Here is a 60948-nt window from a genome sequence, read left to right on the forward strand (position 1 = left end):
CACTATTCGGATGTTTTGCCATCAGGACCTGTTTTCTTGGTCCCCGACTTTCCCTTTTACGCTCCCCTGGGTCGCCACCAATCTTTTCACCTTGGTTTCCAGAACCACAATCCTTTCGCTCTGGTCCGTAGCTGCTTTCTCCAGGTTCAGGATTGTTCTTTCTTGTGCCTCCACCTTTCGTCCCAGGCCTTCTATAGTGCGCTGCTTGGTGTTTAATCGCCTCTAACATCACCTCCTTCATCATCATATGGAGCTCCATCCTGATCGCTTCTTTCATGGCGTTCAGTTCCTTTATTAATACATTCCTCCATTCGTCCCCTTCTGTGTCTTTTGTGTTCGGGTGGGTTTTGGTAGGCTTTTTAGGTCGAAATCTCCGATAAATTAACTACGTTGGATCCGATTGGGAGGAGAGCCACTTGATGTGCGTCCGCTCAGCACATCACCACCACCGGAAGTCCACTTTAGAGATTTGGGCATATAATCCAGGCTGACACTCGAGGGTAGCACTGAGGGAGTGCTGAACCAGCAGAGGTGCAGTCTTTCAGGTGAAATACTAAACCCAGGCTCCACCTACTTTCTCGAAAAACACAAAATATCCTGTGGTGCTATTTTAAAGAAGAGCAGAGGTGTCTAGGCCAAATTTATTCCACAATTAGTATCATTAAAACGTTAATGTTTGTGAGAGCTTGTTATGTACCAATTGGCTGCCATGTTTCCTACATTGCAACAGCGTACTCCAGTGGCTGTAAGGCATGGGGAGGTTCTGAAAAGAGCTATAGAAACTGAAAAAGTTCCCTACTTTAGTCATATCAGGTCAAACTGACGATGAAATTTCCTCTGTCCATCGGAAAGCTCTTGGGTGGGATTCTCCGACCCCCCCCCCCGCCGGGCCAGAGAATCGCCGGGGGTTGGCATGAATCCCGCCCCCGCCGGCTGCCGAATTCTCCAGCGCCGGAGTTTTGGCGGGGGGGGGGGGGGGGGAATCGCGCCGGTCAGCGGCCCCGATTCTCCGGCCCATGATGGGCCGAGCGGCTGCCCATTTTGGGCCGGTCCCGCCAGCGTAAATTAGACCTGGTATTTACCGGCGGAACCTGGCTCTGCGGGCAGCCTCCAGGGTCCTCGGGGGTCGCGGGGGGGATCTGGCCCCGGGGAGTGCTCCCACGGTGGCCTGGCCCGCGATCGGGGCCCACCGATCCACAGGCAGGCCTGTGCCGTGGGGGTACTCTTTCCCTCCGCAATGGCTGCTGTGGACCTCCGCCATGGACGGTGCGGAGACGAACCCCCCTGCACATGCGCTGGGATGACGCCAGTACATGCTGGCGCCCCCGTGCTTGCGCCAACTCGCGCCGGCCAGTGGAGGCCCTTCCATGCTGGTTGGTGGGGCGCCAAGCCCTTTCCGCGCCAGTTGGCGCAGCGCCAATGCCAGCGGCGCCGGCCTAGCCCCTGAAGGTGCGTAGGATTCCGCATCTTCCGGGCAGCCCGACGCCGGAGTGGTTCACGCTACTCCTCGGTGCCAGGACACCAGGTGAGGGAGAATCCTGCCCTTTACGTTTTCCGTATAACCCAGTGCTCAGAAGGAAAATGCAGGCCCTGTGTGGTCTGATAACTGAATGTGACAGTCCTATTTGTGGATACAGGCAGCTGTCAGATCGAATGCAGCAGATGTCATTTGTAGCACAGGCCTGACCACTCTTGCACCAAGGTGTAGGGAATTGTACTTCTTTTGTTAGGTTCAGAGACCAAGAATTACAATTGACACAATCTCACACTGAATCGGACACCTTTATTCAGAATTTTAAACAGAACAGTTTCAATTAAATAATACACATTACCCCTCAATCTGAGCTGATTGTAGACTGCTTTGGGGTCATGTTTAACCGGGATCTTCCTGCTTGGTTCATCATAACTCTTTTGCCTTCCTGCATAGAAACATAGAAAGTAGGAGGAGGAGTAGGCCATTCGGTCCTTCAAGTTTGTTCTGTCATTCAACATGATCATGGCTGATCCTCGATCTCAATACCATATTCCAGCTTTCTCCCCATACCCTTCTTAATGTCATTAAAATCCAAAAAATCATCTCTCGTTCTCGAATATAGTCAGTATTTCACTTTCTGTGGTAGAAAATTCCACAGGTTCACTACCCTTTGAGTGATGAAATCTTTCCTCCTCTCAGTCTAAATGGTCTACTCTTTATCCTGAGACTGTGTCCTCTGGTTCTCGATTCCCCAACCAATGAAAACATCCTCCCTGCATCTACTCTGTCCAGCCCTGTTAGCAGTTTATACATTTCAATCAGATCTCCTCCTATCGCTCTAAACCTCTGCAAGTACAGGCCCAGTCGAACCAATCTCTTCTCATAGGACAGTCCCGTCAACCCACCCGGTATCAGCCTAGTGAACCTCTGCTGCACTCCCTCTGTGGAAAGTATATCTTTTCTCAGGTAGGGAGACCAGAACTGCACGCAATACTCCAGGGGTGGTCTCACCAAGGCCATGTATATCTGCAATAAGACATCTCGACTTACGAACTGAAATCCTCTTGCAATGAAGGCTACAATACCATTTGCCTTCCTAATTGCTTGCTGCACCTGCCTCTCCACTTACATTGATTGGTGTCCAAGGATACCCAGATCCCTTTGTACATCCACACTTCCCAATGGCCGGAATTTACTGGCTGTTCATGCCAGCAGGATTCTCCGGTCTCTCCGATAGCGCATCCCCGGGTTTCCCGGTGACGAGAAGTCATCGGGAAATCCCGCTGATGGGCCACTTCGCCACCGAAAAACAGGCGGAGGGTTGCGCAGAAAATCCAACTAATATATCACCATTTAAATAATAATATTCCTTTCTGTTTTTCACACCAAAGTGTATAACTTCGCATTTAGCCACGTTGTACTGCATCTGCCATGTGTTTGTCCACTCACTCAACTTATCTAAACCACCTTGGATCCTCCGCACAACTCACAATTCTGCCCATTTCTGTGTCGTATCGTCTGACTTCTTCCTTGAGCACTCCCCCTGTGGGACCTTATCAGGGGTTTACATACAGGATACAGATTTTGAAAGAGCTCACGTACAAACCTCTTCTAGATGTAGATTGGTTATTTGGTACATGACTGGCTGTTGGTTGGTTAGCTTTTTCCCCAATTTGTCTTCCAAAATTCTGTTTCCCTCTCCACAGATGCTGCCAGACCTGTTGGGTTTTCCAGCATCCTCTGTTGTTATTTTGTCTTCCATAGGTTTCCCCATATAAAGGTTTCTTCCTGTCCCACTGCACCAGTCTTGCTTCAATCAGATAACTGTCAATAACTGGGCCGTTTCAATTCAAATTGCTCTATTCAATTCAGCAACATCACCTCAATTAACAAGTATTGAAGTAATTAACAAGTATCACATCCATCAGGTTTCCTGAATACAAACAACGCTCTGAACTCATAACCAAGCTGTTAATCCTTTCCTTACAAAGATGTTTTTTTTTAACATAAATTTAGAGGACTCAATTCTTTTTTTTCCCCAATTAAGGGGCAATTTAGCGTGGCCAATTCACTTACCCTGCACATCTTTAGGTTGTGGGGGTGAGACCCACACAGACATGGGTAGAATATGCAAACTGTACACGGACAGTGACCCAGGGATGGAATCGAACCCGGGTCCTCAGCGCCACGAGGCAGCAGTGCTAACCACTGCGCCACCGTGCTGCCCTTCCTTACAAAGATGTTAAGTGTAATTAGGAATCCTGAGATCTTAATTCCAGTTCTCCCAACCTGGACTGAAAGACTCGCATTTATACAGCACTTTACCTCATCCCAAAATGTTTCACAACCAAAACAATACTTTTGAAATGTTGCTGCTGCTGCTTATAGTTGGGGCTCAGCAGGGACCACTTCAGAAATTACTGGTGGATGAATGTAAATGCTACCCCCTTCCCTGAAGCGTCAGCCCTCTGACTGGTTTGAGATGCCCAGTGTTCATGAAAAAGTGAGAAATAAATGCAAAGCTTTCTTTTATTTTCTGCAGTGACACTTTAACCATTGAGCTTCTCCCTCAGGTGGAAAGTCAACCTGAGCCAACGTTGGCATCTTCAACTCAGAAAACTGACCACAATTCCAAACAGAGCTGATATAGGGGGTGCGATTCTCCCATCGGGAGACTAAGTCCCGACGGCGGAGTGAAAACCGGAGTGTTTCACTCCGGCGTCGGAGGTTGCTCCTAGCCCCCTATTCTCCCACCCCCGGGGAGCTAGGAGCAGAACCGCGTCATTTCCGTGCGCCGGGCCTTGGCGCCGCGTAAAAGCGGCGCCACGTAAATGACGCGACCGGCGCCGCGCAAATGACGTCATCCGCGCATGCGCAGGTTGCCGTCCTCCCCGCAAGAAGATGTCGGATGGATCTTGCGGGGCGGTGGAGGAAAGGAGGTCCTCCTTCCGAGAGGCCGGCCCGCCGATCGGTGCGCACCGATCGTGGGCCAGACCCCTTTTGAGTCACCCCCCCCCCCCCCCGGTGCAGGAACCCCCCTCCCCCCCACACAGGCCCCCCCCAGCATTCCCACGCTGTTCCCGCCAGCAGCGACCAGGTGTGGACGGCGCCGGTGGGAACCTGTTGTGTTGGGCAGGCCGCTTGGCCCATCCGGGCCGGAGAATCGCCGCTCGCCCGTTACAAATGGCGAGCGGCGATTCTCCGAGCGGCCAGCCGTGATTCTCGCCACGCCGGTTTGGGGGGGGGGTGGAAGAATCGCGTGCGGGTGCCAGGGTGGCTTGCCGGGACTCGCGCGGCGCCCCGGCGATTCTCCCATCCAGCGTGGGGGGGGGGAGAATTCCGCCCAGGGTTTGGGCATAATTCATGAATGATATTTAACGTCAGCCTTTGCCCAGCTGGCCCTCAATGCACAACAGGGCGGTGAAAGCAAGTGAGGATAAGGTTTTTTCTCACCTCCATGGCAATGATCTCCACCACTCTGGCATCTGCAGCAAGTAGATGCTCGTGTCCCTCTTCTGGAGCTATCTCCTCTCCACCATCATTGTCAAATGAGACTTGTGTCACTTCTTCCTCATCAAGGTTCAGTTCTCCTTTATGCAGAGCCAGATTGTGCCAGCAGAGTACATCCTGACGATGCACAAAACCCTCTGGAACATACTGACGCATTCCCCTGAGCATCCTGAAATCCATCACCAGCAGCCCAATGGTCTGTTTGATGATGGTCCATGTGGAGCCATGACTGGCATAATATCTTTCCTCGGCATCAGGACAAGAGTTCCCTACAGGCGCCATGAATCAGTCCTCAAGGATTCATCCTTTGAGATTTGTAATGAACAGCCGTGGCACCTGGGAGAGTCAAAGCCTGAAGGCACCATGGCTGCTAACTGGAAACATGGCACCCTCCTGAAGAATCTGTTTGTGATGGCCACAAACAACCTGTACGTTTAACAAATAGAACCCCTTCCATTGATTAAAGCAGCCAGTTGGTCAGAGAGTGTCTTAATGGTGACATGTGTGCAGTGGATCATACCCTGCCCTTGCGGTAAACCAATCATGGCCGCAAAGCCCAAGGATTGGTCCACCTGGCTGTCTTCTCCGATATTTCATGAAGTGGCCAGTCATCTTGAACAGAATGCAGGTGACATAATTGATGCAGCCAGCAGTGGATGACCACCAGCGAGATCACACACAAATACCCGGTTGAGCCCTGAAGGAACCTATGGCATAGAAATTCAGTGTGGCTATAACTTTAAGCGTGACTAGCATGGGGTTACCACCAAAGCCCCTTTGGCGCAGGTTGACCTAGAATAGGCCACATAGGTCAGTTACGATCTCGCAAGATGGGTAGAGTCATCTCTGACACTGCCTCACAGTCATTTGTGGCTAATTCAACTTAGCGAGGTAGACTTTCAGAGTCGTGGCCGCTGACGTGAACATCTCCCTTGCTGCTTTGCCTGATGCTGCCTCCTGCAGCTGTTGCCGAGGGTCTATTTGCAGCATTGCTTTCAGACTCATAGCAAACATCTTCAAATGCAAGTGGATTCCGCATTACTGAGTGTATTAATTCCATTGTGATTCCCTTCAAACACATTCGTGTATTGCCACTTTAAGAGGTGAGCCTTTGCTTTTCCAGTGAGCATAACCAGTTGAGGCACGATCAATTTGGCTGGAGACGAAGTTGAATTCAAACTGAGGCTTTATTAGTATCTGAAGTGTGGCCTCCTACAGCAGCTGACAAAATGGCTGCTGGCTGAAGGCCACGCATATTTATAACCTGGCTCCTGGGCAGAGCTAGCATGCAGGGGCCCAGGTGAACCTGTAGTGCAGGTTCTACCGTACAGCCCTTAATATAAGAACACAGTGGTTTACCACAACCAGTTTAAGGACCTTTCCCTCTGACTAACAAAGGCCAGCTTCCTGTGAGAGGCTCCAGTACCCCACGTCCTTCAACACCACAGATCCATTGCTTAGACCAGTGTTTGTCAAACTTTTTTTCCGGGGACCAATTTTTACCAACCGGCCAACCTTCGGGCCCCAACCCAGCCGACCTTCGCGACCCGCGCCGGCCGACCTTTACAACCCACGCCGGCCGACCTGCGCGGCCCACCATTTTCTCTTATCTTGTTTGTTGATGACAAAAATGGAGGAAATGGTTTTGGGTCCCTTTGGCCCCCCGAACTTGGAAAAAAAAAGGCTGCGACCATGTAAAAAAAAATGCGGCCGCACTGCGCATGGAACCCGATCTTCGGTGCGCATGCGCATAGTTGCGCATGCGCACTGATGATCGGGCACGCATGCGCAGTGTGGCCAATTGTTTTTTTATCTGTTCCTGCCCATTTTGAAGGCCACTCGCAGCTGGCATTATTAAAAGCCGGCTACTGCGGCTGTTGCGCGCAGAGTTGTGCGATCGGGAGCGCCACCACGCGCAGCTCTGCGACCCTCCTGACACCCGCCCGCGACCCACCCACGGGTCGCGCCCCCGAGTTTGACAATGCCTGGCTTAGACCTCCACCACAAGCACAGCAACTGAACTCTATTCCAAATCAGCTCCAAAATCACATCAACTTAGCTGAACCCCTTAAAAGCAGTCGATTTTCACTGGACGGGTTCAAAAGTCAGGGGAGACCCAGGAGGCTGACATTAAATCGCTAAGGCGGTGCTAAATTGCGTTGGAATCAGTATAATGAGCCTAATGATCCTGTCGTGGGTGAGATGCATGCACGGCCCCTTCCCGCCTCCGATTTAATTACAAGAGAGTTTCCTGTGGCCGGCAGACTGACGTGCAGCCTCCCATGAGATTTAATCTGCCCATCCCACATGTTGGTCACTGCGACAGGCTGGATTAAATTTGCCCACTGTTGGAAGTGAGGGTGGAGAGAACAGGAGAGAAGAGTTTAAGAAGATGGTTTTCAGTCGAGAAAAAGGATCCGGGGGTTATCTTTGCATTCCTGACCGATCCCGAAATAGTCAGCAATTCTAACAATACAAGAGCGGGAAATCATGGCAAAACGCATCTTTTCAGTTAAACTCAATTAACCCACCTAATCTCCCTCTTTCTGGTTTAGAATCTATTTACACATTCCTCTATGAGGTGCTTCAGTTGTTTATTGTTAAATAAATGCAAATTGTGCATGTTAACATAAATTGAAATGCATCAGTTTTGTGTAAAAATTCAGTTATTCAATCTCCTTGAAAAACAATTTTGTGCCTTCAGCGCCCCAATGTTCAGCAGTGCCCCCTCAAGGCACTCACCAACACTGCACTCTGCACCCTTGCCCACTTGGTGGAGGCTGGGGATAGCTTGTGGTCTATTGGGTACAGCAAGTCTCTCCTGCTGTTAACTGCCGGCTATAACAGATCAAGGTCCTGGTGGCTGAACCTTGATGCTGAGGAGCCCCACCTCTGGCCGCTAGGTTGCTGCAATGTTCTGGCATTGGAGGAGATGAAGTAATGGGTCAGTTTGCCTTTTGTGGGGTGCATCATTAGCGAGACATGACTACCTGTTGCGAGGGACTAGTGCATTGTGGGTTAAATAATAATAGTAATCTTTATTGTCACAAGTAGACTTACATTTACACTGCAATGAAGTTACTGTGAAAAGCCCCTAGTCGCCGCATTCCAGCGCCTGTTCGGGTACACAGAGGGAGAATTCAGAATGTCCAATCCACCTAACAGCACGTCTTTCGGGACTTGTGGAAGGAAACCGGAGCACCCGGAGGAAACCCACGCAGACACGGGGAGAACGTGCAGACTTTGCAGTTACCCAAGCATGAATCGAACCTGGGACCCTGGAGATGTGAAGCAACAGTGCTAACCACTGTGCTAACTTGCCACCCACGATATACTGGGGATGGAGTGGCCATGTATAGGTCTAGAAGCCTCGGTGTTGGTGTGTGAATACCAGTGTTTTCCACTCCCATTAGCGTCGGGTGAATTCAGTGACGGGAGCGGAAAATATTGTGAGAACGCCAAAGTCATGTTTTACTCCGGTGTGAACGTTTGCCACAACAGTGGTGAGCTGTGTTTCCTGCCGATCAACACCAGAAACATCACTATAATACAGATGCATGTCATCATCAGGCCCATATACCGGAATCATATGCCCCCCCCTGTCAAATAATCCATCCAAGGTGGCATGATGTCAGAATGGTGCAAACCACGATTGGCTTCAAAAGTTGAACCCACTTCTGAGGGGAGTTCAGATATCAGCGTTCGTGGAGCACCTCCGCATATTAAGGAAGCGGCTGACTTGGGGGTGACTGGTTCTCATTCGGGAGGGGGTGACTGGGTACTGCCAGGTTGCATAGGTGAGACTACCAGGCTGGCAGGTACATTACTAGGGTGCCAAGCTGGCAGTGCCACAATGCCCAGGCAGCATTTTTCCTGTGCTGGGAATCGGGCCTGTGGGTCAGCCATTGCCTCTCTCCCTGCATATTTGTAAACTGTCGCAGGATGACATCTATATACATGCTATCCATGGAGCTTTTAACCCCACAGATGTACCTTCGTAATGAAAGGTGCTGCTTAAATTCCAAAACCCGGAGCTCAAGCTACTGCAACTGACAACATAAATGGTTATCTATGGGAAGCATCCTGCAGATCCCACAAAGGACAGGATGTGCACTCTAGGGGTTGAAGCAGCCTTGTCATATCTCCGTTCGTCAATAAGCTTGTTACTTCTAATAAATGTTACGATTGTGAATAAACGTTTATTGATACTAATAAGTTTAAGTACTATTTGTAAATCTTACCAACATAAATATACCCTACAAGTACTTAACACCTTTCAAGTGCGTACCATCCAGTCACCTACCTACATTCCTATGATGTCACACCTCAATTTAAATTTTCGTATGCGGGCTCTGAGCCCACCGACTGGTTCCTGGCAAAGAATAACGCCACACTTATCTCACTGTTAATCGTCCCGCTCCACACACACTGTTAATGGCTCCACTGCTCCTCTCACACTCTCTCACTGTTAATGGGCTCACTGCTCCTCTCACACTCTCTCACTGTTAATGGGCTCACTGCTCCTCTCACACTCTCTCACTGTTAATGACCCCACTGTTCCTCTCACTCTCTCTCACTGTTAATGGGCCCACTGTTCCTCTCACACTCTCTCACTGTTAATGGGCTCACTGCTCCTCTCACACTCTCTCACTGTTAATGGGCTCACTGCTCCTCTCACACTCTCTCACTGTTAATGGGCTCACTGCTCCTCTCACACTCTCTCACTGTTAATGACCCCACTGTTCCTCTCACTCTCTCTCACTGTTAATGGGCCCACTGTTCCTCTCACACTCTCTCACTGTTAATGGGCTCACTGCTCCTCTCACTCTCTCTCACTGTTAATGGGCTCACTGCTCCTCTCACACTCTCTCACTGTTAATGGGCCCACTGTTCCTCTCACACTCTCTCACTGTTAATGGGCCCACTGCTCCTCTCACTCTCTCTCACTGTTAATGACCCCACTGTTCCTCTCACACTCTCTCACTGTTAATGGGCTCACTGCTCCTCTCTCACTCTCTCACTGTTAATGGGCCCACTGTTCCTCTCACACTCTCTCACTGTTAATGGGCCCACTGCTCCTCTCTCACTCTCTCACTGTTAATGGGCCCACTGCTCCTCTCACACTCTCTCACTGTTAATGGGCCCACTGCTCCTCTCTCACTCTCTCACTGTTAATGGGCTCACTGCTCCTCTCACACTCTCTCACTGTTAATGGGCCCACTGCTCCTCTCACACTCTCTCACTGTTAATGGGCCCACTGTTCCTCTCACACTCTCTCACTGTTAATGGGCCCACTGCTCCTCTCTCACTCTCTCACTGTTAATGGGCTCACTGCTCCTCTCACACTCTCTCACTGTTAATGGGCCCACTGCTCCTCTCACACTCTCTCACTGTTAATGGGCCCACTGCTCCTCTCACACTCTCTCACTGTTAATGGGCCCACTGCTCCTCTCTCACTCTCTCACTGTTAATGGGCCCACTGCTCCTCTCACACTCTCTCACTGTTAATGGGCCCACTGCTCCTCTCTCACTCTCTCACTGTTAATGGGCTCACTGCTCCTCTCACACTCTCTCACTGTTAATGGGCCCACTGCTCCTCTCACACTCTCTCACTGTTAATGGGCCCACTGCTCCTCTCTCACTCTCTCACTGTTAATGGGCCCACTGCTCCTCTCTCACTCTCTCACTGTTAATGGGCCCACTGCTCCTCTCACACTCTCTCACTGTTAATGGGCCCACTGTTCCTCTCACACTCTCTCACTGTTAATGGGCTCACTGCTCCTCTCTCACTCTCTCACTGTTAATGGGCCCACTGTTCCTCTCACACTCTCTCACTGTTAATGGGCCCACTGCTCCTCTCTCACTCTCTCACTGTTAATGGGCCCACTGCTCCTCTCACACTCTCTCACTGTTAATGGGCCCACTGCTCCTCTCTCACTCTCTCACTGTTAATGGGCTCACTGCTCCTCTCACACTCTCTCACTGTTAATGGGCCCACTGCTCCTCTCACACTCTCTCACTGTTAATGGGCCCACTGCTCCTCTCTCACTCTCTCACTGTTAATGGGCTCACTGCTCCTCTCTCACTCTCTCACTGTTAATGGGCCCACTGCTCCTCTCACACTCTCTCACTGTTAATGGGCCCACTGCTCCTCTCTCACTCTCTCACTGTTAATGGGCTCACTGCTCCTCTCACACTCTCTCACTGTTAATGGGCCCACTGTTCCTCTCTGATGTACAATCAATGACGACAAACAAGAGTCGGAAGAGTAAACTGTGGCTTTAATCAGCTAAAAGATACCTGCTGGCAGCTGGTTCCAGAATGAGGGCAGGGCTGGAGGTTAGCCACCTTTATACTTGAGCCCGAGGGGCGGAGCCAGCAGGGACAAACCCAGACATGTAACAAACAGTAAGAACAGTAAGTACAATATGTAAGAACAGCATGTACAATATAATACAGTGGTTCACCACATTCACCCCCTGTAGCAACAGCGGGAGACGGTGTATAGTTGTGCGTAGCAACGGAGAGAGACAGTGTAGAGTCGGGGGTAGTGGTGATGGTCGCTGGGTACCTGCGGGTGCCAAGGCCCGAAGGGAGACTGTGTCCTCCCGCCCGTCATGGTGTGCCACATAGGCATATTGGGGGTTAGCATGGAGGAGAAGGACCCGTTCAACCAGGGGATCCGACTTGTGACTCCTCGCATGCTTCCGGAGGAGGACCAGCCCTGGAACCGTCAGCCAGGGCGGGAGCGAGACCCCTGGGGTGGACTTCCTGAGGAAGACAAACATTCTCTCGTAAGGCGTCGCATTGATGGCAGTACACAGGAGCAACCGGATGGAGTGGAGCGCATCGGGAAGGACCTCCTGCCAGCGGGAGACAGGGAGACTTCTAGACCGTAGGGCAAGAAGGACGGCCTTCCAGACCGTCGCGTGCTCCCTCTCCACCTGTCCGTTTCCCCGGGGGTTGTAGCTGGTAGTCCTGCTTGAGGCGATGCCCTTGCTAAGCAGGAACTGATGCAGTTCATCAGTCATGAAGGAGGAACCCCGGTCACTATGGATGGAGTTGGGGAAACCGAACGAGGTGAAGAGGCCGTGCAGGGCCTTGATGACTGTGGCAGAGGTCGTCAGGGTGCGGGATGGCGAAAGGGAAACGTGAGTACTCATCAATGGTGTTGAGAAAGTACACATTACGGTCAGTGGAGGTGAGGGGCCCTTTGAAATCGATGCTGAGGCGCTCAAAGGGCGGGAGGCCTTTACCAGGTGTGCTCTATCCGGCCGATAGAAGTGCGGTTTGCACTCCGCGCAGACCTGGCAGTCCCTGGTCATGGTCCTGACCTCCTCGATGGAGTAAGGCAGGTTGCAGGCCTTGATAAAATGAAGAAAACGGGTGACCCCGGGGTGACAGAGGTCATTGTGGAGGGCCCGGAGTCGGTCTACTTGTGCGCTGGCACATGTACCGCGGGAAAGGGCATCTGGGGGCTCATTGAACTTCCCATGTCGATACAAGATATCATAATTATATGAATGAATGAAATGAAATTGTTTATTGTCACAAGTAGGCTTCAATGAAGTTACTGTGAAAAGCCCCTAGTCGCCACATTCCGGCGCCTGTTTGGGGAGGCTGGTACAGGAATTGAACCGTGCTGCTGGCCTGCCTTGGTCTGCTTTAAAAGCCAGCGATTTAGCCCAGTGTGCTAAACCAGCATAGGTGGAGAGTTTGATCCTCTCCACCTTAGGATCTTGTCATTCTTGATCTTGCCCCGCTGCGTATTGTTAAACATGAAGGCAACCGACCATTGGTCAGTGAGGAGAGTGAATCACCTGCCGGCCAGGTAATGCCTCCAATGTCGCAAGCTTCCACAATGGCCTGGGCTTCCTTTTTGACGGAGGAGTGTTGAATTTCAGAGGCATGGAGGGTATGGGGAGAAAGCCACGGGCCTGCCCGCCTGGTTGAGGGTGGCGGCCAGAGCAAAGTCAGACGCATCGCTCTCCACCTGGAACGGGATGGTCTCGTCTACTGCGTGTATCGTGGCTTTGGCAATATCTGTTTTGATTGGTTGAAGGCCTGGCGGGCCTCAGCTGCCAGGGGAAAAATGGTTGATTTAATGAGTGGGCGGGCCTTGTACACATAATTGGTAACCCACTGGGCATAATAGGAAAAGAACCCCAGGCATCTCTTCAGCTCCTTGGGGCAGTTCCAGAAGGGGGCGCATGCGGTTGGGATCGGGCCCTCGGACTCCGTTTTCCACAACGTAGCCAAGGATGGCTAGGTGGGCTGTGCGGAAAACGCATTTCTCCTTATTGTATGTTAGGTTAAGGAGCTTGGCGGTGTGGAGGAAATGTTGGAGGTTAGCGTCATGGTCCTGCTGGTTATGGCCGCAGATGGTGACATTATCCAGATACGGGAACGTGGCCCGCAGCCCGTACAGGTTAATCATTCAGTCCATCTCCCGTTGGAAGACCGAGACCCCATTGGTGACGCCGAAGGGGACTGTGAGGAAGTGGTAGAGGCGGCCATCTTCCTCGAAGGCGGTGTATTGGCAGTCCTCCGGTGGATAGGGAGCTTCAAGTCAATAGTGGAGAAGACTCAGTACTGCGCAATCTGATAGACCATGTCAGATATGCGGGGGAGGGGGTACGTCTCGAGCTGCGTGTACCGGTTGATGGTCTGACTGCAGTCAATGACCATTCGATGCTTCTCCCCAGTTTTGACAACCACCACTTGGGCTCTCCAGGGGCTAGTACTGGCCTCTATTATCCCTTCCCGCAGGAGTCGCTAGACCTCTGACCTGATAAAGGCCTTCTCCCAAGCACTGTATCGTCTGCTCCTAGTGGCGACGGGCTTACAGTCTGGGGTGAGATTAGCAAAGAGCGGGGGTGGGGCGACCTTAAGGGTCGAGAGGCTACAGACGGTGAGAGGGGGCAGGGGTCCATCGAACTATAAGGTAAGACTTTTGAGGTGACATTGGAAATCTGGGCCTAGTAGTAGGGCAGCGCAGAGTTGGGGGAGGACGTAGAGCTTGAAATTTTGGTACTTGATGCCCCGTACTGTAAGGGTTGCGACACAGTACCCACGGGCTTCCACGGAATGTGATTCGGAAGCCAGGGAGATTTTCTGGGTCGCGGGTAAAATTGGGAGGGAGCAGCGCCTTACCGTATCTGGGTGAATGAAACTCTCCGTGCGCCTGGAGTCGAAGAGGCAGGTCGTCTCGTGGCCGTTGATCCAGACGGCCATCATGGATTTAGTGAGGTGATGAGGTCGAGATTTGTCGAGGATGATGGAGGCGAGCTTCGGAAGGTGGGTGGGCTGATCGAGGGTAGTGGAGACCAGCGTACGATCTGGTGAGCAGGGGTTCCGGGAGGCGGAGGGGTGATTCCAAGATGGATGTGATTCCAAGAGGGGTGGTTCCCACGGGTCGCTCGTGGCGGATGGCGTCGAAGATGGGGGCAGTCCCCGCGGGCTACACACAGCGCTGCTGGGTTTAGAAACAGGTAGGGCCTGGCAGACTTTAGAGAAGTGGCCCTTCTTTCCGCACCCATTGCAGATCGTGCTCCTCGCTGGGCAGCATTGTCTGGGGTGCTTACCCTGGCCACGGAAGTAACATTTTGGGCCTCCGGAGTTGTCAGGTCGCTGCGCGGCACAGACTTGAGGCGTCCCTGGGTCGGGTGATGACGGCGTCCACGAGGGTGCCGCGTGATCGGAGGTGTAGGCATCCATGTTATGGAAGGCCACTTCCAATGAGTCCGAGAGTTGTACTGTGTCTTGGAAGTCGAGTGTACCCCCTTCTAGTAGGCGCTGGCGGATGTAATTAGATTTTATGCCTGTGACATAGGCGTCCCGGATCAGCAGTTCGGTGTGCTTGACAGCCGATACCGCCTTACAACTGCAGTTCCAGCCGAGTACCCGCAAGACGCGCAGAAATTCAGCTTGTGATTCTCCGGGATGCTGTCGCCTCCTGGCAAGGAGATGCCTAGCGTACACCTCGTTGACTTTCCTGACATACTGCCCCTTCAACAGCGTTATCGCATCTTCGTACGAGGTAGCGTCTCTGATAAGAAGGAAAACTTGCGGGCTCACCCGGGAGTTGAGGACTCGCAGCTTGTGGGTCTCAGCGACGGCGGCGGCGGAGGATTCGATGTAAGATTCGAAGCAGCTTAGCCAGTGTTCAAACGTGGCAGTGGCATCGGCTGCTTCGGGGTCCAGCTCCAGGCGATCAGGCTTGAGCGATGGATTCATCTTAACATTTTAGCTGATTAAATTGATGTACCATCAATGACGACAGACGAGAGTCGGAAGAGTAAACTGGCTTTAATCATCTAAAAGACACCTGGTGGCGGCCGGTCCCAGAATGAGGGCAGGGCTGGAGGTTAGCTACCTTTATACTTGAGCCCGAGGGGCGGAGCCAGCAGGGACAAACCCAGACATGTAACAAACAGTAAGTACAATAAATAAGAACAGCATGTACAATATAATACAGTGGTTCACCACACTCTCACACTCTCTCACTGTTAATGAGCCCACTGCTCCTCTCACACTCTGTGGTAAACCACGTGATTGTATTGTCTGGACTGTACTGTATCATACATGCCTGGGCTTGTCCAGGTTGGCTCCACCTGTGGCTCCTCCCCTCGGGGCTTCTGTATAAAAGTAGCAAGTCTCCGCCTCTGGCCCCAGTTTGGGTCCAGAGGCTGGAGGCTTGCTGTTTAGCGTATTAAAGCCTCAGTTAACTTTAGCAACTCGTCGTGTATTATTGATGGTGTATCACACTCTCTCACTGTTAATGACCCCACTGCTCCTCTCACGCTCTCTCACTGTTAATAACTGTGGTGAACTGTGGTATTGCTGTAACAATTCACCATGTGCATATCTGTATTACGCTGTTGCCCATGTGGCTCCACCTATGGACCATTGTAAGGTATTACCTATGATATAGCATGTTGGGGCCTGTGTGGGCTCCGCTCCTGGCTCCACCCCTTGACGGGAGGTATAAAGAACAGTCGCCCTGTAGGCGGCTCCCACTAACAGATCAGTTGCAGGCAGGAACTGTTCTAGTTGATTAAAGCCACAGTTTACTTTTACTCCTGGTTTTGTGTGAATTGATGGTCGCATCAATTTAATCAACTACAACGCCACAATGGAATAGGCCCTCAAACCTGACCGACTGGAACTCGATCCGCAGGCCGTGGAGGCAAAAGAGATTTTTTTGCACTGGCTCCGCTGTTTCATAGAATTTACAGTGCAGAAGGAGGCCATTCGGCCCATCGAGTCTGCACCGGCTCTTGGAAAGAGCACCCTACCCAAGGTCAACACCTCCACCCTATCCCCATACCCCAGTAACCCCTCCCAACACTAAGGGCAATTTTGGACACTAAGGGAAATTTATCATGGCCAATCCACCTAACCTGCACATCTTAGGACTGTGGGAGAAAACCGGAGCACCCGGAGGAAACCCACACAGACACGGGGAGGATGTGCAGACTCCGCACAGACAGTGACCCAAGCCGGAATCGAACCTGGGACCCTGGAGCTGTGAAGCAATTGTGCTATCCACAATGCTACCGTGCTGCCTGTGCTGGAGTCAGGTCCAACTACGTGAGACAGCGCCTACTTGAAAAAGGTGCCCTAGACCTGGAAGTGATGGTAAAATTAGCCTCCTCTCTGGAAGTAGTGTTCCAAAGTCTTAACGAGTTCCAGTCCGTCACGCGACCCCCTCGTGGCCCCCCGACCAAAGAATACCCCAGGCCTGTGCCGCGCGGCTGTTATTTCTGTGGCCAGCTTCAACACCCCTGGCAGCGCTGCCTGGCCCGGAATGCGAACTGCAGCGACTGCAGGAGAAAAGGACATTTTGCTAAAGTTTGCCTAGCCAGGTCCAAAAACTCTAAATCGCAGGCCCGACCCTCAGACTCACAGGCCCGCAGATCCCGCAGTGTGGCAGCGTGTCTGCCGGCTCCGCCCCTCCCCGGACGCGTCATCGGCCTCATGTTGTCCGATGGCAGCCATCTTCCAGCACGCACAGCGTGTGTGACTCACGGGGGCCGCCATCTTGGCCATCCTCGCCCACGCGGCTCGCACGTGCGATTCATGGGGGCCGCCATCTTGGACGCCAGCTTCCTCACCGCCCGACACGTGCGACCGATGGGGGCCGCCATCTTGGCCGCCATCTGCAACACCGCCCGACACGTGCGACCAACGAGGGCAGCCATCTTGGAACCGCCCCAGCACCTCCGACCACGCTGGCTACCCGCAACTCAGCGTGGTCACCCTTGACCAGTCGCGACCCAAACACCTCCGGAGCTTCCCGGCGAATCAAACCATCTCCCTCGCCTCCGGGTCGCACTCGGTGCAGGTCGGGGGGTGCACTACCGCAACCCTCGCAATACAGGGCGCCGAGTACGCCAATTTTAAATTATATGTACTCCCCGACCTCTGCGCTCCTCTTCTATTGGGACTGGATTTCCAATGTAACCTCAGGAGCCTAACCCTGAAGTTCGGCGGGCCCCTACCCCCACTCACCGTATGTAGCCTCGCGACACTAAAGGTCGACCTTCCCCCGCTCTTCGCAAATCGCACCGCCGACTGCAAGCCAGTCGCCACCAGGTGCAGGCGGTACAGCATCCAGGATCGGACTTTTATCAGGTCCGAGGTCCAGCGACTCTTGCGAGAGGGAATCATCGAGGCAGCAATAGCCCCTGGAGAGCCCAGGTGGTGGTCATCAGGACCGGGGAAAAGAACCGGATGGTTGTAAATTACAGCCAAACCATAAACCGGTACACTCCCCTCGATGCGTACCCCCTTCCCCGGATCGCAGGCATGGTTAATACCGGGTGTTCTCCACGGTGGATCTGAAGTCTGCGTACCACCAGCTCCCAATCCGCCCGGGGGACCGCTACCACACGGCTTTTGAGGCATACGGCCGCCTCTTCCACTTCCACCGGGTCCCCTTTGGCGTCACGAACGGGGTCTCGGTTTTCCAAAGAACGATGGACCGAACGGTGGACCAGTACGGGCTGCGGGCCACATTTCCGTACTTGGACAACGTCACCATCTACGGCCATGATCAGCAGGACCACGATGCCAACCTCCAGAGATTTCGCCAAACCGCCCAATCCCTCAACCTCACTTTAACAAGGAGAAATGCATTTTCCGCACAACCAGACTAGCCATCCTCGGCTACGTTGTGGAAAACGGGGTTCTAGGACCCGACCCCGATCTTATGCGCCCCCTCCTGCAACTCCCCCTTTCCCACTGCCTCAAGGCCCCTGAAAAGGCGCACTTCTAGCGACCGGGCGCACTTCTATCGACCGGATAAGGCCCACCTGGTAAAGGCACCCCAGCCCTTTGAGCGCCTCAAAGGGCCCCTCCCCTCCAACAACCGCAACACATATTTCCCCAACATCATCGACGAGTTCTCCCGCTTCCCCTTTGCAATCCCTTGCCCCGACATGACCACGGGCACCGTCATTAAAGCCCTACATCGTGTCTTCACCCAGTTTGGTTTCCCCACATACGTTCACAGTGACCGGGGCTCGTCGTTCATGAGCGACGTACTGCGTCAGTGCCTGCTCAGTAAGGGCATCACCTCGAGCAGGACTACCAGTTATAACCCCAGGGGAAACGGGCAGGTGGAGAGGGAGAACGCGACGGTCTGGAAGACTGTCCTCCTGGCCCTACAGTATAGGAATCTCCCAGTTCCCTACTGGCAGGAGGTCCTCCTCGATGCACTCCACTCTATTAGGTCCCTACTTTGCCCGGCCACAAACGGGACCCCTCATCACCTATTTGTTTTCCCCAGAAAATCCACCTCCGGGGCCTCGCTTCCGTCCTGGCTGAAGACACCGGGGCCCGTCCTGCTCCGCAAACATGTCAGGAGCCATAAGTCCGACCCCCCGGTCGAGAGGGTCCAGCTCCTATACACCAACCCCCAGTACGCATACATCGAACACCCCGACAGGATACGGTCTCCCTCCGGGACATGGCACCCGCAGGTTCCACTACCACCGCCACCCCATCTTATCCCGCCCAACCTACGCTTACCAGTGCCCCTGCCCCTACATGGCACCCGCACCCCCTCCCGCCCGCCATTCCCCCTTCACCGACCCACAGGAATGAAGCCCCAGAAGACACGCTCCCGGAGTCCACGTCTGTGCCCACACCGGCAACTTCACTACCGATGCCAGCACGGCTGAGTTTGACGCCCGGGCCAGCTGCGATATCAGAGCTTCGGCGATCACAGCGCACAATCCGTGCGCCGGACAGGCTGAACTTATGAACCCTTCAGCTCCGCCGGACTTCATTTTTTTTTAACAGAGGGTGTATGTGGTGAATGTATTGCTGTAGCAATTCACCATGTGCATATCTGTATTACGCTGTTGCCCATGTGGGCTCCACCTATGGACCATTACCTATGATGTAGCATGTTGGGGCCTGTGTGGGCTCTGCCCCTGGCTCCACCCCTTGAGGGGAGGTATAAAGAACAGTCACCCTGTAGGCGGCTCCCACTAACAGATCAGTTGCAGGCAGGCACCGTTCTAGTTGATTAAAGCCACAGTTTACTTCTTTTTGTAAGGGCCACAAAGAATCCAGCACGAGTTTTAAGGATACAAAGTAATAACATTTATTTACAATAACATATATATATATATATATATATATATATATATATATATATATAAATATATAACAACAGCAGCAACAACAACTTCCCTTGCTGCACACTCCTTCCTGCTGGTTCCTAAACTGGCCAGCTTTATTTATACTTGGAGTTTACTAATGGTTTCTCCACCCCCCCCTCATTGGGGAAGCTCATACTCCCACAGGATTGTGGGATTGTCATTAGTCCCCAGCCAATGGTAAGCAGGCAGGTTATAACACTTCTGCTGGTTTTGTGTGAATTGATGGTCGCATCAATGACCCCACTGCTCCTCTCAAACTCTCTCACTGTTCATGACCCCACTGCTCCTCTCATACTCTGTGTCACAGTACTGTGTTTGTGGTGAGGATGGAAGGCAGTTTTCTCTGTATTCAACTGTCAGAAGCAGGTCCAGGGTAAAAATTGATCACAAAGCCTGTTGCGTTGATGGGACCTGGATAAATTGTTTTCCGATTCTTCCCACTCTACTCCAGTCTGAAAGCCAATAAATGTCTCAGTTGGTAAACTATTCTTGTGGCTGTGCGGGAAGCTTGTCATTGCTGTGCTACTGGATTGTGTAGTTTAGTTGATTAAAATCCAACAATACCTCTGCACACTTGGCACTTCCCCAAATCTATAACTGAGCACTTCTTTTTGGTAAGGCCTGGGTGCTTAAGTGGAGTGATTGTACATTACAATCAAGAGAAAAAAAGGCTTTCCGTGTTCTTCATATTTGGCTCTCTTTTCTAAATTGCGCCGAATTGTATATGTGGGGAAGTAAATGTTGAAGTTCTAAAATAGAAACACAAGATGCTTGTCATGTTCTGAAAGATTTGCATTTTATTTTTGCATTTATGCAACATCTTCCGTGATCCCATTGCTTTGCAGCCAATTAAGTGTGAGGCAAGCTGAATTGTAGGCAATAAGCCAGGAGGAGCTTATCTGTGCTGTGTGGTCTAGTTGAAAAGAGGGGATAATGTTTGGCTAGGAATGCCTAGCCACTGAATTGGCAAAAGACAACCTAAGACGGCATCTCACTCCCCGCCCTGACATTTCCAACATTTGATGTTTTTCTTTTCGACAGTGCTCTTTGACTGAGGCCCCTGCTGGTTCTGCTCAGCAGCCTCAAAAGGCTTTGCCCCACGAGCGGGCACGCGCACGTCCCGTCTGACGCACTCTTCGACAGCCTACGCAGGCGGTCCTGGGGCGTCATGCCGCAGAGTGCGTCACCCACTCTGGCGCGCCGAGCCGCGGCGTGGACGGAACGTGTGCCCAGAGGTGGATGACATCATCAGAAATTGAGTTCAATTTGTGGCACGGCGCGAGAGGAAATGGTAGAGTTGAATAGTAAAATGGCGTCGGTGACATCGGCAGGTAAAGGGAGGGGGTAGGGGGAGGGCAGACTGGAGAGCAAATCTATTTTCAATATCTGAGCGAAATGTGGATGTTTAATGCTATATATGTCAATGTTTTATTATGTCTTCTGGTTTCCATAAATTCGAAATAATCACACTTTTAGACTCAAATGCTGTAAGTGTATAAAATGCATCCCTCAGATCACACCATGTGCAGAAGACTGGTCATTAGTTTGACACAGACGGTAGTACAGTAGTGAGTGGTGTGGCACTCTTGTATACGTTTCCATGAACAGTTTCTTAATCTTATTGGAATAATATAACACAATTAGAGTTTTGGTAGCTATGATATGATGAAACATAATATAACAACATTGTTGATTTCTAATTTATATCTCTCATGTTTTATTTTGCCCATTTCCTCTTCTGCCTGTAAGGTTCCCAACTCTGCGTGGACGTAAGCCTGGGTTTTCATTGCATCACTTCCTGCCCAACATGCCCATCTTCACAGGGCCCTGTGTTACACTGATTTCTATTAGTTACCTGACATTCTTGTGGTTCCCGAGCCCATACTGCTGCCATTAGTCACTTAACATGTAAATTCAAATGATGCTCTCTCCGCCTCTTCAGCCATTGGTCACCTGACATGTCCTCATGGTATGCTGCCCCACCCCTACACATGCCATTGGTGACTTGACATTGAATGGTTACAGCACAGGATACCATTCAGTCTGTCTTGTCAATGCCAGACCTCAGTAAAGAGCAATTTACCTAGTCCCACTTATCCAGCCATTTTTTCGTAACCATGCAAGTCTCTTTTTCTTAAAGCAATTATCTAATTCCCTTTCGAAAGCTTGGTTGAATCTTTCCTGTGGCACACTCGGGCAGTGCGTTCCAAATCCTGGCGACTTGCACAAAATGTTTTTCGTAATGTCACTGTTGCTTCTTTTGCTAATCATCATAAATCAATTTCCTCTGGTTCTTGACATTTCCACCAATGGGAACTGTTACTCCCTATCTACCTTGTCCAGACCTCCCCCATGATTTTGAACACCTCTATCAAATCTCGCCTTAACCTTCTTTTCTCTGAGAAGTACAACCTCATCATCTCCAATCTGACCACAAAACTGAATGTAGAATTAGGAGTAGGCCATTCGGCCCCTCGATTCTTCTGCACTATTCAGTAAGGTCATGGCTGATTTGTTTGTGACCCCAAAGGTACTGCCTACCCATGATATTGTTAGTACTGGTGGCATGGTGGCGCAGTGATTAGCACTGCTGTATCACGCCGCTGAGAACCCAGGTTCGATCCTGGCCCGGGTCACTGTCTGTCCTCTCCATGTTTGCGTGGGTCTCCCCCCACAACCCAAAAATGTGCAGGCTATGTGGATTGGCCACACTAAATTGTCCCTTAATTGGTAAAAAAAACCTAACTGGGTATTCTAAATTTAAAAAGAAAATGATACTAGTATTAATAGAGAAGTGGGGAAACTGATGAGATTGAAAGGCGCTAAATACACACGGCATGATAATCTACCCCCCCGAAGTACTTAAAGAAGTGGCCTTAGAAATAGTGGATGCATTGGTGGTTACCTTCCAAGGTTCTATAGACTCTAGAACAGTTCCTAGATTAGAGCCATGATGTGGAGATGCTGGCGTTGGACTGGGGTGAGCACAGTAAGAAGTCTTACAACACCAGGTTAAAGTCCAACCGGTTTGTTTCGAATCACTAGCTTTCGGAGCTCTGCTCCTTCCTCAGGTGAATCTGAGGAAGGAGCAGTGCTCCGAAAGCTAATGATTCGAAACAAACCGGTTGGACTTTAACCTGGTGTTGTAAGACTTCTTACTGTATAGATGAGAGGGTAGCAAATTAAAGAAGGAGGGAGGAGAGAAAGCAGGGAATTATAGACCAGTCAGCCTGATGTCAGTCGTGGTGAAAATTCTAGAATTTATTATCAAAGGTTCTATAGCAGAGCATTTGGAAAACAGTGACCAGATCAGAGAGAGTCAGCATGGATTTATGAAAGGGAAAGCATGCTTGACAAATCTACTAGAATTCATAGAATCATAGAATTTACAGTGCAGAAGGAGGCCATTCGGCCCATCGAGTCTGCACCGACTCTTGGAAAGAGCACCCTACCAAAGGTCAACACCTCCACCCTATCCCCATAACCCAGTAACCCCACCCAACACTAAGGGCAATTTTGGACACTAAGGGCAATTTATTATGGCCAATCCACCTAACCTGCACATCTTTGGACTGTGGGAGGAAACCGGAGCACCCGGAGGAAACCCACGCACACACTGGGAGGATGTGCAGACTCCGCACAGACAGTGACCCAAGCTGGAATTGAACCTGGGACCCTGGAGCTGTGAAGCAATTGTGCTACCCACAATGCTACCGTGCTGCCCTTTGAAGATGTAACTGGGAGAGTTGATGAGGTGAAGCCAGTGGATGTGGTTTATTTGAATTTGAAGAAGGCTTTCGACAAAGTCCCACATAAGAGATTAATGTGTAAAATTAAAGCACAAGGGATTAGGGGTAGTGGATTGAGATTGATAAAAAAACTGGTTGGCAGACAGGACAGGGAGTAGGAATAAATGGGTATTTTTTCAAATGGAAGGTAGCGACTATGGGTACCGCGGGGATCAATGCTGGGACCCCAGCTATACACAATATATAATTGATTAAGATGAAGGAACTAAAGATGAAGGAACTAAATATCTCCAAATCTGCAGATTACACAAAGCTGGGTGGGAGGGTGAGCTGGGAGACCGATGCAGAGATGCTCCAGTGTGAATTTGGCAAGTTGAGTGTTTGGGAAATGAATGGCAGATGCAGTATAATTTGGATAAATGTACGGTTATCCACTTTGGTAGCATAAAAGGGAAGGCAGATTATTATCTGAATGGCTATAGATTGAGAGAGGGGAATGTGCAACGAGACCTGGGTTTCCTCGTACACCAGTCACTGAAGGTAAGTAAGCATGTGCAGCAGACAGTAAAGAAGGCAAATGGTATGTTGGCCTTCATAGTAAGAGGATTCGAGAGCAGGAGCAGAGATGTCTTGCTGCAATTATACAGGGCCTTGGTGAGGCCACACCTGGAATATTGTTTGCAGTTTTGGTCTCCTTCGCTGAGGAAGAATGTTCTTTCGAGGGATTGCAGAGAAGGTTTACCAGACTGATTCCTGGAATGGCAGATGAAGAGAGTTAGGATTCTACTTGCTGGAGTTTAGAAGAATGAGGGGGATCTCACAGAGACCTATAACATTCTAACAGGTCTAGACTGGGTAGATGCCCGAAGGATGTTCCAACGGCAGAGCTGGCTCGACGTTCCAAGTGACCTCCTGCTCCTATTTTGTATGACACCTTTTTTATTCCATTATTCGTTAAGAATCGGTCTACCTCTGCCTTAAAAAATATTCAATGACCCTGTCCCAATCACTTTCTGGGGAGAGAATTCAACAGATTCTTGACCCTCCGAGATGAAAAAAATGTATCCTCCTCTCCATTGAATAAAGGAGACCCCTTATTTTTTAACTCTTTTCGCCCCCCCCCCCCCCCCCCCCCCCCCCAGCTCTAGTCTCTCCCACAAGGGGAAACACCCTTTCAGCATCCACTCCTGTCAAGCCCTCTCAGTATCTTGTTTCAGTGAGATCACCTCTCATTTTTCTAAACCTCAGTAGATATAGGCACAATGTGTCAAGCCTTGCCTCATAAGATAACCCCCTCATGCCAACAAGTGACCTTCTCTGAACTGCTTCTAATGCAATTATATCCTTCCTTAAGTAAGGAGACCCAAACTTTGTACAGTACTCCAGACATGGTCCTGCCAATGCTCTCTACAACTGTAGCAAAATATCCCTAATTTTATATTCCATTCTCCTTGCAATACATGACAGCCCTCCTAATGACTCACCCTATCTGCATACTAACTTTTTTGTGATTCATGTATCAAGACACCCTCCCTCTATATTTCTGAGTTCTGCAGTCTCCATTTTGATAATATACTGATTATTTAATCTCTTACCAAAGTGGACAAGTTCACATTTTCACGCATTATATTCCATCTGCCAATGTTTTGCCCACTCACTTCAGCTATGTCCCTTTGCAGACCCTTTATGTCCTCTTCACAACTTGTGTCCCGTCCATCTTTGTGTCATCAGCAAATTTAGCAACTACACATTGGGTCTCTTCATCCAAATAGTTTATGTAGATTGTAAATAGTTGAGGCCCAAACACTAATCCCTGCGATACTCCCATGACATCTTGCCAACCCCAAAAATATCTATTTATGTCTACTCTCTGTTTCCTGTTAGCTAACCAATCGCCTACCCATTACCCACTTTACCGTGAGCTCTTATCTGTTTAGTAAACTTTGATGTGACACCTTGTCAAATGCTCTCTGGAACTCCTAATTATAGCACACACACACAGGTTCCCTTTTATCAACGTTGCTAGTTACTTCTTCAAAAGAATTCTTCAAAACAGTCAAACACGATTTCCCTTTGACAAAAACATGGTGATTGTGCATGATAGCATTGAGATTTTCCAAGTACACAGCTACAACCTCCTTTTAAAAGTAGTTCCTTATCCCTGAAACTATTCTTGTGAATCTCCTCTGTGCGCTCTCATCCTTCCTAAAGTGTGGTGCCAGTTAAAGGCCACAAAAGAACTCCTCCTGCTGCCTGTTATTCCCACAAAGGGAACCATCCCCTCAGCATTCAGCCCACGCAGACCTATCAGAATATTGTATATTTCAGTACAATCACCTCAGCTGTAATCCTGCCCTCCTCATTCTGGGCCTTCGCTGTAAACCTGTCCTCACAATTCAGGAGCTTCGCTGTAAACCAGTCTTCCTGATTCAGGAGCTTCGCTGTAAATCTGTCCTCTCCATTCAGGGGCTTGACGGTAAACCTGCCCTCATCATTCGGGGGCTTGGCGGTAAAGCTGCCCTTCATTCAGGGGCTTGGCGGTAAAGCTGCCCTCACCATTCAGGGGCTTGGCGGTAAAGCTGCCCTCACCATTCAGGGGCTTGGCGGTAAAGCTGCCCTCACCCTTCAGGGGCTTGACGGTAAAGCTGCCCTCACCATTCAGGGGGTTGGCGGTAAAGCTGCCCCTCATCATTCAGGGGCTTGGCGGTAAAGCTGCCCTCACCATTCAGGGGCTTGGCGGTAAAGCTGCCCTCACCCTTCAGGGGCTTGACGGTAAAGCTGCCCTCACCATTCAGGGGGTTGGCGGTAAAGCTGCCCTTCATTCAGGGGCTTGGCGGTAAAGCTGCCCTTCATTCAGGGGGTTGGCGGTAAAGCTGCCCTTCATTCAGGGGGTTGGCGGTAAAGCTGCCCTTCATTCAGGGGCTTGGCGGTAAAGCTGCTCTTCATTCAGGGGGTTGGCGGTAAAGCTGCCCTTCATTCAGGGGGTTGTCGGTAAAGCTGCTCCTCATCATTCGGGGGGCTTGGCGGTAAAACTCTCCTCCATTCAGAGGCTTGGCGGTAAAGCTGCTCTCACCATTCAGGGGCCTGATGGTAAACCTGCCCTCATCATTCAGGGGCTTAACGGTAAACCTGCCCTCATCATTCAGGGGCTTAACGGTAAAGCTGCCCTCATCATTCAGGGGCTTGGCGGTAAAGCTGCCCTCATCATTCAGGGGCCTAATGGTAAAGCTGCCCCTCATCATTCGGGGGCTTTGCGGTAAAGCTGCCCCATATCATTCAGGGGCTTGACGGTGAGGGTGCTCCTCATCATTCAGGGGCTTGACGGTAAACGTGCATGGAAAATCTACCTCTCTGGCTGCTTGAAAACAGGTGGTACATGAAAGGAAAAGTCCGTTCTAAATTGGGGGAAGAAAAGAGTCAACTTGAGAGGAACAAAGATAAAGAGTAGAGACGGTTGATGATGAGAATGTTTGTCTGTCATTGACAAAACTTTACTAGTCGGAGGGATAAAGATGGAATACCATGGACAGGATATGTCAAATGGTGTGATTAAAAAGCCCAACAGCACGTTACAGGTAAGAATTCTGTACAGGAATGTAAGTGTCAGAAGAAATCAAATACTTGAATAAGAATAGCATTCAGCTTAAAAGATGTGATTGCCAGTGACTATTTACATTTATAGAATTATCCTAGTTTTGGTCTCCCCAGAAGTAGAAGTATCTTCTCTATAACTACACTTTCATAATCCTAGTCACTGTCAGCATCCCCCTTGGGCTTCTCTTTTCTAGAGAAAAGAACCCCAGCATCTTCATTTTTCTTAATGGGTATAAAACCACTGAATTCTGGACTGGTAATTCCTTTGGAAGTAGAAGAGAGAGATTAGGGATAATATAACATACACTAAGTGATAAATGTGACAAGCTTTGTTCCCTGCTTGGATTCTGTATTGCAACCTCAGCTTTTCACCATATATATTCTTGACTTGGATGAGGGATTAGTAGAATACGTATCCAAATTTGCAAATAACACTAAATTGGAAGGGACATTAAACTGGAAGAGACAGTAAACAGTGTCGTGGCCAGGACAGTTAGGCTCAATGCCTCTAAACCACAGAGAAGAAAAATGTAATTTAGAATCCAAGCTCCTGATTGCTTTCCAAAGACTCTGACTGGAAAAATATATGTGTGGGGACCCTGCAAGGGCAAGAGCATGCTAAGCTGTAATGCTGTCTGTGGTTGCTTATGCTCCTATCTGTCATCACGCATGATGATTTGGGTTGGTACTAATGGATTTGTGTGCCATCTAGGGTCTGCTCTTGTGAGATGAAAAGGAAAGATGACAAAAGAAACTGATTCTGTTGAAGTGGTGTAGCGGATGAGTGGCACTGAGCTGTGGTCTACAGTGAAAAGCTTGCCAGGAGCATTTAACAAACTTCAAATTGTACCATGTTCCTTAATTCATCTCCATCTCTTTAACCAACATAAGATTCATTTATCACAGTTTTGGAAAGTACAAATGGGCAGCAGTTTTAAAATGTTTTATCACTTCTAAACTATGTCCAGAAACTCCTTTATGCATGAGCTCATTGGATTTGCCGTGCCTAATTGTGACAGCTGGTTAATATTCACCAAACAGCCAGAAACAGCCGCCCTGGGACGAATTAGCTGCAAATGAAATATAAACAAACAGATGCTGTCACTTAAAAAATCAATTCATCTCAGAAAAACGAGTACTTAAATCTTATTTCCAGATCCTTTCAGCATGCACGTTGCTGCAGCTCTTAATAAGATTTTTAAAAACAACAATGCACATTTAAAATCTGCGCCGATTTATTTGAAGTGGAATTTGAAAATTATTGTGTGGAAAGAAACCGGGGAAGAGGTTTTTGCTATTTTATATCCTACGCTTTATTAATTTATGAACATTATGTTTCTGGAAAGAGAATCTTAATGGAATGGAAAGCTGCAGTGTTTATAGGGATTGGCAGTTTCAGCATTTGATTCAGAGGACAGTGTTAACGGTTCAAACTTCACCTTAAGCAGTGACCCTTCTGGGAGTGAGTCTAGCAAGGTTAAATGGAATGTATTTTAATGAAAGAAGCCTGAGAAATAAGACAGGTGAGCTGAGGGCACAGATAGGCACGTATAAATAGGGGCTGGTTTAGCACAGTGGGCTGAACAGCTGGCTTGTAATGCAGAACAAGGCCAGCTGCGCGGGTTCAATTCCCGTACGGGCCTCCCCTAACAGGCGCCGGAATGTGGCGACCAGGGGCTTTTCACAGTAACTTCATTGAAGCCCCCTTGTGGCAATAAGCTATTATTATTATTATTATTATTATTATTATTATTATATCACAGCTATGTCTGAGATTTGGTCGAAAGAGGAACAGGTTTGGCAACTCAAATTCCTCATTATGGGGCATTCAGACAAGATAAAGAGGGGGACAGAAGAGGAGGGGGTTGCAATATTGATCAGGGAATCAATTATAGCAGTGAGGAGGGACAATATCTGGAAGGATCATCAAATGAGGCTATATTATAGTAGCAAAAAAACACAACCATGCTGTTGGGTCTGTACTATTGGCCCCCAAACTGACAGGGAGAGATAGAGGATCAAACATGAAATAGGCAGTAATAGTAGGGGATTTTAACTACCTAAATATCAACTGGAATAGTTTTAAGTGTGGAAGGTAGGGAGAGAGAAAAATTCTTAAAATTGCATCTAGGATAACATTTTTAGCCAGTACATAAAAAGCCCAAGAAGGGCCTAATGTTCAGAAATCAGCCTAGTCAGATGGAAGGGTATCAGTAGGCGAGCATTTTGTAGATAGTGACCATAATTCTTTTTTTATTACAAATGTTAGAGTACCCAATTCTTTTTTCCCCCAATTAAGGGCAATTTAGCATGTCCAATCCACCTACCCTGCACATCTTTGGGTTGTGGGGCTGAGACCCACGCAGACACGGAGAGAATGTGCAAACTCCACTGCGCAACCCACCATGCTGCCCGTGACCATAATTCAGATAGATTTACGATAGTTATGGAAAAAGATAAGGATGGCCCAGTAATAAAAGTTCTTAACTGGGGAGAGGCCAATTTTACGAAGATAAGATTTGGCCCAAGTGGACTGGGAGCAGTTACTTGCAGATAGAACTGTGTCACATCAGTGGTAGGCCTTTAAGGAGGTAACAAGAATATATGGCAGATATGTTACCGTAAAGACAAAGGGTGAGACTAAGACCAGAGAACACTGGATGTCAAAGGACATAAAGGTCAGGGTTAATAAGAAAAAAGAGGAGCTTTTGGCAGATACAGAGGGCTCGATATGGCAGAGTCCCGAGAGGAATATGAAAAGTGCAGGGCGGAACTTAAAAAATAAATGGTGAAAACCAAGAGAGTGCATGAAAAAGCGTTGCTGGTAGAATAAAGGAAAACCCAAAGGGTTTTTAAAAATATACAAAGAGCAAGAGAGTAACTAGGGAAAGAGTAGGGCAAATTAGGGACTATATAGATAATCTGCGTGTGGACCCGGAGACATGGGTACAGTCCTCAATTAATATTTTGCGTCGGTCTTCATAATGGAAAAGGGTGATGCAAGTGTAGCTATCAGGCTGGAGGACAGTGAAATATTAGAGGAAATTAACATCAAGGAGGTAATAGCAGGTTTACTCACCATAAAAGTGGATAGATCTGCAGGCAGGATGAGATGTATCCCAGACTGTTGAATCTTTGAGTCCTTACAGTGCAGAAGGAGGCCATTCGGCACATCGAGTCTGCACCGACCTTCTGAAAAAGCACCCAACCTAGGGTCAGGCCCCCGCCCTATCCCAGTACCCCACTAACCTTTTGGTCACCAAGGAGCAATTTAGCATGGCCAATCCACCTGATCGGCACATGTTTAAATTGTGGGAGGAAACCTACACAGACAGAATCCATATGGGGAGAAAGTGCAAACTCCAAACAGGCAGTCACCTAAGGCCAAATTTGAATCTGGGCCCCTGGCGCCGTGAGGCAGCAGTGCTAATCACTGTGTCACCGTGAGGGAGGCAAGTGAGAAGATATCAGGGGCAGTCATTTGCAAATCCTCTCTGGCCACAGGTGAGGTGCATTATTAAAAAGGGCAGGTAGGGATAGACTAGGAAATTTTAGTCTAACCTCGGTGGTGGGGAAATTACTAGAAATAATTCTGAGGGACAGAATACTTGGATAGACACGGAGTAATTGGGGATAGTCAGCATGGATTTGTTAAGGGAAGGTTGTGTTTAACAAATTTAATCATATTTTTTGAGAAGTAACCAAGTCTTGATGAGGGCAATGTATTTGATATCGTCGATATGGACTTTAGCAAGGCTAAATCCCTCATGACAGACTGGTCAAGAAAGTACGGTTCCATGGGATCCAAGGCAAAGTAGCCCATTGGATCCAAAATTGGAAGCAGAGGGTGACGGTAGAGGGATGTTTCTGTGATTGGAAGTCTGTTTCCAGTGGGATTCCGCAGCTCAGTGCTGAGGCCCTTGCTATTTGTAGTGTAGGTTAATGATTTGAACTTAAATGTAAGGGGTATGATCACGAAGTTCGCAAATGATGCACAAATTGGTAGTGTGGTAAATAGTGAGGAGGATAGCCGTAGACTGCAGGAGGATATCAATGGACTGGTCAGGTGGGCAGTGAGTGGCAAATAGAATTCAACCTGGAAATGTGTGAGGTAATGTACTTTAGGAGGGCTAACAAGGCAAAACGCGGCATGGTATCACAATGGTTAGCACTGCTGCCTCACAGTCAGCGACCCGGGTTTAATTCCTGCCTTGGGTGACTGTGTGGAGTTTGCACTGTCTCTCTGTGTCTGCATGGGTTCCTTCCGGCTGCTCCGGTTTCCCCCCACAGTCCAGAGATGTGCAGGTTAGGTGGATTGACAATGCTAAATTGCCCCTTAATGTCCAAGGATGTGTAGGTTAGGTGGGGTTATGGGGATTGGGTCTAGTTAGGGTGCTCTTTTAGAGTGTTAGTGCAGACTCAATGGGCTGAGTCGCCTCCTTCTGCACGATAGGAGTTCTATGGGTCTATTACATTATGAATGGTAGGACTCTGGAAAATACTGAAGATCAGAAAGACTTTGGAGTGCATATCCACAGATCCCTGAAGTTGGCTGGGCAGGCAGATAAAGTAGTTAAGAAGGCATACTTGCCTTTATCAGACGAGGCATAGAATACAAGATCAGGGAGATCATGCTGGAACTGTATAAAACACTGGTTAGGCCACAACTGGAGTACTGCATGCATTTCTGGTCATTACATTATAAGGAAGATATGATTGCACTGGAGAGGGTGCAGAGGAAATTTACCAGGGTGCTGCCAGTGCTGGAGGGTCTGAGGTATGAGGAAAGATTGAACAGGTGGGGCTGTTTTCCTCACAGAAACAAAGGGTGAGAGGGGATCTGACAGGTGTATAAGATTATTCGGGCATAAATAGGGTGGATAGGAAGGCTTTTTTTATATTAGAAAAGGGGTCAATAACCAGGGGGCATGGATTTCAGCTAAGAGGTAGAAGGCGAAGAGGGGAGTTGAGGTGAAACATTTTCACCCAGAGGGTAGTGGGAGTTTGGAACTCTGCCTGAAAGGGTAGTTGAGTCAGAAACTGTTGTACCATATAAGAAGTATTTAGATATTTACTTGCACTGCTGTAACCTCAAGAGCCATGGGCCAAGTGCTAGAAAATGGGATCGTGTAGTCAAATCTTTGTTGACCAGCATTGACATGACAGGCTGAATGGCATCCTTCTGTGCTGTAAATTTCTATGAATCTACATAGTCGACAGCTTTTCAGCCAGCTCTTCAGCCAAGTCATTCAAACTGGATTGATGGGCCTTAAAGATCCTGGGCAGGATTCTCCGGAGGCTGACGTCGGAATCGGGAAACGCGATTGGGTGGAGAATCGGTTTTGACGCCGGAATCGTGACAGGCGCTGGTTTTAGGCCAAATCGCAATTCTCCAGTGTCTTGACAGCGACATCAATGCGTTCCACTCCGCACGTACAGTAAACTCCATTGGCATGTCATTAGCGAGCCTGACCCAGTATTCTCTGGGCCTCCATGATCACCGCCTCCACTGGGGCAAATTCCTGACTGCAAGATTCACTGGTGCTTTTAAAAATCGTGAAACAGACACAGTGGCTGCTGAGGGAGAGAGAGGAGGTAGGACATGGAGTGACGTGACCGTGGGCTGCCGGTCCTGACACCGGCTGGGCTGGTTTGTGGGTGGGGGGGGAGATGGCAAGGCAGCCATCTTGCTGTGCACCCCACTGACAACCTACCTTGGCCCCTGATTCTGCAGAGTGACATCGGCCATACGGGTGCCACCAGCCCTGCATTCCACTCACCCCACCAACCCGCACCTCACCCTCTGCCACTTATCCGCCCATTTGACCATCCCATCTATATCTTCCTGTAACCCAAGACACTCAACCTCACTGTTAACTGGGCGGAACGGTGGCGCAGTAGTTAGTACTGCTGCCTACAGCACTGCGGACCCAGGTTCGATCCCGGCCCTGGGTCACTGTCCGTGTGGAGTTTGTACATTATCCCCGTGTCTCTGTGGGTTTCACTCCCATAACCCTAAGATGTGCATGGTAGGTGGATTGGCCATGCTAAACTGCCCCTTAATTGGAAAAAAGTAATTGGGTACTTTTTAAAAACTCACTGTTAACGACCCGGCTAATCTTTGTGTCATCCGCAAACTTAGTGATCCTACCCCCCACATAGTCATCTATGTCATTTATACAAATGACAAACAATAGGGGGCCCAGCATGGATCCCTGTGGTACGCCACTGGTCCCTGGCTTCCAGACACTAAGACAGCTGTCTATCATCACCCTCTGTCTCCTATCAATTATGAATCCACTTTACCAAATCACCCTGTATCCCACGTGCCTTCTTAATAAGTCTCCCATGTGGGACCCTGTCAAAGGCATTGCTGAAATCCATGTAAACTACATCAACTGCACTACCCTCCTCTGTATATTTGGTTACTTGCTCAAAACATTTGTTAGGCATGAACTCCCTCCAACAAAGCCATGCTGACTATCCCTGATCAAACCTTGCCTCTCCAAGTGGAGATAGATTCTCTCCTTCAGAATCTCTTCCAGTAGTTTCCCAACCACTGACATGAGGTTCACTGGTCTGTAGTTCCCTGGCTTGTCTCTACAGCCTTTCTTAAATAGTGGGACAACATTAGCTGTTCTCCAGTCCTCTGGCACCTCCCCTGTGGCCAGAGAGGAATTAAAAATTTGGGTCAAAGTCCAGCCCTCACCTCCCACAGCAGCCTGGGACAGAATTCATCGGACCTGGAGATTTGTCCACTTTTAAGCTTGTCAATACCTTGTCACTCCCGATGACAATTTGCTCAAGACCTCGGGCTCTCTCTCCCTGAGTTCCATAACTATCTCCTCATTCTCTTGGGTGAAGACAGATGTGAAATATTCATTCAACACTCTACCAATGTCCTCTGGCTCCACTCAAAGATTTCCCCCTTGGTCCTTAATGGACCTTACTTTCTCCCTGGTTATCCTCTTCCCATTGATAAATTTATAGAATATCTTGGGATTTTCCCTACTTTTACCAGCCAGAGCTTTCTCATATCCCCTCTTTGCAATCCTAACTGATTCTTAAGCTCCATCCTGCACTTTATGTACTCCACTAATGCCTCTGCCGACTTGCTCCCCATATATTTGCCCTTCACTGTACTTCGGTACATGTGACAATAAATATCAATCAATCAATATTTGTTAAAAGCCTCTCATTTCCTTCTCATCGTATCCTGGATGTCTCTGGTCATCCATGGTTCTCTGGTTTGTTACACCTGCCTATTACCCTAGAGGGAACATATTGGGACTGTACCCTCCCCATTTCATCTGTGAACACCGCCCACCCCACACCCCCGTCCCTCTGCTCTTCTGTAGGTTTTCCCACAAGTAACTCTTTCCAGTATACCGTGGTCAGATCCTGCCATATTTTATTAAAATCTACTCTTCCCCCAATCCAAAACCTTTTTTTGCAGCTTGTCTATTTCTTTGTCACTAATGTCCTTTGGGAAGGAAGTCTGTTGACACTACCTAGCCTGACCTATATGTTACTCTAGCCCCACACCAACATGATCAGCTCTAGATTATGTGCTCAAATCCTGTCGTGAGTTTTGACACCATGCGTTACTGTTCCGACACTTGACAGATTAGTTACCTTGCATTAAATTACGTGGTTTGCCTTTTAAAAAGAACAGTTTTAGAATGAAACCATTGATTCTGGAATCAGTGTGGTTGCTCAATAATTCCTGATGCTCTACTGTGGAGAAACCAGTCAGAGCATTGTGGCTTTGTATAGTGCCATTTCAAACAAATTATCGAGTTTAAGCATAAGGAGGCTCCAGAAAATGGACTTTTGTTGCTATCAGTCTCATTTTCATATTCATTCCATTGGGACAGTGTAGAGTTGATTTTATAAATCTAATCGATCTGAAACAGGAGAGTTTTAAAGCAGAGTGAAACTAAGCCATACATACTAGAAGGTCCTTGGCCAATGCTCAGTTACCTGGGACGGGATTCTCCGACCCCCCGCCGGGTCGGAGAATCGCCAGGGATCAGCGTGAATCCCACCCCTGCTGGCTGCCGAATTCTCCGGCACTGGGGATTAGACGGGGGCGGGAATGGCGCCGCGCCGGTCGGCGGCCGCTAGCAGCGGCCTCCCCGGCGATTCTCCGCCCCGAGTGGCCGCCCATTTTTTTTTTTGCCGGTCCCGCCGGCGTAAATTGGAGTAGGTCCTTACCGGCAGGACCTGGCGGCGCAGGCGGCCTCCGGGGTTCTCTGGGGGAGGGGGGCGATCTGGCCCCGGGAGGTGCCCCCAAGGTGGCTTGGCCCGCGATCGGGGCCCACCGATCCGCGGGCGGGTCTGTGCCATGGGGGCACTCTATTCTGGCGGCTGTAGCGGTCCGCCATGGCCGGTGCGGAAACAAAGCCCTCTGCGCATGCGTGGGGATGACGCCAGCACACGCTGGCGCTCCTGCGCATGCGCCAACTCGCGCCGGTTGGCGTGGCGCCAAGCCCCTTTCTCGCCGGCCGGGGGGGCGTAAACCACTCCGGGGCCGGCCTAGCCCCTGAAGGTGCAGAGGATTCCGCACCTTTGGGGCGGCCCGAGGCCGGAGTGGTTCACGGCACCCCTTCCCGCCGGAGTTGCCCGCCCCGCCGATCACTGGAGAATCCCGCCCCTGATCTCAGCTGGGTGGCATTGTGGGGGACGGTTGTGGGCCATTCAGTGTTTGTGAGCTCACAAGGGGACAATCAGCCAGGGTTCCCACTCACCATTGGTGCTGAATAACCTCTCCTGGAAAGTCCTTATTGGAAAGAACAAATAAAAGTACAGCACAGGAACAGGCCCTTCGGCCCTCCAAGCCTGCGCTGACCATGCTTCCCGTCTAAACTAAAATCTTCTACACTTCCGGGGTCCGTATCCCTCTTTTCCCATCCTATTCATGTATTTAGGACTAATAAAGTTCTGAGACTGTGGACATCAGTGAAGAGTTAATTATTCATTAGTCATGTTGCTGGGTTACACAGTTGATGGATAATACGTTGCATTACTTTTCTGATTATCAAGAGTAGACTAATGGAGCCAGATTGGATTTGTCCTGCTTTATGAACAAGACATATTGGGGCCATGTTTCATTTTGTCAAGTAGATGCCAAAATTGTGACTACTGGAACTGTTTGGCTGGGAACCCAGCTAGTTCTGGAACACAATTATTTGACACTGTAGCCAGATGTTGTTGGAGCCTATAGTCTTTGCTATATCCAGTGTGTTTGCTGTTCCTTGCTGCCATGTGGAATTGGCTAAAGGCTAGCATCTTTGGAGCTGAGGAGGAAGCCGAGTTGGATTGTTCACTTGGCACTTCTGGCTGAAGTGGGTTTTAAACCTTTCGGTCTTGTATTTTCTTTTTTTTCTTCTTTTTTAAAATAATTTAGAGTACCCAATTTTTGTCCCAATTAAGGGGCAATTTAACATGGCCAATCCACCTAGCTTGCACATCTTTGGGTTATGGGGGTGAGACCCACACAGACACAGGGAGAATGTGCAAACTCCTCACAGGCAGTGGGCCGGGATCGATCTCGGGTCCCCATAGCCGTGAGTCAGCAGTGCTAATCATTGAGCCACCATGCTACCCAGTCTTGTATTTTTCACTCACCTGCTAAGATTTCCCATTATTGAAAATAGGGATGTTCATGGAACAACCTCCTTCCATTATTTGTTTAATTGTCAACTGGATGTGGCAGGATTGCAGAGCTTTGATCTGATCTGTTAGTTGCAGGATCACTTTGCTCTGTCCAAGCTTGCTGCTTCCACTATTTAGCATGTATGTAGTCCTGTGTGTAGCTTCACACCTTATTTTTAGGTGTACCTGGCACTGCGATTGGCATGCCCTCTTACACTTCTTATGAGAGTCATAGAACGGACCTATTGGCCCATCGTGTCCGTTCTGGCCATCGAGCGCCTAAAAACTCTGATCCCATTTTCCAGCACTTGGCCCATAGCCTTGTATGCTATGGCATTTCAAATGTTCATCAAAATACTTCTTAAATGTTATGAGGGGACCCGCCATGAGTTCCAGATTCCAACCATCCACTGGGTGAAAAGGTTTTTCCTTGTGTCCCTCTAAACCGCCTGCCCCTTACCTTAAATCTATTCCCCCTCGTTATTGACCCCTCCATGAAGGCAAAAAGTTGCTTCCTATCCACCCTATCTGTGCCTCCCATTATCTCATGCACCTCGGCCTTCTCTGGTTCCAAGGAAAGTAACCCCAGCCTATCCAGTTTTTCTTGATAGTTGAATCGCCCCAGCCCAGGTAACATCCTGGTGAATCTCCTCTACACCCTCTCTATTGCAATCACTTCTTTCTTATAGTATGGCAACCAGAACTGCACAGTACTCCAGCTGCGGCCTAACCAGCGTTTCATAGAGCTCCATCATAACCTTCCTGCTCTTATATTTTATCCCTCAGCAAATAAAGGGAAGAAGCTCATTTGCCTTCTTAACTACCTTATCTACCTCAACTTACTTTACTTTATCTACCTCAACTGCTGTCTTGGGGATCTAAACACATGGGACCAAGGTCCTCCCTCTGATCCTCTACTTCCTAGGGTCCTACCACTCATTGTATATTCCCTTGCCTTGTTAGTCCTCCCTCCTTTGTGGGCAGCATGGTAGCACAGTTGCTTCACAGCTCCAGGGTCCCAGGTTCGATTCCTGGCTTGGGACACTGTCTGTGCGGAGTCAGCACGTTCTTCCCGTGTCTGCGTGGGTTTCCTCCGAGTGCTCCGGTTTCCTCCCACAGTCCAAAGATGTGCGGGTTAGGTAGATTGGCCGTGATAAATTGCCCTTAGTGTCCAAAAAGGTGAGGTGGGGTTACTGGGTTATGAGGATAGGGTGGAGGCATGGGCTTAAGTAGGGTGCTCTTTCCAAGAGCCGGTGCAGACTCGATGGGCTGAATGGCCTCCTTCTGCTCTTTAGATTCTATGAAAATGCATTATCCCACACTTTTCAGAGTTAAATTCCATTTACCACTGTTCTGCCTATCAAACCAGTCCATCTATAGATATATATCATCCTGTAATCTAAAGCTTTCTCCTCACTGTTTACCACTTATTGAACCAGGATTAGTCCTCTAGTTTAATGATAATGGTAGATTGAGGGATGTGCTGGGGCATCAGTTAACAGATTGAGGTGGAATACTGTCCTGCTGCTGATGGCTCATAGATACCAAGTTTTAAGCTAAGCATAAATAAGAGCAGGAGTAGACCATTCAACACTACGAACTTGCATCACTATTCAATACGAGCATGACTGATCTAACCGACTCAACTTTTCAACCTACCTCTCAAAAAACCCTGAGTTTTCCTGAGGATTGTCTCTCTCAACCTTAAATATACCCTGATGGGGAGATGCTGGCGTTGGACTGGGGTGAGCACAGTAAGAAGTCTTACAACACCGGGTTAAAGTCCAACAGGTTTGTTTCGATGTCACTAGCTTTCGGAGCGCTGCTCCTTCCTCAGGTGAATGAAGAGGTATGTTCCAGAAACATATAGATATAGACAGATTCAAAGATGCCAGACAATGCCTGGAATACGAGCATTAGCAGGTGATTAAATCTTTACAGATCCAAAGATGGGGTAACCTCAGGTTAAAGAGGTGTGAATTGTGTCAAGCCAGGACAGTTGGTAGGATTTTGCAGGCCAGATGGTGGGGGATGAATGTAATGCGACATGAATCCCAGGTCCCGGTTGAGGCCGCACTCGTGTGCGGAACTTGGCTATAAGTTTCTGCTCGGCGATTCTGCGTTGTCGTGCGTCCTGAAGGCTGCCTTGGAGAACGCTTACCCGGAGATCAGAGGCTGAATGCCCTTGACTGCTGAAGTGTTCCCCGACTGGAAGGGAACATTCCTGCCTGGTGATTGTCGCACGATGTCCGTTCATTCGTTGTCGCAGCGTCTGCATGGTCTCGCCAATGTACCACGCTTCGGGATATCCTTTCCTGCAGCGTATGAGGTAGATAACGTTGGCCGAGTCGCACGAGTATGTACCGCGTACCTGGTGGGTGGTGTTCTCACGTGTAATGGTGGCATCCATGTCGATGATCTGGCACGTCTTGCAGAGATTGCCATGGTTGTTGTGTGGTGTCGTGGTCACTGCTCTGAAGGCTGGGTAGTTTGCTGCAAACAATGGTTTGTTTGAGGTTGCGCGGTTGTTTGAAGGCAAGTAGTGGCGGTGTGGGGATGACCTTGGCAAGATGTTCATCTTCATCGATGACGTGGTGAAGGCTGTGAAGAAGATGTTGTAGTTTCTCCGCTCCGGGAATGTACTGGACGACGAAGGGTATTCTGTCGGTTGTGTCCCATGTTTGTCTTCTGAGGAGGTTGGTGCAGTTTCTTGCTGTGGCGCGTTGGAACTGTCGAGCGCCATATCCCGTTCGTACGAGGGCATCTTTCAACGTCTGTAGATATCTGTTATGCTCCTCCTTGTCTGAGCAGATCCTGTGTATACGGAGAGCTTGTCCATAGGGCCATAGCTTCTTTAATGTGTTTAGGGTGGAAGCTAGAGAAGTGGAGCATCGTGAGGTTATCCGTGGGTTTGCGGTAAAGCGAAGTGCTGAGGTGACCGTCCTTGATGGAGATGGATTAAATATACCCAACAGTGAAACATCCATAACAGTCTGGTATAGATAATGCCTGAGATTCACAACCCTCTGGGTGAAGAAATTTCTCCTCCTATCTGGTCCTAAAAGGCCAGCCTCTTATCCTGAGACTTTACCCCCTAGTTTTAGATCTCCAACTAGGCGAAATAATATAATAATATAATAATCGCTTGTTGTCACAAGTAGGCTTCAATGAAGTTACTGTGAAAAGCTCCTAGTCACCACATTCCGGTGCCTGTTCGGGAAGCTGGTACGGGAATTGAACCTGCGCTGCTGCCTTGTTCCGCATTACAAGCCTACTGTTTAGCCCACTGTGCTAAACCAGCCCCTCAACATCTACCCTGTCAGCCCTCTCAAAATGTAATTTTTTTTCAATGAAATCACCTATCAGTCTCTTAAACTCCAGAGAGTATAGGATCATTCTACTCCGCCTTTCATTATAGGACACCCCTCTTATACCAGGAGCAAATCAGTGATCCTTCGCTGTACTACATCCAATTCAATCAACAAAGAAGAAAGAAATGTACAGCACAGGAACAGGCCCTTCAAGCCCGTGCCGACCATGCTGCCCGACTAAACTACAATCTTCTACACTTCCTGGGTCCGCATCCCTTTATTCACATCCTATTCATGTATTTGTCAAGATGCCCCTTAAATGTCACTATCGTCCCTGCTTCCACCACCTCCTCCGGTAGCGAGTTCCAGGCACCCACTACCCTCTGCGTAAAAAACTTGCCTCGTACATCTACTCTAAACCTTGCCCCTCTCACCTTAAACCTATGCCCCCTAGTAATTGACCCCTCTACCCCGGGGAAAAGCCTCTGACTATCCACTCTGTCTATGCCCCTCATAATTTTGTAGACCTCTATCAGGTCGCCCCTCAACCTCCTTCGTTCCAGTGAGAACAAACCAAGTTTATTCAACCGCTCCTCATAGCTAATGCCCTCCATACCAGGCAACATTCTGGTAAATCTCTTCTGCACCCTCTGTAAAGCCTCCACATCCTTCTGGTAGTGTGGCGACCAGAATTGAACACTATACTCCAAGTGTGGCCTAACTATACAGCTGCAACATAACTTGCCAATTCTTGTACTCAATGCCCCGGCCAATGAAGGCAAGCATGCCGTATGCCTTCTTGCCTACCTTCTCCACCTGTGTTGCCCCTTTCAGTGACCTGTGGACCTGTACTCCTAGATCTCTTTGACTTTCAATACTCTTGAGGGTTCTACCATTCACTGTATATTCCCTACCTGCATTAGACCTTCCAAAATGCATTACCTCACATTTGTCCGGATTAAACTCCATCTGCCATCTCTCCGCCCAAGTCTCCAAACAATCTAAATCCTGCTGTATCCTCTGACAGTCCTCATCGCTATCCGCAATTCCACTAACCTTTGTGTCGTCTGCAAACCTACTAATCAGACCAGTTACATTTTCCTCCAAATCATTTATATATACTACAAAGAGCAAAGGTCCCAGCACTGATCCCTGTGGAACACCACTGGTCACAGCCCTCCAATTAGAAAAGCATCCTTCCATTGCTACTCTCTGCCTTCTATGACCTAGTCAGTTCTGTATCCACCTTGCCAGCTCACCCCTGATCCCGTGTGACTTCACCTTTTGTACTAGTCTACCATGAGGGACCTTGTCAAAGGCCTTACTAAAGTCCATACAGACAACATCCACTGCCCTACCTGCATCAATCATCTTAGTGACCTCCTCGAAAAACTCTATCAAGTTAGTGAGACACGACCTCCCCTTCACAAAACCATGCTGCCTCTCACTAATACGTCCATTTGCTTCCAAATGGGAGTAGATCCTGTCTCGAAGAATTCTCTCCAGTAATTTCCCTACCACTGAAGTAAGGCTCACCGGCCTGTAGTTCCCTGGATTATCCTTGCTATCCTTCTTAAACAGAGGAACAACATTGGCTATTCTCCAGTCCTCCGGGACATCACCTGAAGACAGTGAGGATCCAAAGATTTCTGTCAAGGCCTCAGCAATTTCCTCTCCAGCCTCCTTCAGTATTCTGGGGTAAAACCCATCAGTCCCTGGGGACTTATCTACCTCAATATTTTTTAAGACACCCCACACCGTCTTTTTGGATCTCAATGTGACCTAGGCTATCTACACACCCTTCTCCAGACTCAACATCTACCAATTCCTTCTCTTTGGTGAATACTGATGCAAAGTATTCATTTAGTACCTCGCCCATTTCCTCTGGCTCCACACATAGATTCCCTTGCCTATCCTTCGGTGGGCCAACCCTTTCCCTGGCTACCCTCTTGCTTTTTATGCACGTGTAAAAAGCCTTGGGATTTTCCTTAACCCTATTTGCCAATGGCTTTTCGTGACCCCTTCTCGCCCTCCTGACTCCTTTCTTCAGTTCCTTCCTACTTTCCTTATATTCCACACAGGCTTCGTCTGTTTCCAGCCTTTTAGCCCTGACAAATGCCTCCTTTTTCTTTTTGACGAGGCCTACAATATCTCTCGTTATCCAAGGTTCCCGAAAAATGCCGTATTTATCCTTCTTCCTCACAGGAACATGCCGATGATGAATTCCTTTCAACTGACACTTGAAAGCCTCCCACATGTCAGATGTTGATTTGCCCTCAAACAGCCACCCCCAATCTATGTTCTTCAGTTCCCGCCTAATATTGTTATAATTAGCCTTCCCCCAATTTAGCACATTCATCCTAGGATCACTCGTATCCTTGTCCACCAGCACTTTAAAACTTACTGAATTGTGGTCACTGTTCCCGAAATGCTCCCCTACTGAAACATCTACCACCTGGCCGGGCTCATTCCCCAATACCAGGTCCAGTACTGCCCCTTCCCTAGTTGGACTGTCCACATATTGTTTTAAGAAGCCCTCCTGGATGCTCCTTACAAACTCCGCCCCGTCTAAGCCCCTGGCACTAAGTGAGTCCCAGTCAATATTGGGGAAGTTGAAGTCTCCCATCACCACAACCCTGTTGTTTTTATTCTTTTCCAAAATCTGTCTACCTATCTGCTTGCTCCTCTATCTCCCGCTGTCTGTTGGGAGGCCTGTAGTAAACCCCCAACATTATGACTGCACCCTTCTGATTCCTGATCTCTACCCATATAGCCTCGCTGCCCTCTGAGGTGTCCTCCCGCAGTACAGCTGTGATATTCTCCCTAACCAGTAGCCCAACTTCGCCACCCCTTTTACATCCCCCTCTATCCCGCCTGAAACATCTAAATCCTGGAACGTTTAGCTGCCAATCCTGCCCTTCCCTCAACCAGGTCTCTGTGATGGCAACAACATCATAGTTCCAAGTACTAATCCAAGCTCTAAGTTCATCTGCCTTATCCGTAATACTTCTTGCATTAAAACATATGCACTTCAGGCCACCAGACCCGCTGTGTTCAGCAACTTCTCCCTATCTGCTCTGCCTCAGAGCCCCACTGTCCCTATTCCCTAGTTCTCCCTCAATGCTCTCACCTTCTGACCTATTGCTCCCGTGCCCACCCCCCTGCCATACTAGTTTAAACCCTCCCGTGTGACACTAGCAAACCTCGCGGCCAGGATATTTATACCTCTCCAGTTTAGATGCAACCCGTCCTTATATAGGTCACACCTGCCCCGGAAGAGCTCCCAGTGGTCCAGATAACGGAAACCCTCCCTCCTACACCAGCTGTTTAGCCACGTGTTTAGCTGCTCTATCTTCCTATTTCTAGCCTCACTGGCACGTGGCACAGGGAGTAATCCCGAGATTACAACCCTAGAGGTCCTGTCTTTTAACTTTCTGTCTAGCTCCCTGAACTCCTGCTGCAGGACCGCATGCCCCTTCCTGCCTACGTCGTTAGTACCAATATGTACAACGACCTCTGCCTGTTTGCCCCCCCCCCCCCCCTTCAGGATGCCCTCTACCCGTTCGGAGACATCCTGGACCCTGGCATCAGGGAGGCAACATACCATCCTGGAGTCTCTTTCACGTCCACAGCCTATCTGTGCCCCTGACTATAGAGTCCCCTATTACTATTGCTCTTCTGCGCTTTGACCCTCCCTTCTGAACATCAGAGCCAGCCGTGGTGCCACTGCTCTGGCTGCTGCTTTCCCTTGATAGGCTATCCCCCGGACAGTATCCAAAGGGGTATACCTGTTCGAGAGGGGGACAACCACAGGGGATTCCTGCACTGACTGTCTGCCCTTTCTGGTGGTCACCCATTTCTCTGCCTGCACCTTAGGTATGACCACATTTATATAACATGCTCCTAAGTGCATCCAATTGCTGCTCCAACCGAACCATGCGGTCTGTGAGGAGCTCCAGTTGGGTGCACTTTCTGCAGATGAAGCCACCCGGGACGCTGGAAGCCTCCCGGACCTGCCACATCTCACAGTCAGAGCACTGCACCCCTCTAACTGACATTGCGTCAATTAATTAAAATTAAAAGTTTAAAATTTTCAAAAATATTTTTTAAAATGTTTTTTAAAGTTACTGTTAACTATCTGTTTCCTAGCACTAGATTTCTAATATAAATGCGAAAGCTAAATATAGTACTCTCCGATCTCTGGCTTAGGTACCTCTCTAAATTATAATTATGTTTAATTAGTTACCAATGCTTAATTTTTTTAATTTAGTGTAGATTCTCAACCAGCCACTCAGGTCACAGCTTTTCTGTGATGTCACTTCAGTTTCCCCCCGACACACACAATTTGAAAAAGGTATAAAAGTAAAAATGAGTAAAAATCACTTACTTACCTTCTGAGTGTCTTAGATGTTCTCAGGTTCTCTCCCTGACAGAGACTGCTCCTCCTCCTCCGAATGGCTCCCGAAACGAGGCCGCGATCTTTTAAAATCTCCGCTCTGACTCGCAGCTCCTGCGCTTTTTAAATCTCCCGCGCTTTTTAAATCTCCCGGCTCCCTCTCCTCTCGCGCTGTTTTCAATGTCCCGGCTCTCTTTCCTCCCGCGCTTTTTAAATCTCCCGCGCTTTTTAAATCTCCCGGCTCTCTCTCCTCCCGCGCTTTTTAAATCTCCCGGCTTTCTCTCCACTCGCGCTGTTTTCAATGTCCCGGCTCACTCTCCACTCACGCTGTTTTCAATGTCCTTCGATATTAAGACCAAAAGTGTGCTCAGTACTCAGTACAGAATTCAGAGTCGACGTTGAGGAGCTCGGGGTCACTTTCTCCTCATTAATTTTCATTTTTGCCACCTGTTCCGTCAGGGAACAGGGATGTGTCCAGGGTGGTGTTGGAGGAGTCTGGGACATTGATTAAAAGGTATGATTCAGTTGCTTGACCTACCTGAGAGACAAGCACTCCTAATTTTGGCAATTAACCCCTGATAGTGTGGAGGACCTTGCAGAGTTGACTGGGTTGGGTGTGCCTTTGTTGTGTCCAGTGTCTTAAGTCAATGGTGGATCGTCCAGTTTTATTCTTATTAGAACTAACGTGGTGGTTTGATACAGCTGATTAGCTTGCTAGGACATTTCAGAGAGCAGTTAAGAGTCAGTTGCATTGTTGTGGGTCTGGAGGCACACATAGGTCAGATTGGCTTGGCATGCTATATTACTTTCCCTAAGAGATAGATATGTTTTTGTGACAATCTGGTATTTTCATGGTCACATGGCTGATACTAACTTTTTATGCTGGAGTTAAAATTCCGTAGCTGCTATGAACTGGATCATTTGTCATGGTTGTTACATTAGTTCAGAGGATGGGTCTACTGTGCAGACCAGAAGTAGCCCTGGTTCAATTCCTGCTCTGTACTAAGTTTGCTTACCCCAATCTGAGTGTACCTATTTCCCTTCGAACATCTGGGTCGGGCAGAGAGGAAATCCGTGAAGCCTATTCCTTCAGATCAGATCAGATCAGAATCCTGCTTGAAAGTGCAATTTGTAGATGTCAGGTTCGGACAGAATTGGACCCAGCTGTGATTTCCCCCACCTCCACAGTTGAATTGCTATTGAGTTTTTCGCCTCTAAGAGGAAAAGAATAAAAGTTTCAGACATCCCTAGAATCAGTAAGTTCCTTCATTAAATGCTAGAAGAGGACAAGGAAACAAAATAAGATCCTGAGTGGGAAGTGTACTATGACATGGTTTTGTTTTTCACAAAGTGGCTTAACTCTGACCCTTCTGGCATAGTGACCCTAGCACCCCTGAGCGACAAAAAACATCAAGGATTCAAAGAGTAGGGTACAGTCCCAACTTCTGACCAATACACCAACCACACTGTTCATTTTGGCTCAGTACTTCTTTAAATATCTTTCTCTTTCTTGACATCCTGAATGTTTAATTTTAACAAAGTGTCATTTAACGATTGCAAACTTGAGCATGTTGCAAGTTTCAGAATAAATGAAGCCCTCAAATGAGAGAAGGTCAAACGTATTAGAATAAACCAGGAACATACGGATAAGAACATCTGTTTATACTATATTGCAATTGGAAGTGTCATACAACGTAGACAAACAAATATAGAGATTAACAATCCACTCACAAAAAGGAATATATATAACAAGTTCCCAGTTCACTTGACAGGCCAGTTTTCAGTTATTTATTTGGTGATTTTCCTTGCCAGTTATGTGCCAGTTCTCTAGCAGCCCTATGTCAGCTAGAAAGCATAAAATTAGGTTTTCTGTGACCGTGATGCAACTAAATTCCCGTCTTCACCAGCCCCATCCCCAGACTCGAAAGAACACCTCCAAAGTCACCATTGCGGCTTCATTCGGCTCTGGCTTAGTTGGTAGCACTCTCGTCTCAGAGCATATCTATCTAGGCTAACTCTCCAGTGCAATACGAAGGGAGAGTTGCACTGTCAGCAATGCAGTCTTTCAAAGTTAAATAGTGCCTCAATTTCCCTCAAGTGGATGTAAACATGACACTGTTTTGAAGAGGAGTTGGAGAGTTCTCCCTGGTGTTCTGGCCAATATTTATCACTCAATCAACATTACAAAAACAGATTATCTGATCATTATCACATTGTTGTTTGTGGGAGCATACATGCAAACTGGCTGCAGTGCTTCCTACATTATAATACTGACAGAAGCACTGCATCGGCTGTAAAATGCTTTAAAACATCCTGAGATGGTGAAGGGCACTACATAAATGCAAGCCTGTTCTTTTTCCATTTCCCACATCAGCCGTGCTTGTAAAAAGGTACGGTAAAGACGCCATAGTCCCAGATTACCATGGGCTGTCTTCCCCTTTGAGGAGGAAGAGCTGACTGGTGGTGATTTAATTTAACCTAAGGATCACCGTGCACAGGGTTGGGGGCGGGGGGGGGGGGGGGGGGGGGTGGGGTGCGCGCCTTCCTGAATAACCTCAGCCAGTATGGGAATTGAATCTGCACTGCTGGCCTTGCTCTGGCATGAACCAGTTGTCTAGCCAACTGAGCTAAACCGTCCCCAATGTGCTGTGCTTGTACCCCCCCCCCCCCCCGCAGTCGATTGCAGGGTTGTGCTGAATTGGCAGCAGGTGTATTTTGTTAATTCAGACACTCTCGGAGATGAGTTGAGACAGGCCCTAACTAACTTTCACACCGTCCTAGTATAATTAGAAGACTACCTGTCGATGCTAGCACAGTGTCTCCATGTGTGGGGCTGTGCAAAGAGAGAGACCTGTTCCCTAGCTGCACATTATTACCCTTGTAATCATTCCATTAACTTTTCAGAATCCAGTTTTATGATGTGTAGTTAGGTAATATGTTGCTTAATAGAGGGAATTTGCTGAATTGCTTCATGATCCTAATTGCTGTAAAGGGAGCAGATTCCTGTTACTGCTGTGCTTTACTGTGTTGTTAATAGCCACAGAAAATGGGAGGGTACTATCTCTATATCACACTGGGAGGACCACCCATCTCTCATCTCTTGCCCTGACTGCTTTTTGGTGAAATCAGAATTTCAAGTGATGCCTTGCTCTTTTCTAAAGTGCATAAGCATTGCTGAGCACAAAAATCAAAATTGCTGCTCTCATGCAGTACTGAGGGAGTATTGAAATGTCAGAGTTGCCGTCTTTTGTACATTTTTGTTTGTTCATCCGTAGGATGTGATCATCATGTTTGTTGCCCATTCCTAATTGCCCTTAAGAAGTTGGTGATGAGCTGCTTTCTTCAACCACTGCAGTCCATATGGTGTAGGTACATCCACAGTGCTATTAAGGAGAGATTTCCAAGAGTTTGACTGCGAAGGAATGATGATATATTTCCAAGTCTGGATGCTGTGTGACTAGGAGGACCATTTGCAAGACAGTAGTGTTCCCATTCACCTGCTGCGTTTTTTCTTACAGATGGTGGAGGTTGTGGCTTTGGAAGGTGCTTTCTGTGCAGCTTTGACTGATTTCTGTAGTACATTTCGTATATGATACACATTGCAGTTAATGTGCGCTAGTAGTGGGAGGCAGTTAATATTTAAGCTGGTGGATGGGTGCTGATCAAGCGGACTGCTTTGTCCTGGATGGAATTGAGCTTCTTGAGAACTGCATTAATCCAGGCAAGTGGAGAGTATTCCGCCTCACTGCTGACTTGTATTTGGTAAATGGTGGACAGGCTTTGGGAGTGAGTTACTTGCCACAGAAATCCCAGATTCTGATCTGCTCTTGGAGCCACAGTATTTATATGGCTGATCCGCATAAGTTTCTGTCAAAAGTGAGTCACAGAATGTTGGTTGATGGTGGGGGATTCAGTGATGGTAATGCCATTGATTGTCAAGTAGTGATGGTTAGATCTTATCCTGGTGGAGATGGTTATTGCCTATCATTTACATGCCACTTCTTATCACCCCAAGACTAAATTCAATTTTGTTAAAGCTACTTGGTGCTCACTAAGTTGCTGTCTTGATGTCAAACAAAGTCGCTCTCATCTCACCTCTGGTATACGAGTTGTAACAGTGACTACCCTTCAAAAATACTTGAGGCTCTCAAGTGCTGCATAAATGCAAATCCTCTGCTACTATCCTGCCTCAAGAACTGAAAGATAGTGATCAGCATCAAGGGAAGCCCTGGCCCGTGCTTCATTTGTCCCTCAAACCCAGAGTAAATAATGCAACAGCATCCCTACCATCAGCCTTCCCACCATTAGCTAGTGCAGCGAACATGGGATATCTCTTCTCTGTGTGGCTCAGTTGTTTGCAGGTTGGCGCATCTACCAGCTGAAGGAGCTGTAACTTCTGTTATTTCAGCTTGCTGGAATTAATAATTATCCTTTTAAACAGCATAAGTGGACAGAGGATGAGACAGGAACTCAGCTGTAAAATGCATCCTCTTAAAATCCTCCTCTGAGTCATTTGGTATGTCGCATTGCAGGAGATAGTTCAAATACATGCCCTTCTAACAGGCTGATATACAATGTAATCAAATTAGTTTTGAATGTCCATCAACTGAATTGGTGCAGATTGGCATGTCAGCAATATTATTGCTGTCACCAGTGGGTCACAGCTTGCAGGTCAATCTCTATCCATTAGAGAGAAATCAACGTGCTCCTACTCTCAACTCTGAAAGCAGCTGCCAACCTCAGCATGTTAGCGCAGAGAGAGGGGAAAACTGGCTGTAACCTGAGAAAAGGAGCTAGCAAAAAGAGATTTTAAAAAACGAGACGGGTAGAAAGGGGTTATTCCTGTTCCTCGATCCTAGTTTCTCCTCCGAAAACCGAGCATGTTGCAATCCCAACAAAGAAATCTCTGGTTTGAAATATTGATAGCTAACTGAGTAACATTGAATGTTGTAAAGGACGGCTCTTTACAACACATGATAGCAACAATTAATCCTCGTGTATTAATAATTAATGTGAGGATGCATCAAAGGATGAACAAATGTTTTAGCAAAAGATACTCTGAAGAAAGACCATGTGGAAAAGGTACCATGTCTCAGACTGTGGAACACCAGCAAAAGTGTCTCCAGGAGAAATTAAAATGTCACAACTTGAGAAGAGAGTACGGGTAATTCCAGTTTTGTTTGAATCTTGTGAATAATTTCTCTATAGCTTCCATAACTCATGATTCATTGTATTCTGAGCATTTTATCAAAACAGTAATTGCAAAATTTGTTCTGGTTTGTTTAGGATCATATCTGCAGTGAATATTTAGTGAGCCTGTGAAGATCAGGACAAGTCGCCCACAAGGACTGAACTCATCATAGTTACTGAATATGACAAAACCTTTCCCCAAGTGTGAGTCGCTGAAACAATTGGATAATTTATTTATTGTTTTAAACTCCTGAAATGTATTTCTCCTAATATGACAACATAGGACTATTTTCTTACTGAATTTACAGATTAAGAGAAACTCATTAACAGATGCCTTGTCTTTGGGATGAGGTACTGGCAGTTTTACCACCCAGGTTAGAAGATTTAAGATTGGAGTTCAACAAAACGGTGGATAAGAGCCTTGTTTTCTTATTAAGACAAACAGTGGAGTTACTGTATGAAGATCGGGACATAGCCAAGTGTCTGCAGCTCAGTCAGACGATTATAGACTTCTCCTGGGAAAAGCTCAACATTGGAACTTGGAGGGAGGTGGACAAGGAGTGGAGACGAGTCTATTCTTATGGCTGTCTTTTTAAAGCTGCCTGTTTGTGCAAGGAGGAGACAGCTGTTAGAGAGGCGATTAAAACGTGTGACATGGGATTGTTGATGGGTGCGACCATATTGGACAACATTCTCATCAGGCTAGTGAACATTCTTCAGCATCACAAAACCACTGGGAAGAGGCCTTTAGAAGATGCTGCATCCCATCAGGAATCGAGCAGGAAGGTACTGTTACTTTTCGACCAGATTTCTGTCTGTTTTGTCATTATTTTTTTAAATGTAGACAATAAGCCAACAATTTGATCAAATAAAATGAGCAAAATACTGTTTGACGCCACGAGTTGGTAGCACCGAAAGAGTTGAACCCGGTACCTGATTGCCAGTCGGGAGGCAGGCCGCGTACCCGCTGTCAGACCCCGTCAGAAAAACTCAGCAAGTTTTTTGACCCTTCATCAGAACCAAAAGAGGGAAAATGTGTTGGATATGACATTGTAGCTGTACAATTTGGTCAGTTTTTCTCCTCACTTCAATCCTACAGGGATGGGATCCGGAATTGGTGATGTGTTGGGATAAGAGTAGACTAATGGGAGACGAGGCTGCTGTGTATGGTGATCATAAGGGAAATGAGCTTGGGATAATTTCAAACCAGTTTCTCACAACACAAATCTAAGAAACAATTGCCCATAATTCAATACTAATTGGCTATAAAGCGATGAGAGAAGTGAAATGATGGGTGGTATGGGAAATGGAAATGTGAAACTGCCGAGTCGCAGCATTAGTTATCAACAATCCCGCACCTAAAAATTAATTTACTTTGCTTCATGATGTTTGCTATCTCTAGACCACATAGTGACATGTATTATTGTCCAGTGTAATCAGAGCACAATGGGGATGTGGGTGGGGGATGTGGAATAATTGCAAGTTCACACATAGACACAAGTATACAATAAGGGGTTAGGAAAGAGGGGTTTTATAGAACATAGAACAGTAAAGCACAGAACAGGCCCTTTGGCCCTCGATGTTGTGCCGAGCATTGTCCGAAACCAAGATCAAGCTATCCCACTCCCTGTCATTCTGGTGTTGCTCCATGTGCCGATCCAATAACCGCTGAAAGTTCCTAAAGTGTCCGACTCCACTATCACAGCAGGCAGTCCATTCCACACCCTAACTACTCTCTGAGTAAAGAACCTACCTCGGACATCCCTCCTATATCTCCCACCCTGAACCTTATAGTTATGCCCCCTTGTAACAGCTACATCCACCCGAGGAAATAGTCTCTGAACGTCCACTCTATCTATCCCCCTCATCATCTTATAAACCTCTATTAAGTCGTCTCTCATCCTCCTCCGCTCCAAAGAGAAAAGCCCTAGCTCCCTCAACCTTTCCTCATAAGACCTATCCTGCAAACCGGGCAGCATCCTGGTAAATCTCCTTTGCACCCTTTCCAATGCCTCCACATCCTTCCTATAGTGAGGTGACCAGAACTGCACACAATACTCCAACAATTAATAATTTAACAATAAAAATAACAACAGAAATTGTGAGTGTGAGCTACTGGAGGCAGCAATATGGCCGGGGCGGGGGGTCACTGTTCAAAAATAAGGGGTCGCCCATTTAAGGTGAGGAGAAACTTTTTCTCTGAGGGTCGTGAGTCTTTGGTAATGTCTTCCTCAAGTTTGGTGGAGGCAGAGTCTTTAACTAATTGATCAAGATTCATAGTTATGATTGGCCAGAAAGTCAATTATTGTTGCATCATTTGATGACTTAACATGATAGAATTTTTTGTTATTTTTTATTTCTTTTCCAATTAAGGGGCAATTTAGCATGGCCCATCCACCTACCCTGCACATCTTTGGGTTGTGGGGGTGAGACCCACGCAGACATGGGGAGAATGTGCAAACTCCACACGGACAGTGACCCGGGGTCGAACCCAGGTCCTTGGCGTCGTGAGGCAGCAGTGCTAACCACTACGCCACCGAGCCGCCCTGCATGATAGAATTTGATGAACTTTGACCTTTATCCATCCAGTGATTCCTGTGATCCTATGAGAGGGAAAAACTGAAGGATGGAGAAGTCTGGCCGTGGCCAGTCACTTGGTGCATTCCTGATGAATTACAGGCAATTCGGCAGAAATCAAAACATGGAATTAACAGTAACTGTTGACAGGTTGCAAACTCGTTGAAAAATGTAATTGATTTTGTATTTCCAGAAGCCAAGTGCTGTTCTTCCTTCGACACAAGAAATCAGACCTGGAATGGCAGTTCCAAGAGTCCGATGCCCTTCACTGGAACATTTCAGAGCCCAGTACCTTGCTCCACAGAAGCCTGTCATACTAGAGGGCATTGTTGATCATTGGCCTGCTGTGAGGGATTGCAAATGGAGGTAGGTACCAGCTTGCCAATCGAGAATTTCAATGTACTAAAAATTGGATAAACTGTCAGCAAGCTCCATCCTTCATGTTAAATCAAATGAGTAAACTGGGATGCTATTGCAATGATACAGTACTAATTCTGTACCAGTGTTAAGATGTAAAGGACATTTGTTAGGAAGCTGTGTGCAGTGCATCTCTGCAAGCTTTTCTGGGTAGGAGTTTGATTAATGAGCAATAATTACCCTATCTGCAGTAACCTTCCAACGTAATGATGCCATGCATCATGGTAACAACAACCCAGTCATTTTTCTTCTGTTAATAATATCCAGGCCCCCTAAATTCAAGCAAAGCAGCAGGTGCAGTGAGACAATCACTGCTGCCCTTGTACTGTGATGGGAGAACACGGAAGGTGGAACAGAGACTAGGTGGTGTATTGGGTTAAACAGTAATTTTTCCCTTTGGGACGTGGCTTCCGGATCAGGTTGATGGAATGAAAGTGCCTACTTAACTTGGGGGTGGGGAGAGTGGCTGTGCGTGTGTGTTTGTGTGTGCACATGTGTAGCACCGCTACCTCTCTGTTGGATAGAGTAGTCCGTTCTCCATTGCTGGACTGATAAAAAAGTGTAGAGAGAGCTTTACTTTATCTAACTTGTGCTGTACCTATCCTGGGAGTACTGATTCATGTTAACAGAAAATAAGTATTCCCAGCATTGAAGTTCTTCATTTTATTAGGTGATTTCTATTTTGTCCAAAATATGTGCTCCTGAGTTTTATTGAGAAATTGACTGTGTTCTTCACAGTGTGGATTACATCCGGAACATCGCAGGCTGTCGCACTGTGCCGGTAGAGCTGGGCTCTCGTTACACAGATGAGCAATGGTCCCAGACCCTGATGACTGTGGATGAATTCATTGAAAAGTATATTTTGGTCCAGGTTAGTCTCCTGATATCAACACTCGGTTCCCACCCAATAATTTTCAAAGTCAATTACATGTATTCATGCTATTTGCAGTTACCACTCACATAATACTTTTCTGAACTTGGGGAATATTGGCTCAACTAATGAGCTCTGTGTGCAGAATTTGTAGATTTTTAAAAATGAGTTATTGGTGGAAAAGCTTCAGAGTGTGGATTCCTCATACTGCCAGGCCACTTTTTTTAAACTGGAATTATCATAACACTTGATCTAGCCTATGCTTTTGTTATCTCAAGGCTTAACCACTTTTCCTCCAGAAATCTCCTCCAGCCTTCCATCCCCCCCACCCATATAAGTCCCTCTCTGCTGCCCACTCATTACATATTCATGGTTATACCCTGATCTCTTGAATTTTCACCCTGTAACCTTCTGGCTCAGCACCTTGCTTTGCAGAGCTTCCTGAACTCAAGCTCCCCATTGATGGTCTTGGCTCTGCTTCCCTAACATCTTTCACGTTTGCCCTTCACCTCTCCTCCTCAGCTGCCATCTGCTCCAATGTGCCATTCTGTCTTGAAGAGCACTGTAGTGCAAATGCAGAATGTTTTCTTAACCGTATAAACCCCAGCCTTGCACAAAGGCCAATGGGATTCTTCTGCAGCTCTCAGTGAGCAAGGGATTCTAACTTACCAAGGGTCTTGAGAGTATTTTTTGGAACCAGTTCTACGTAAATGGGGATCATCTGCAAACACATTCTGAGCTGTCAGGCACTTTACATTTTCTGTCTGCACCAAAACTGCAAACTCTGCAGACACAATCATCAAAGCATCACCATTTATGTAGAACATAAATGATGTTTAGCCAAGGGTATTAGTGCGTATTCTGGAACTTGTTCTACATAAATGGGGATTTCAGTCACTGAGTAGGTGTGGAGCTGGGGGAATGTGTGGTCCATCCTGTGTTGCATGCCCATTCTGTAATATGCATTTTATATTTGCTGTTTTAACCCTACAGGAGGAGCAGAACCCCATTGGATATCTAGCTCAGCATCAACTATTTGAGCAGGTGAGGCACTTTCTCTGCCTTTCCACATCATGGAATGAGACTGACACAGTGATTGGGCACCGTTACCAGTCATATTTTCTTATCTTTGTGTCTGTTCCTTTGTATTATTATAACAGTTCCTTCCACGCTTTCCCCCGATTGCTTTCTAATTACAGAATGTAATTCTTTGGGCACCAGCAGCCTCAAGTCAATTCACCCACAGTCTGTGTAAGTCTAGATAGTGAGGTTGCCAGACTATTTGACCACTCAAACCATCAGACTGAACCTGAAACTGTTCATACCCAAACATCAGTACTGGGAATTTCTGACATGGTCTCACACTGAGGGTCGTACCTGCCTTGGCAGCACGATCAGGCTCTGGGTTGTACCTACCCTGTCAGTGTGACCAGACTCTGGGTTGTAACTGTCCTCTCAGTGTGATCAGACTCTGGGTGTACCTGTCCTGTCAGTGAGATCAGACTCTGGGAGTACCTGTCCTGTCAGTGTGATCAGACTCTGGGAGTACCTGTCCTGTCAGTGTGATCAGACTCTGGGTGTACGTGTCCTGTCAGTGTGATCAGACTCTGCGTGTACCTGTCCTGTCAGTGTGACCAGACTCTGGGTGTACCTGTCCTGTCAGTGTGATCAGACTCTGGGTGTACCTGTCCTGTCAGTGTGATCAGACTCTGCGTGTACCTGTCCTGTCAGTGTGATCAGAATCTGCGTGTACCTTGTCCTGTCAGTGTGACCAGACTCTGGGGTGTACCTGTCCTGTCAGTGTGATCAGAATCTGCGTGTACCTGTCCTGTCAGTGTGACCAGACTCTGGGAGTACCTGTCCTGTCAGTGTGATCAGACTCTGGGTTGTACCTGTCCTGTCTGTGTGATCAGACTCTGGGTTGTAACTGTCCTCTGTGTGATCAGACTCTGGGTGTACCTGTCCTGTCCGTGTGATCAGACTCTGGGAGTACCTGTCCTGTCAGTGTGATCAGACTCTGGGTGTACCTGTCCTGTCAGTGTGATCAGACTCTGCGTGTACCTGTCCTGTCAGTGTGATCAGACTCTGGGTTGTACCTACCCTGTCTGTGTGATCAGACTCTGTCTTTTGAGTTGATTTAGTTTTTCTTTCCCACAGATCCCAGAGTTGCAGAGGGATATTGATATACCAGATTACTGTTGTCTAGGAGCTGGAAATGAAGATGAAATCACTATAAATGCCTGGTTTGGACCAAAGGGAACAGTTTCTCCCTTACACCAGGACCCACAGCACAACTTCCTGACACAGGTTAGTAAGGAACAAATCAGCAGATACTGCAAATGCACAGCAGCATTGTAAAGGCAGGTTATGGTGAGCAATCTCAGCTAATGGCCTGGTTATGGTCAGTTGATAGCTGGGGGCAGTTGATAGAATGAGATGGAGAGAAGCTGAGGTTAGGTATTAAGGAAATCATTTTAAATTAATTTATGACCGCAGAGAGAGGAACAGATTGTGGGAAAAAGGAATGGGATTGGTATCGGATTTGTTTTCATACAGTGGTCAGCTGGATGGGAATCTTAGCTGGATTGTGCAAATAAAACCCCAGAATCATTTAACAGAATGGCTGATCTAGGAGAAGCATGAAGGCTGGTCTATCCTGTGCCTATATAGTGAAGTATTCATTAAGTGACGCTATGCTAAGGATTTAAAAGTCTGTATACTGGAGACAGAAGTGAAGTGTGAGGGCGGTGTGGAGTTCCTCAGCATAAAGTTGTACAGTCTGCACTGTGTCATTACTGACTCACTACTTCCATTTGAAGCAGATGATTTACTGGGCACCAGGCTTCCTCTAGGCGGCGGTTCCATTCCACACTGCTGCAGGCCTGATATTCTCCAGAAGTGACTGTGGTTTGTTTAGTTTTCTGCGGACACAAGCCTACTCCTCTCTGCCTGTCATGTGAGGCTGCCTTGAATCTCAATGTCCAGTCAAATCTTGCCAATTGAAGGGAGCTGTGAATTGCGAGCACTGCCATTCAGTATATCACAAGGAAGGATGCCCTCTTAAGAGAACTGTAGGTTTCAGTAAAACATTAATCAGGGTCTGGGGCAGGCATGTTTTATGATGACGAAGAATTTGTTCGAATGATGTTGAATGTGTCTCCAATTGGAGATTGCAAAGCAGGGGAAAGGTTTATTTTATTGCTGGAAATTCTTTCCACACACCAACACGTTTTCTGCCTGAATTTACACAGGAAGATTTTTGTTACTTTTGTTAGATCTGAGGGGCAGCCTCTGACTCCAACAAGAGATGGGGCAGAGCAGGTAAAACAGTCTGCTGGAAAATTGCCTTTATCTGTGTGAGAAAATTGAAACCATTTTCTCTCTGGCAGGTTGTGGGACAGAAATATATCCGCCTGTACTCCCCAGAACAAACTGCAAAGCTGCATCCTCATTCGACACAGCTACTGCACAACACCAGTCAGGTAGGAAAGCAGCTTTGAGTCGGGCGGGATTGGGTTTCTGCAAAGAAATGGGCTGAGGTGGGCAGAGAGGACTAATACCATTGGGCTAGACGCAAACGTGGTGTTGGGAGTAGATATGGGGTCAGACATTCACAGCGTTGCAGAGGTTGCAAAATGTCTGGTTGGGCCTCAGACTGTCACCAGGGAGTGGGTAATTAGACAGTGACCAATCTTTCACTCTCCCTATGCTAACCCATTTGTGAAAATTGGTTGATGCTATTAACTGAGTGTGTGTTCTTCTGACAAGGTTGGGCTGATTGTCTGATCCCCGCTCCATGTTACCAATATTTCTGTTGTTTTCAGGTGGATGTGGAGAACCCGGATTTGGTAAATTTTCCAGAATTTCAATTGGCTGATTTCCAGGAATGTACACTGAGGCCAGGAGACGTCCTGTTTATCCCGGTGAAGTACTGGCATTATGTGAGGTCGTTGGACATCAGCTTTTCTGTCAGTTTTTGGTGGTCTTGACCATTTTTATCTGGAATGGATCGAATGTGGGACATTGAGTTGTGGACAATTTCTCAATCCTGGAGCTAAATGTGGCAGCAGAGAATTCCAGCAGCCACCCCGAGAGGACAAGTGAGAGACTGAGAGAGAGCGAGGAAAGGAGGAATGGGGACATCGAGAAACATAGAGGGAAAACAAGAGGAAATAACATTGAGAGAGAGGGAGTCAGACTGAGTGGTGGGGCGTGGAGAGAGAGAGAGAGAGAGAACAGGACTGAAAGATTGAGCAGAGAGGGAAGAAAAAAGGTGAGCAGTTCAGAAGAGGGGACAGGTGAAGAAATGGAATAAGAGAATGTTTCGCATCATGGTCCAGGTTTTGAGCATTTGTCTGCTGTTGATCAAAAAGTGAAATTTTTAATGCAGCTACTGACCCTCCCCCAGATTAAACCACATCTCTTCTGGACCAAATCACAAATGAGTGCAGCTCATTTGATCTGCTCTGGGATGTGAGGGCCAAAGATCAGAAGAGATTCTCCCAGGACTAACAGCAAATCTTTCTTCAGTCACGCCTCCAAGCAGCTGCTAGAGAGTCCAGCGCATGCAAGATGCTGCAAAATCTTCTCTCAGAAGAGCGAAAGGAGAATGTAATATTCTTACGGGGAGAGGAAAGGTATTTAAATGCAGAGAGCTTCCCTGGCGCCCTCCATTGGAAGTATGTAAAACTGGGAGATGATTCTGTCCAATAAAGTGCTTCTTGTTTGGTTCTTCTTAGCATCAGCACCATATGGTAAAGAGTTCCCTGTAAGGTCTCTGTTCCACAGTGACTACCATTTTTCCTTTTCCAGTTTTGGCCACAGTTTAAACCGTGTCAGTACCCATTGGAATATCCTTTGGCCAAGGAATCAAACATCTCCCGGCTTGGTAAATATAAAAGATCCCTAGCAATATTCAACAATCAGAATTCTCCCCTCACCTTAACCAGCAGATTAATTGTGTAATTTGTCTCATTGCTGTTTTGTGGGATTTTGCTGTGTGCTAATCAGCCATTGTAATTCTCCACAGAACATCAGTGACAGGAACTATAAAATCAGTTATAAACCACTTTGGGATGTGTCTGAGGCAGACCTTAATCTGTGCCGAGTTAAACTTTATTTTGGAGAAAGGCAACACATGCTATCACAGCTCAGTGAGCTGATTTCGAACAGCAACTGGCCACAGAGCTGGAATCCCATAGTTTGTGCGATTCACCAAGAAATAACGTTATAACTGAGTTTTGTTTCTTCAGCTGCATGGAATGGAAAGGATTAACCTGAAAGTAGTGCCGCACTGACACCTGGTGCCAAGTGTGGGTATTACCGTGGTCTCTGCATGCAGAGCCTGAGGCCTGCTTTTTCAGTGGAACACTGATTTTTCGTATCCAGCAATTGGTATTCAGCTTTGTGTTTAACTTCTAGCTGAATGGGAAGAAAATGCATGGTAGCTGTCATTGATTTGTTGTAATAATAACCAGGGTTCTTGGTCCCTAATTGCACTCCTGGAATAGTTTGTGTTTAAAAATGTTGGGTGAAGACCAGATTTGACTGAACCATGATACTCCACATGGTTGAATAACAAGCCCAAACTCACTCTCTCTTCAGACTCCCAGAAGCTGGTTATTCACTTGGGTGAGGTATTGAGGCAACTGTTGGTTGGAGTAATACCTAGGATGAAGGAAGATGGTTGTGGTTGTTGGAGGTCAATTATCTCGGTTCCAGGACATTACTGCATGAGGTCCTCAGGATCCTGTCCTAGGTCCAACCATCTTCAGCTGTTTCATTAATGACCTTTTGTCAGTGGGATGTTCATTGACAATTGTGCAGTGTTTGCAATTCCTCAGATACTGAAGCATTACATTTCCAAATGCAACAAGACCTGGGCAATATCCAGGCTTGGACTGACAAGTGGTAGGTAACATTCTCACCACACGAGTGGAAGCCAATGACCATCTCCAAACATTGCCACTTGACAATCAATGGCATTACCATTGCTGTCAATGTCCTGAGGGGGTTATCATTGATCAGAAATTGAACTGGACCTAGCGCGGCATGGTGGCATACTGGTTAGCACTGCTGCCTCACGGCGCCGAAGAGCCGGTCCCAGGTCACTGTCTGTGTGGAGTTTGCACATTTGCCCGTGTCTGTGTGGGTCTCACCCCCACAACCCAAAGATGTGCCTGATAGGTGAATTGGCCACACTAAGTTGCCCCTTAATTGAAAAAAAAAGAATTGGGTACTTCATTTAAAAAAAGAAATTGAACTGGAAGTCATATAATTACTGTGGCCACAAGAGCAGGTCAGAGGCAAGGGATCCTGCGATGAGCAACTCACCACCTGACTCCCCAAAACCTGTCCACTATCTACAAGGCACAAGTCAGGATTGTGATGGAATACTCTCTCCCCATGCATGATGAATGCAGCTCCTACAACACTCAAAGGTGCTTGAAGCCATCTACTACGAAGCAGCCTGCTCGATTGACCCTTCCACAAACATTCACTCCCTCAACCACTGATGCACTATGGCAGCTGTATGTACCATCTGTAAGATGCATTGCAGGAACTCACCAAGGTCTCTGAGACAGCACCTTCCAAACCCACGAGCATTACCATTTAGAAGGACAAGGGTAACAGACACATGGGAACACCACCACAAGCTACTCACCATCCTAACTTGAAAATATTCTGCTGTTCCCTTACTGTCACTGGGTCACAATCCTGGAACTCCCCCACAACAGCACTGGGTGTGCCTATTGCTCTGGCACTGCCACCTCGAAGGCAATTTGGGATGGGCGATGAATGCTGGTTTAGCCAGTGATGCCCACAACACGTAAATGAAAGAAAAGCTGAAGGCGAAACGAGAGGGACTGAATGTGGTTGCTGAAATTCAGTCCATGCTGTTCAGAATTACCCCTCTTTTGTTCCTTTTTGTTGTCATTCTCACTGCCTCCAGAACACTCGGCGTGGGCATTGGACACTGATCAATCTGTGTATGAGAAACTTTTGGCCCCAGTCACTTTTAGGCTGTGTTTCAGTCCTGCAGTTATCGGTTGATGCTGCCGGTGAGCTCCAGACTCGTAGCTAGTCTCTGACCTAGTTTGTCCGTGATAGTTAAGCCATGTTAAATCTGAAATCTTGTGTGTGGTTTGTGGCAAGGGTACCAATGCCAGAAAGATCTGGTCTTGGAGTAAGGAGGCCAGGAGTGTTAAGACAGTCACTAGTATAAATACTTGATCAATAGACATCTCTTGAGTTCATTACCATTACACTCTGTGCCCTGCTCACTGATCTGTGAGTAAGAATAAAATCAATTACAGTCTGAGCAAATAAACATTAAACAGTGCAAAGATAAACAGAGCCATAAACCAAAACTCAGATGGAGCTGATACGGACTCCATTCCATTCCCCCAGTTTCTCCGTCGCATCTGTTGATGTTGCAATCTTCCACACCGATACTTTTGATATGTCTTTCTATTTCCTCAACCAAGAATTCCCACCCAGCATGGTTGACAGGATCCTCGAGTGTCCGAT

At 47.8% G+C, this 60948-nt stretch overlaps 1 protein-coding gene across 3 annotated transcripts; it reads left to right on the forward strand.

Moving 5' to 3' along the window:
* Positions 1 to 20828: 20828 nt before the first annotated feature.
* Positions 20829 to 58149, forward strand: kdm8 (lysine (K)-specific demethylase 8). Of its 3 annotated transcripts, none has more exons than XM_072481194.1 (9): positions 20829 to 20947; positions 49650 to 49757; positions 49862 to 50339; positions 52324 to 52496; positions 53286 to 53418; positions 54412 to 54462; positions 55576 to 55725; positions 56808 to 56900; positions 57243 to 58149. In XM_072481194.1, exons 3-9 carry the CDS (start codon positions 49884 to 49886, stop codon positions 57405 to 57407), a joined length of 1221 nt encoding a protein of 406 aa, XP_072337295.1. In that variant the 5' UTR covers positions 20829 to 20947; positions 49650 to 49757; positions 49862 to 49883; the 3' UTR covers positions 57408 to 58149. The 3 variants fall into 3 exon arrangements, with proteins under 3 accessions (XP_072337295.1, XP_072337294.1, XP_072337296.1); XM_072481193.1 differs by having other exon boundaries at positions 20848 to 20987; XM_072481195.1 differs by having other exon boundaries at positions 20848 to 20987; positions 49650 to 50339; positions 54415 to 54462.
* Positions 58150 to 60948: the final 2799 nt, after the last annotated feature.

Source organism: Scyliorhinus torazame, chromosome 17 (assembly GCF_047496885.1).
Source record: "Scyliorhinus torazame isolate Kashiwa2021f chromosome 17, sScyTor2.1, whole genome shotgun sequence".
Lineage (NCBI taxonomy): Eukaryota > Metazoa > Chordata > Chondrichthyes > Carcharhiniformes > Scyliorhinidae > Scyliorhinus > Scyliorhinus torazame.

What these genes read in the sequence shown, in the direction of transcription:
- kdm8 (XM_072481194.1), top strand. Translation starts at nt 49,884, where the DNA reads ATGCCTTGTCTTTGGGATGAGGTACTGGCAGTTTTACCACCCAGGTTA. An exon ending in AGCATCAACTATTTGAGCAG is followed by an intron (nt 54,463 to 55,575) that starts GTGAGGCACTTT and finishes TCTTTCCCACAG; the next exon opens with ATCCCAGAGTTGCAGAGGGA. An exon ending in TACTGCACAACACCAGTCAG is followed by an intron (nt 56,901 to 57,242) that starts GTAGGAAAGCAG and finishes TGTTGTTTTCAG; the next exon opens with GTGGATGTGGAGAACCCGGA.